At 37.9% G+C, this 72,089-nt stretch overlaps 4 protein-coding genes and 1 pseudogene across 7 annotated transcripts; 2 read left to right on the top strand and 3 right to left on the bottom strand.

The window, feature by feature from the left end:
* Window positions 1-6,037: 6,037 nt before the first annotated feature.
* LOC137716885 (probable inactive heme oxygenase 2, chloroplastic) lies at window positions 6,038-7,469 on the bottom strand. Of its 2 annotated transcripts, none has more exons than XM_068456242.1 (4): window positions 7,323-7,469; window positions 6,834-6,941; window positions 6,594-6,727; window positions 6,038-6,434 (listed from the first exon to the last, which is right to left on the bottom strand). In XM_068456242.1, the coding sequence occupies exons 1-3, from the start codon at window positions 7,461-7,463 to the stop codon at window positions 6,626-6,628; spliced, it is 351 nt and encodes a 116-aa protein (XP_068312343.1). In that variant the 5' UTR covers window positions 7,464-7,469; the 3' UTR covers window positions 6,038-6,434; window positions 6,594-6,625. The 2 variants fall into 2 exon arrangements, with proteins under 2 accessions (XP_068312343.1, XP_068312344.1); XM_068456243.1 differs by having other exon boundaries at window positions 6,630-6,727.
* Window positions 7,470-25,588: 18,119 nt separating this feature from the next.
* On the top strand, window positions 25,589-27,800 carry LOC137716883 (patatin-like protein 2). Its single transcript, XM_068456241.1, has 7 exons — window positions 25,589-25,756; window positions 25,878-26,059; window positions 26,164-26,353; window positions 26,521-26,682; window positions 26,802-27,104; window positions 27,219-27,391; window positions 27,478-27,800. Exons 1-7 carry the CDS (start codon window positions 25,625-25,627, stop codon window positions 27,554-27,556), a joined length of 1,221 nt encoding a protein of 406 aa, XP_068312342.1. The 5' UTR covers window positions 25,589-25,624; the 3' UTR covers window positions 27,557-27,800.
* A 19,438-nt stretch (window positions 27,801-47,238) lies between these two features.
* LOC137716884 (probable inactive heme oxygenase 2, chloroplastic) lies at window positions 47,239-48,884 on the bottom strand (annotated as a pseudogene).
* Window positions 48,885-48,942: 58 nt separating this feature from the next.
* LOC137716879 (uncharacterized) lies at window positions 48,943-55,711 on the bottom strand. Of its 2 annotated transcripts, XM_068456236.1 has the most exons (10): window positions 54,788-55,711; window positions 53,299-54,456; window positions 52,000-53,148; window positions 51,864-51,905; window positions 51,535-51,611; window positions 50,659-50,743; window positions 50,475-50,558; window positions 50,246-50,347; window positions 50,065-50,163; window positions 48,943-49,556 (listed from the first exon to the last, which is right to left on the bottom strand). In XM_068456236.1, the coding sequence occupies exons 1-10, from the start codon at window positions 55,541-55,543 to the stop codon at window positions 49,446-49,448; spliced, it is 3,663 nt and encodes a 1,220-aa protein (XP_068312337.1). In that variant the 5' UTR covers window positions 55,544-55,711; the 3' UTR covers window positions 48,943-49,445. The 2 variants fall into 2 exon arrangements, 1 of the variants encoding a protein (XP_068312337.1); XR_011065758.1 differs by lacking the exons at window positions 48,943-49,556; window positions 50,065-50,163 and having other exon boundaries at window positions 50,296-50,347; window positions 51,572-51,611.
* Window positions 55,712-64,547: 8,836 nt separating this feature from the next.
* LOC137716880 (patatin-like protein 2) lies at window positions 64,548-67,082 on the top strand. Of its 2 annotated transcripts, none has more exons than XM_068456237.1 (7): window positions 64,548-64,738; window positions 65,125-65,306; window positions 65,410-65,599; window positions 65,767-65,928; window positions 66,048-66,350; window positions 66,465-66,637; window positions 66,724-67,081. In XM_068456237.1, exons 1-7 carry the CDS (start codon window positions 64,607-64,609, stop codon window positions 66,800-66,802), a joined length of 1,221 nt encoding a protein of 406 aa, XP_068312338.1. In that variant the 5' UTR covers window positions 64,548-64,606; the 3' UTR covers window positions 66,803-67,081. The 2 variants fall into 2 exon arrangements, with proteins under 2 accessions (XP_068312338.1, XP_068312339.1); XM_068456238.1 differs by having other exon boundaries at window positions 64,600-64,738; window positions 65,177-65,306; window positions 66,724-67,082.
* The last annotated feature ends 5,007 nt before the right edge of the window (window positions 67,083-72,089 follow it).

Below are 72,089 nucleotides of genomic sequence, written 5' to 3'. Positions count from 1 at the left end.
TTGATGATGTGGCTTACACGGGGTATTTGCAGGTTTACAAGAGTCCATTCCTGCCTTGTGGATTAAATCCTTGACATACTTGGACTGGGTTACAAATATGTCTCCATTACTTTGATATTGGACCTGCAATCCCAGAAAATAAGTAAGCTTTCCCATATCCTTCAACTCAAAGACTTCAGATAATTCTTGCACCACTTTTTAAACTTTTGTAGCATTCGAACTAGTCAAAATAATATCATCCACATATAATAATAGGACGATAATATCTTATCCATCTTGTTTAATGAAGAGACTAGTATCTAAGGTTGAAGCTTTAAAACCCAAAATTGTCAAATAGCTAGTGGATTTCGAATTCCAGGCTCTTGGTGCCTGTTTCAATCCATATAAGGACTAAATCAACTTACAAACATGAGAGGGATATGATGGATCAACAAAGCCTTGAGACTACTTCATGTATACCTCTTCTTGCAAATCTCCATGCATAAATGCATTTTTAATGTCCAATTGTCTAAGACTCTAATGATTGATAGCCACCAAAGCTAGGATGATTCTCACAGTGGTATGCCTTACAACTAGACTAAAAGTATCCAGGTAATCAATGCCATGTTCTTGAGAAAAACCCTGACCTACCAACCTTGCTTTATACCTTGACACACTGCCATCTAGATTCTTCTTAACCTTGTACATTCATTTACTCCCTACAATTGCTCTATCTTAAGGTGGTAGAACTAAAACCCATGTCCCTTAAGCTTTAAGAGAGTCATACTCTTCTTGCATTGTTGTTTGCCATTATGGTATAGTTGCTGCTTTTCGAAATATTGCAGGTTCAAGTACATCAGAAATTTCAGAAACAAATGAATACCCACCAATGAATGGTTCTTCATCTGTAATTTGCAAAGATTGTAACTCAAGACAAGCTACAACCAGTGCAGCATAATTTCTTCTTTCAATTGCTCCATTCTTTAGTCTAGTGAGCATTAAATGAGTTGAAGTGACAGGTTGCTGAATTGCATCAGAAAGAGACAAATTTGAAGACATACCTCAAGTTAAGATTTTGAATGGACAGGCAATACAGATATTGTACCAAAGTGATGGTGTAATAAGGAGAGATGCTGTGAAGATATTAATGATGTGATATCATTGCTTTTGTGCAACACTCCAGAACTATCAAATCTTTCTGTGTTTTGAACTGTTTCATGAATATCAGGACTATCAGAACCTGCACTTACATCACCAGTTGTGATAGATACTGAGTTGAGGTCTCGAAAATTGTGTTGAAGTTGTGCAGAAGTGGATGATCTAACACCTGGAACTTGTAAATATGTTAGAATTGGGGGTTGTAATGACCTTTGCACTACACTTGAGGTCTTCTATGTTGAAACATGCTTGAAAGCATATATGTCTTCATCTTGAATTACATGTTTGGACAAAATAACCCTTCTGGTCTTTTTGTCATAACATATTACTCCTTTATAACCATGTGCAAAACCAAGAAATGTACACTGAGTTGATCGTGGTTCCAATTTATTATGATTGAATGATCTCAGTAATGGATAGACTGCATACCAAATACCTTAAGATTCTTAATGTCAGATGGTCTAAAACACAATCTGATATGGAGATTTCATGTGTAAGCCTCTACTTGGCATTCGATTGATCAGAAAAGCTGCATGAGAACATGCATGATAGCAAACGAATATGTAGTTGTGCATCTGACATCAAATTGTAGCTGTCTTAACTACATGCCTGTTTTTCTTCTCAGTAACTCTATTATGGTGGGGAGTGTGAGGACAGGAAACATGGTGTATAATACCCTTTGCATCCAAAAATTCTTTAAACAAATTACACATATACTCTCATCCGCCATCAGATTGTAAAATTTTGATTGACACTTGAAACTGGTTCAAAACAAAGGCATGGAACTTGGTAAAAATTAAGAAAGCATCTAATTTATTCACCATTGGAAATATCCGTACAAACCTAGAACAATCATCAACAAAGGTAATGTAATACGTATAACCTTCCACATATTTCACAGGTGAAGGCCCCCATACATCTGAATGGATTCTCTCAAAAATAATAGTAAACCTATATTGCTTTATATGAAATGGCAGCCTACTCATTTTTCCTTGAATACAAGAAGTACACATGGATTGACATGGATCTATACTATTTGACAACTCATTATTCTACAGCATCATACTAAGAACTTCTTCATATGGATGTCCTAACCTTTTATGCCAAATTGCAGCTTTAATCTTCTTACAAACAAATGCAGCACACTTTCCCATTCTTGTAACACCAGACTTTAACAACATTGTAATTGGTATCTTGAACAGCTCCCCATCATCATTATTTCCTTGGTAAAATATGCTTCGAGTTGCCTTGTCATGTACAAAGAATATCAGATTCTATCGTTTTAGTAGAGTTTTATTGAATGGCCTCTATTTGTGTTTAGGTGAGTCGGTGGGAAGTGACATCGTCTTCTCTAGTTTGAGCAGCTCCCCGGGAACAAAATATATGTGAGTGGACCCCTTCTTTAATTGCATGTTTTTATAAAATATTAGGCTTGCATGCATTGCATATTTCATGAATTGAATATGTTTATTATGTTTCATGGATTTTCATACTTATGGTTTACGGAGAATTTATGATTTATTTAAATTGCTTTTACGAAATATTTATGATTTATCAAATTTACGTTTTACTAAGGGTTATGAATTATTGGCTTTTCGTATATGGAATTCTATGGATTTACGAAAATGATTTATCATGGATTTATGAGATGAAGCCTTGAGCTTTTGAGCTCCAGATTTGATATGAGATTTTTGAGATACGTTTTCGATGCTTATCTAGTGGGTTATCATATAACACATACACAAAACCGAGTATGTAGACGTCTATGACCATTGGACATAGTTGATGATATTTATGACATACTCCCAGCTTCACTAGCCCGGGGCTAGTGTCGGTGTGTAAATGTTTCTTCTCTGGCATAACCCAGAGTCATACAGCTTCACCTTTAGGCGATAGACCCTATATTTCTTCTCTGGCGTAAGCCGCGTAACCCAGAGTCGTAGAGCTTCACCTTCAAGTGATGGACCCTATATTTCTTCTCTAGCGTAACCCAAAGTTGTACTGCTTCACCTTCAGGTGATGGATCCACTACATATATATATATATATATATATATATATATATATTTGTTTCTTCTCTGGCGTAACCCAGAGTCGTACAGCTTCACCTTCGAGTGATGGACCCACTACATATACATACATATACATACATATATACATACATATACATATATATATATATATATATGTTTCTTCTCTAGCGTAACCCAAAGTCGTACAGCTTCACCTTCAGGTGATGAACCCTATATTTCTTCACTTGTGTATCCCAGTGTCGTACAACTTCACCTTCGGGTGATGGTTATGCCTTCAAGTCACTATGATACCCCTAGTTGAGTACATCAATGATGTGATTTACGGATGTTTTACAGATTTGCCTTCGGGCGACTATATTACCTTTACTGAGCACTAGTGCTTTGGATTCTACATACTTGTTTTACAAATGTTTTTCATGGCATGCTAGAGTTTTTAGAAAACCTATTATGTCATACTATACATATGTGTTTTCAAAATAGGTGGGGTTAGTATGTTTAGAAAGAAAATGGTTTTCTTATTATTAGTATTATTATTATAAACTTTGGTCCACTCATCCTTTGTTTTACGCCCCCTTCAGGAGTTAGAATCAAGGCACACGATCTCGGCGTTAGGGCACTTACGCATAGGTATCTTCGAGTCTTCTCTGTGTAGGACTCATTCCTTTGTTCATATCTTTTTATAATAATTCTTTCACATTATTCTTGATTAGTTGTATGCACACGTTAATGGCATTTTTCTTTATAATTACATATTTTCTTTGTAGGCATGTTTAAAATAGCTTCGTTACCCTTGGGTGTCAGCTAGCATGTACCCATCCAGGTATTAGAGGGATATTGGGATCAGGGCTTGTCAATCAAGATTTAGATGGATCCCTATCTTTTATCTCTAGACTCGTGGCCACACTATATTTATTACTTGGATCTAGACTTTGTAATTTCATTGGACAATTTTTCTGAAATTAAACGCTGCCTAGGCTTTTGGACATGCTGAATTTAGAAATGTTGCCTAGGGTTTTGGATAGGCTGAATTTAGAAATGTTACCTAGGGCAATATGGAGAGAATAAATAAAATGATATAAACTATATTTCTAATCAATTTAATTCTTAATTTTTCACGTATTGAATTACAAATGCAAAGTATAATATGAAATTTATATAACTCGTTAATTTTCATGTGTTTGCAAACGCAAAGAGAAGTCATAAATTAGAAATGCTCATGTTTATGTGTTAGTAAATACATAAAAGTCAAGAATTGAAATGATTCTACTACCCAAACGTTTACTGACTTCATGGATCGAAATCAAAACTAGGTTCGATTACTGTAACAAAATAATTTATAGAATTTTTTCAACTATTTACTAGTAAAATTTTCAAAAGAAAAATATTACTTTGATAATAATACCATTATAATTTCTTTAAAATATTATTTGCTATATATTTGGTTGAGACTTGAAGACATTGCTGGAAGTTCCAGAAGCACAGAACTCAAGTCTTATAAGTGAGCTGCCATAACCAAACCATAAGCCACGTAAGGACAGGAAGCCCCGTATCGATATGTACAACTTGCCACTAGAACTTGACCACAAATTATTAATGTTTAGGCCAAAAGTTTACTACGTCTTATGGTCAGCACTTAAATATTATCTCTAAATTAACAAGAGTCTTTCGATTGTCGATTCGCGATCTTTAGGGACGCAAATTTGTCGACCAGTTGCATTGTTGATCGTGGCATGTGTGGCTCATGAATTTTTTAACCCATTTGCTGCTAAGTTATTACAATGCAAATGTTATATGATAATGCATGTTTTTTGTTGAGAGGGGACAGGAGGTCAAAGAAGCAGGGGATTCATATTCTGTGATAAGCTGACCTCCCACGTTGCATCGCTTCTTTTACGAAGGCTTTCAATTTCACTGTTACGTATCATATATCAATCCCTAATGTATTATCAATTAAAAACGCTAGATATTGTAAAAGAGTTATGATATCCATAACTCCTTTGTACTTCTCATATATTTTTTTAATTTTTCGTCATCGAATTATATAAATTAAAGAAAATTAAAAGATAAAAATTAATAAAAATTGTCCGAAAATTTAAAAAATATGTAAATAACACACCCGATTATAAAATAAATCTCCCCTTATCTTTTGTTGGATTATCAAACTAATTAGTCTAATTTATAGTCTGCATTACGTTGTTTGACTTCCCCACTTGATCCGATTGGGAATCTGAATTGGTCTTAAGCAGCACGTGCTCCTAAACTCACTGTCATAGTAGAGCATTTATATATCTTATTGTTTTTTCATTAAGGGAGAGGAGCTGATAGTTTTGTCATAATAGTTCACTTTTTTGGAAGTCGAGAAGACTTACAGAATCATTTCAGCATCTCTTTAGTCACCAGACAATAGTGTGATCTAGAAGTGCCAGAAAATCAAATCCAGGAAGTGCTGCGTGAAATACAGACTTGAAATTCGTCTCCAATCACTGAGTCATCCCATAGAGGTTTTATCTTTTTGTTTTTTCAATTTACTATTACTATTATTAAGGGGAATGGAGAGAGTTCAAAACAATTAAAATAATTTAGGAGAAAGAAGAAATTTCAAACCGAACGCATATGTAAAAGGCCAACACCATATCTACTAAGATATTAGACCATGTACTAGAGCATTTATCTAAACAATTAAATCAAATGAAAAAAAAATCGATAATATAGATACAGTAATACAACTGGAATAATTTGGTGGAGTGATTTTTTTTCCTAGTGTAATCATCAAATTCTTATGTGGCATTATTATTCCACCTGTAATATAACAAAATTTATTTATATATGTATCGATACTATGTTTAAATCCATAAAGTGTCATCCCAGTCATCCACCCATACAAATCAAAAGAGGTTTAAAATTGCCATCTCTGAGTTAACTCAGTAATAATTCAGTATCAATATTCTTGCATTTGTTAACATATTCTTCCCTTAAAACTATCTAGTTGCAGTTTGGGTGCTTTCTCAATCCCCTTGTACATCATCCTAAGACTACGATACTACTACAAGGGCTTCCAAAATCTGAAAGACTAGGAAAATCCACGATTCTTGCGCAGAAGCTGCTTCTTGTGCTCAGCGCAGCCTTACGGAAGAAAAGTATACAAGACGTCCTCGTCTTCTCTCTAGATAAGTGATGCAATGGTGTTCATCTCCAGCTCGTAGAGTTAAGCCTGTCGAAAAATCACCTTCTACACAAAAATGAGTCCACCCTAGACCAATGCTACCTGATAACAGAACAGAAAACCATTGCTAGCGATCACTGCTGTGACACAAATGCACCAGAAAATGCAAGGATGAATTTAGCAACCAATGTTTGAAAGCAGCTATTAATATCTGAGAAATTCAAAAAAAGAAAGGAGAAAATAAATTTAGACATTCTTAACGATAAGTGATCTCCCGAGCAGTTTGATTCAGATTACTTGGGCTCTAGGATGATCCAACGAACTGTCTGCCCCAAATACCGAAATGATTTTGTTGTTTCTTTTAAGCGTTTGTTTTTGTCATCTCGAGTCCAATGCTGTACTCACAAAACAAAAATTTCCAACTTCTAAGTACTAGGAAGTAAACACAACTAGAAACTCAACCAAATGAGACCATATACAAATAGTTTCTCAGGCATTAACCTCTCCAAGCTTGTTGACCTTCTCACGAACACCTTTCAACAACTCCTGCACGTCCCCTTCCCATGTGTAAAACCCCAACTCCCTTCCTTCCAGCAACTTCTCAGATACCTGAAATTCACCAATCCCAGTTTGCAGAATGCAAAAGTAGTTACTAGTCAGTTGATTCCGTACTGTAAAAAAGCACTAGAAAAAACCTCATCTTTCCACACAAAGATCAAAACTTTCATGCTTCAACGAAATGGGCTGAAAGTTGGAGACCTTCTACTCTACATCAATGCATTGTATTTTAAGCGGCTTAATCTTAGAGTCGCACACTAAATTCCGTCACATTTCCCCCCGCAAATTCAATAATGTATGTCATACGCTGATGTACTCTAGAATTTACGCAACTTCAGCAACACCGCCTCAGAATTCAGAACAATTAACATAAATTTCAAGACTGAGAATCATTTAGGCAGGATTAAAGAATCCCGAAAACTCGAAAAGTACCTGTCTTGCAATGACCTGCCCACCAGCTATATGCGAAATGTAGATATTGTAGAAGTGGCAGAGGAACAATGGAGCAGAATGTGCTGCAAGCCCCTCCAAATACTTGGCATAAGAAACTCCTGGATTGCTGGGTCCAAACATTTCCTAATTCGAAAAATTCAACGAAATTCAAGAGAAGAATGGAGAAAGCTTACCTTCTTAGACGGATGAGGCTGGCAGGAGAAAGTGAACCTAAAGAGATTGGGAACGGCGCCGGGCCTGCCCAGCACGGGGGCGGACACATTAGGATCGGAGATCAAGAAGGCGAGAGCTCTAGCCGACTCGGCCTGGCTCCCACACCCATCCCTAGGGACAGCCACCGACTCGAGCAGCCAATCGACAACGGCGCCACCTCCAGCCCCAACAAGGGCGACCCTTCGGCTGGCATTGGCGGCGGCAATATCGGCAAGGAATGCAGCGACCCGGAGCTCGAAGCCGGAGCGGACCTCGTGGTTGGCAGAGGACAAGATGGGGCTGAGAGAGTGCCAGAGAACGGAGGCGCCGACGCCGGTCTGTTTAGCGTGGTGGAGAAGCTTCCTGAACGACTTGGTGGATTTGAGGACGGCATGTCGTACTCCGTTATGTACAGGATTCAACGACTTGTCGTAGCAGTCCGTCGAAACGACGACGAACAAGGCGATCAGGGCGGAGGCGAGAGTGCCGGAGAGCACGATAGCGGCGGCGTGAGGGAGAGAGGAAGCGCCAGGGACAGAATACAGAGGGTTTAAGCGGCGGTGTAGAACAGACGGAGGATGGGGGACTTGATCGGAATTCTTGAAATTGTTGGGGGGCTCGTCGGGGTTTCTGGAAGTGGAAGAGGAAAATAAGCGGGCGGGATTGTGATGACGGTGGTGGTGGCAGTAGCGGCGGGTTGTGTAACAGAGGCGGAGCAACATTTGGGGAATTGGAGATTGTATGGAGAGTTTCGCTACTGCACATGAGCCACATGCACATCAGTTGAACAAATCAAATTTAGCGACTCGTTTTCATTTGAATAAAAAAAAATGGAAGGTCGAGATTTGTTTAAATCAACCGATGCGCAAGGAATGCGCACGTGGCTCACCTGTGGAGGGAAGTTCTCTTATTGTATGCTTAATTAGAATAAGAAGAAATTAGAATGAGTAGTCATTGGATTAAGAAAGGAAACATAATGAACACTAGCAACCAGTACAGGCGTTATTCGTGTGCAATTTAATTTTCTTTCCATTATGGTATGAGTTACATGAATTTATGAAAAATAATTACTAACATTAGTAAAATAAAACCAAACTTATGAGTTAGGCAATACTTTGAAAATTTTATAATAATTTGTTAAGATATTATTACATGCAACACTAAAATTATCACTAACTTCGATTGGATGAGGATCCTCTTTGTGGGGATCATAGGGATCCTCGCATCATAGTCGTTTGTCGTATTATTACTTACAACACTAAAATCATCACTAACTTTAGTACTTCGGATAAGGATCCTCTTTGTGGGGATCCTAGGGATCCTCACATCATAGCCGTTCATCGTACATCATGTGGCTAGCTTTCGTCAGATATTATTTGTGTTTAATTTTTAAATAAAAAAAGTCAAATAATTTCTGACTGCACGATGTACGATGAATGGGTAAGATGTAAGAATCTCTAGAATCCCCACAATTTGGATCCGGATAGGATCCAAATCCTAGTACATCTCCCAAAAGTTGTATAATATGGAACTCTACTTGGATGAAACCAAACCCTGCAACAAAGGGTAAAAACAATCGAATGCAACAAAATAAGTAATCGAGGAGTGATAAATCATGATTAATATATGTATTTCAATGACACATCTAATGAATTGCAAGAGATTTTTAATGCGTAAAAATTTCTTCCTCCAACCTTGCATAAGATGTAGAGACTAAATAATGAGGCTCATACCTTCAGAACATTGGATGCCGATTCATGGTGGGAGGTGCTCCAGTCTAGGGTTCATGGGTCAAAGAGGCAGGGGGCGGCGATAAAAGGGTCATGGGGGAAAACGCAGAGGATGTGGGAGAAGTTTTTGGGTGGTAGGTCTGGCAGAGGGCAATTAGGGTTTTGGAGGAGAGGAAGAGCCTACATAATTTGCAGGTGGGTTAGAGACAAGTGAGGTGGGCGATTATGTTATTATTACATGGTTATGAGGTTTGCATACAAAAATAATTTGTGGTTTGTAATTACTAAATTGCTTATATTTTTTTTTCTTTTCAATTTTAATTAGAAGGTTAGTGTCACATCCCGACTCGGACCCCCACCACATCCCGGACACAACTCCACCGTAGCACGATATTGTCCGTTTTGGACCCCTACCGCACCCTCATGGTTTTATTTCTGGCAACTCACACGAGAACTTTCCAGTGGGTCACCCATCATGGGAGTGCTCTTGCGCGCTACTCGCTTAACTTCGGAGTTCTCATGGAACCCAAAGCCAGTGAGCTCCTAAAAGGCCTCGTGATAGGTAGAGATGAGAATATACATATAAGGCTTACATGATCCACTCCCCTGGACGATGTGGGATGTTACAGTTAGAATGGTAATTTCATAGAAATTTAATTGACAACCAGAATTCTATTAATATAGTTTTAGACCAGGCTTGTTTTACTTACAAAAAATAAATTTGTAAGAAATTGATATCATTCATATTCTTATGTTTGCTAGAACCAAAAGAATGGAAAACATAAATGCATCTGGGTATTCTCGTACCTGAAAAGTGAAAAAAAATCAATGAGAAATGAGATTAACATGTGATTGTTTATTTGATACCAAATTCTCCATATCCTTATTCCGATAACTTGGTAAGTAAACATGCCCAAATAAATAGGCCTGTCCCAAGTGTTTACCATCAAGAATCGAATGAAAAAAACAAAACCTGAACTCTAATAAAGTGTTAATGTATTCGGAATTAAAATTGAAAATTATTATTGGCATTTCAAAAATTTCATTTTGCATTTTAAACTTTATATAATTAGAAATAAAACTACATTTATGAGGAGTATAAATGAAATTTTTTGAATGCTAATAACAGTTCTTTTAAAATAATTAATTATTAAAACACATCAGTATAAAAATAAATTACCTTTCATCATTCAAAATTGAGAAGGCAATTTGGTGTAAATTAAAATTTGAAATCTGTTCATGCTTTTTTCAGTTTTGCCTCCCACATTAGAGCTATCCTACCTGTTGGCGATGACAAGCAATCACTTTTACTATTCACTCTAAAAAGGCTCTGGCAGCCCAAAAATCAATCTCGTATTATACTTTCATACTTTACTATTCACTCTGAAAAGGCAAACTTATGGAGTAAATTAAGTGGTAATTTCGAAAAGAATACTTAGTCTATCAATCACGTATTATTCTTATGTGTAAGTTGAGAACAGGATTAGTGTGATGAGTAGTGTGCATCAGTCTATTCAAAATGTAACAAATACTTAGGTCTACCTTAAGACAGATAATTATCTATTAGATAATGTTGGATAATATAAAGGGAGTTTTAACGAAAAGCCCACAATATTATTCACTTTAACAAAAAACTACATTTTTACACTAAAAAGTCAATCCTGTTATTATTCAATTTATCCTATATTTTGTCCTTATCATTAAAACTCAAAGTTTTCAAGCCCTTTTCATTATTTTTCCTTAATATAAATGATTATGATCATAATACACATGTAAATTCAATCAATTTGATAATATCTAAATGCATCAAACACATATATCAATAAATAAAGCAGTAAAAAGGAAAAAGTAAAGAATGATCTGCTTGTGATATTAAGCGAGGCGTGTTGTCATTGTTCTAAAGCTGTAGACGCCTTTCTACGCGTCAGTTATAACAGTTATCTACAACTCTAAAATACAACCCTTGAATCTCACAGAGTGTCTAATGCATAAGCACGATTACAGTAGACGGGGTGCCAAGTAGTGATTAATTGCCCATTGATAATCAAGATGAGTAGGAAGATAATAAGGATTATATATGAGTACTGTTGTAGGGAGAGAAGGAAGACATTTTAATTGTTCTATTAACGTTTTGAGGAGTTTCCCATTTATAAAACTCTATATAACCTTTGGTAAAAGACATGACTTCTCTAATTGATATGACTTTTCATATTTATTATTTAAAATAATAACAAGTAAAGTTTTGAATCTTTAAGAAAATAAAACAAATAACCAACAATCCCCCACAAGATTCAAACTCCATATAAGTGTATAAGACAAAAACATATAGATACTAATGGAAGAAATTTGGGCAACTTGTATTCCATGCAATGGGTGTAGGTGTCTTTTGGACTTGAACCTACACTTAGTGTTAACAACTTTCATCTGAAGGAATCATAGTGAACTATGTCTTGAACTAGACTCCTTTTGACCAGAATACTAAATGTAATACATATGGTATCGATAAAAAACTTGGCGCGGGTTAGCGCTATTTATGGCCATGCACTTAATCTTGATTCTCATGAGAGTTATTAGAGAATAGCCCAATCCTCACAGTTGTGGCCTCACAACTACTCTCACTTAGATGAGTTCTCTAAGAGTACATGTGACATGTACCCTACGGGAGATTGCCCGCCTCGAAACTCATTCAGGGTTAATACCCTTCCTAATGTCACATAAAATAGCACTAATGTCATAGGGATAAGAGGAAGAATATCTCATGGATATCTTCATTATAATATGAGTGCTAGAATTAGCCACGCAATATGGATTGTTTCTACCACATTGAACTTCCTTCATGGGATCTCCAATTACAGAAGTTGGATTTCTTCCTTAGGTGACTCCCTTACGGGATTAAGCACATTCCCCTCAACAATTTTGCATTTAGTCTCCACGAGACATGTAGACAAATGACTAACAAGTCATTTTATTATGATTGCCTTCACAAGGTATATATAAGTTTATTGGTCATATATTTGCTCGTCAATGCTTTTAAACCTGCACGTTATAACTAACTGCAAGCTAAAAATATTTTAGTCATAACTTCAGATATAAATTGTTTAAGGTGCAGAATCATTCATAGTTTCACTAGAATAAACATGAGTACAAGCAATGAAACATACCACCACATTATGGTGCTCATTAGAAAAATTAATTTCATGAAAATCTCAAATCAATTTCAGTATATATAAGATATCAAAAGTAAGAGTAAATTACACGCACCTTGAAAAAAAAGTTTAATATTATTTGTTTGTTCTCAAAAAGTAGCTTTATTTTCACTGTGATACCAAAATTCAACAAAGCAAAACTCAATCAACATATAATTCACAATTTGTAACATCTGGTTAAGAGATTGAAAAATAAAACCCAAATATACTATCCCAAGTTTTTTTTTTTTTTTTTTTTTTTTTTTTTTGTACAAAAGTATAAACCAAGAAGATCAACAAATATACTGTTTTGACCAAATCCCATAGTGACACGGCACCGACTTATATTTACACTTTTGATTTTATTAAATTATTTTATCATCAAATGCATTGAAAGAACTGAGGCATACAAAGTCAGCAGTCCATCTTAAATTACACTTTTCTGTAGTCAATATATAATCACTCATATATATAATGATTGACAATATTAGTAACATTAGAAGTTAATAGTGCAAGTAAAACTTTTGAAAGTACATACTGCAAAATCAAAGAGCCAATGAATGAATTTTTAGACATAACAAGGTGTCTAACAAACGAAAATCAAAGAGCCATGAAAACTCAATAAATTCATATTCTATGATTTAGTTTACCACCCAATTAAACCAACTTTTACTTATAGCGTTTAAGTCATACTGTATGTTTTTTTATACGATTTTTGACAGATTGTGTCTTTTTTTTTTAACTGCAACCATGCAAGTTTGCGAAAAACATGATCAAAGGCAAGTGTCTAATATCAAAGAGATGCGATCTAACTGCATTTCCAAGTTTTGTACCATGTAAAGATGCAATCAAACTATAATACCAGCCCCTTTCGGTCAAATTAATTATTACCAAACAGTTATGCAGTTTCAAGAACAAGAAGCATGTAGGTATAATCATATATAAAATTAATTGTTCCAATGACTGGTTCCAGAAAACCAATTTCACTTATTTCTTAGTATGATATATATATATATATATATATATATATATATATATATATAACTACATAGAGCATTACTTTTCCCTTTTGACGACATAGAATCTGAAACCCAAATTAACATGCTTTCGTCCAGAATTTCCATATTCTAAGTCATTGCTTAAAATGATCATAACTCAATCAACTCACAACGAAATTTAGCAAATAATATATGGATTTTGTGGTACTAGGAAGGATCTGCAAGACTACATAATTCTTGTTGGCATTTGATGCCTGTACGAATATTTACCAGGCAAGAAAAGTGACGAGTTTAAAAGGTTTTTTTTTCTTCAAATAATTCTAGATGCAAACTCCTAATCTCAATCTTTTATACCACAATGCTAAGTCATCGAAGGTACCAAGAAAACAATTACACAAGCAAGAAAGCACAAAGAATATTGAACTTATATTCAACCTGTCAGAACCCTAATTTAAAATATTTCTATGTATACTGTAGTCCTATAAAGAGATACGTATCATGGATAATCGATGCATATACATGCAAACACCTTTTCGTTAAATTACGAAATTAATAAATTGTGATAATTGATCACACAACCAAAATAACAACACATATAAATTCATAGGGATTTCCACGATAGTAGAGATGCTATTTACGACTTTAGTTGTAGGATAATATAAATGATTATGATCATAATACACATGTAAATTCAATCAATTAGATAATACTCAAATGCATCAAACACATATATCAATAAATAAAGCAGTAAAAAGGAAAAAGTAAAGAATGATCTGGCCTGTGATATCAAGAGAGGTGTGTTGTCACTGTCCTAAAGCCGTAGATGCCTCCCTACATGCCGGTTATAACGGCTATCTACAACTCCAAGATACAACCCTTGAATCTCACAGAGTGTCTAATCCATAAGCACAATTACGGTAGACGGGGTGCCAAGTAGTGATCAATTGCCCATTGATAATCAAGATGAGTAGGAAGATAATAAGGATCATAAATGAGTACTATTGTAGGGAGAGAAGGAAGACATTTTAATCATTCTATTAACGTTTGAGGAGTTTCCTATTTATAAAACTCTATATAACCCTTGGTAAAAGATATGACTCTTCATATTTATTATTTAAAATAACAAATAGAGTTTTGAATCTTTAAGAAAATATAACAAATAACCAACAGATAATACATGGCAAACACTTAGGGCACGTTTGTTTGGCATCCTTAAGTTTCACTAGAGTAGACTGACTTATTAGTCCGTGTTTGGTGCAAAAGGAGACTAACTTTAATGAGGCTAAGTGTGACTCATTCCAAGTAAATCCTTCGCTAGATGTTCTTAGCGAGACCCCTCCGAAAGGAGAAGATTGCTAATCCCGTCTCCTAACACCTGCTTTGCTTCCATCGTCCTCATACCGATTGCTTCATCTGCTTTGGCAACCTGTGCTACTTTGCTTCGCCAATGCACCGCTACAACCTAATTCAGCAACTGGTACAATATGCTGAATTCTCTTCTTCCTTGTTTAATTTCTTCTAAAACTTCTTTGGGTCAATTTAATTTCTTCTAAAATCTTTCTGGGTCGGTCTAATTTCTTCTGAAATCTCTTTGGGTTGATCTAATTTCTTCTTATCTCTTTGGGTCAGCTTGGTCAGGCTTTTCATTGAGATGTTGCGTTGACAATGATGTGCCAAAGGCATAAGGTGACTCACTAAGAAGACTAGGGTCATCAGGAGGTGACTCCCTAAGAAGACCAGGGACATTAGGAATAGGAATGGGCAAATACCCATCGGTTATGGGTAACCGTAGTTACCTGTCCATTTAAATTTCACGGTTACAGTTATGAGTAACCGTTTATCCGTGAAATTTATATGGACGGTTATGGGTATTAACTACAGTTATAAATGGGTACCCATTTACCGTTTATTTTAATATATACATAAAATTTAAAAAAAACAAAAAACAAAAAACCTATGCTAAGCTAAATCACAACATTCACTTTCCATAAAAATTGCATGTTGATTATAACATCCATTTCAATTATAACATCCAATGCTAATGCTTATTGATTCCAGTGCTAGTGCTTAAAACATCCAGTCCTGGTGCATATTGATTATAATATCCTCAACCTAAGATAATGACTACCTTGAGTTTTAGAAGCTTTACTTTGTAATCGTATAGATGTTATAATTGAAGACTTGCTTGGGTATAGAAAAAAAATATGTCTAAAATACATGAATTTTCTTTCCAATATGCTTGCTCAAGTAATGAGAGGTATTTTGTTAGTAACAAATCAATTCTTAGCAAATATATCATATTACCTTGATTGATAATAGTTAAAAATATTGTTCGTGTTGTAAGCATAATTTACTGAACAATTATGGAGGCCATAGAGAGAGAGAAAGGTGCGGCAATAGTAGAGAGAAGAGAGAGATGTTTAATTATGGATGTATTCTATTCCACCCATTATGCCTTTATTTATAGTAGTAAGGAAGGCTAATTCCTTACCCTTTAGAATTACAACATTTAATAGGTAATCTACTTCTAATAGGAATATAAGATACATTCCCATATCTACTAGGATTTACACAATCACATTCCTAATCTAATAAGACTGCAACACTCCCCCTTGAGTGTGTAAATACTCAAGTAAATGGTGCATCAGGTCTTCAGTGATGAAGTAAGTACAGTTGATGAAGTCGTCGGCACAATAGGCGAATACGAGTCTCAAATCAAAGGAAGAATACATAAAAAGTAAAACTCACAAATCCTCTCTATGGTAAAACCCAAGGTGGAGAAAACCCATAGTCTAAGAAGAAAAGTGAGAAGTTGCATTAAGTCAAAATTATACGTCTTTTGGACGCAAGTAGAAGAGCTCACAGGGGTATGATCAGCCTAGGATGGGTGCCTCGTTAAACCCTAGTTAGGTAGCAAAAACCTAGTGGGAAAAATGTTCCTAATCATAGGGGAAAAGAGTACATTAAGATCAAGTAAGCATACTTCTGGATACTTCCCCTGAGTTTGACGTAACTTCCAAATGAGAACTACAAGCATTGCATATGAGTAATTAGGCATACCAATTCCTTAGACAAGCTTCTGGAAGGTTGACTTCGGCAGTGACGTCGTGTAAAGGTCGGCAAGGTTGTCTGGGATCGGCTTGCATGACTTTAATCTCCTGATGCTTTGCTAATGTAGATGTAGATGCAATATGTGTTGGCGTTGACTTCGTTAATGTATCATGGTTTGGTCGGGTTGATACATGCAACATAATCTTCATGGATCGTCGTCGGGACTCAACAATGGATGAAAACATATCAAGTACTTCGAAATTCTCCACAAGAACTCCTAACCATGTCTCACTTGTGGCGTAGTAAAGTGAGGTGAGTCTTGGAACGATTTGAAGATTTCGCAACTAAGGTCATATCGTGGACCTTCAAGATATTGCGATATCCCTAACGGTAATGAATAACCATTTGGGGATTTTGCCTTGTGCGGGTTTGATAAGTAACCAGTGTCAGCATAACAAACAAGGCAAGCATCATTCTGAGGATCAAGGGGGTTGGATCCACTGTGATATGTTGGGATTTGCCCATGTAATACCTTCAGGATACGTTTTTAATACCAATCAAGTGGATGCGTGCAGGCGTGTTACTGCATCTTTACTAATAGATCAATAGCGAATGAGATGTCTTGTCTAAATACAATAAGCTAAGTACAACGAAGCGCAAAGTTGAACTTTAGATATGGAATTTCGGATTCCATAACCTCGTTAGAGTCTTATGTGCATATAACGTATAGACGATCAAATGTATACTCAAAAGTAACACATTCGGGGTGTAGTTCGACTGGTAGACCAAAATACTGTCAGAATAATGCTTGAACTTCAGGTCAAAGCATAGACGAGTTTTCCCAATATCCTTCATCTCAAATTCCATCTTCAGGTGCAAGGCAGTTTTCTCAAACTCTTCCGGAGTTTTAGTGAGATTCATGTCAACGACATAAACTGTAACTCTAGCAATTTGGAATAAGACTTCATAATTTAACACGCAAAGGTATAATTCATCCTTGATTGATCAAATAATCACGTACACGGGTATACCACTTCTGTCGGATTTTTCAATCCATAAGGTACCGTTTGGTACGTGGGATGGGACGGAACAGAGTGGGACAAGGCGTTCCGTCCCACGTTTGGTGTGCCTAAAACGGGTGGAACGAGCTGTTCCACGGGACGAGTTTTGGGTGAATTTTCGTTCCACCTCACCCCTCTGGAACGACTCGTTCCACATCCGTGGAACACAAAATTATAACCTCTCCGTCTCCTTCTTTTTCCTCCTTGTTTCCATCCGAGGGCATCTTTGCTCCCGCTCCGTTCCATTCCGTTTTGTCCCATCCCGTCCCGTCTGCATACCAAACGATACCTAAGTGAATGCCTCAAAACAAGTTTAAGAGGGTGTTCCGTGGTTTTGGAACTATTTGAACCGGTCCATGTAATTCTTCGGGAACTCACATGTCAATCTCCTATCTATATCTCCATGGAGAAAGCACTAACCACATTTCATAATGCTATTATTAATCATAGGACGTTTGAGAGAAACCTTGCGTCGTAAGACGTGCATCATATAGAACTATTTCATTCATCTCATAACACTTCCTTTCCCACTTGTAACACAATAGGGTTACCTTGGGCAGTGTAGGTGATGCAAGAATTATACGCACACAAATTAAACCCTCTTTTTGACAATTGTAGTAAGTATGTAAGTAGGGATCGTTCTGGACCGGGGATTAGGAGGGATTGTTAATCACTTGGATTTGACTCAAAAACGCTAAAAACACAATCTAAAACACTATATTAGACTCAAAGAATGCAAAACTAAACTTTAAAACACTAAGACAAACCAAAGACTCAAAATGCTTTAAAGCATAAACTAAATTGATTTCTAACTAAATTGAACAATAAGGTAAAGGGGGATTTAGGTTTTGATTAAACTAAATGACAGATTGTAAATTAAAGCATAAGGAAATGAAGTAAACACAAAATGAATGAATCAACAGCTAATAAAAAGAGATAGCACAAATGGAGATGAAGCTAGAGATTCGATTTCACCATTGCTAAGCCAAGTCCATGCTTGTTAAGTCAGATTATACTCATCCCTCTACTTATTTCTTAGGTTTGTTTCACTTAGATATGATCAGCCATATGATGTGTGGATTTGATCAAATGTCTCTAATCATGAGCCTAATTGTGATGTGCAACTTTGGTTCCTAATCAAGACTATGTAGTGCACAAGAAACTTTCACAAAACCAAAGGGAACACTCGGCAGGATGTTTGCAAAACATTCCCTTCATTCATTCACATATCTACCAAGATTATGCATGATGTGTGCTTTAATCTTGGCTAAACAACCTGTGGTTAATTCAAATGATGATCAAGCATTAAAATCAACACACTAAGTCACAATTAAATCGGAGAATGAAACAAGAAATAGATAGATTAAATGAGAATTCCGAATTAACTACATGGCAATCTTGCAAGGCTACATCGAATCCCTAGAGAGAGATTAGTTACACTTCATGTTTACAAAAGGTTTGACATAAAAATATATAACATGAGTGAACATAGGATTAAGAAGAAAGAACCCTTGAAGCAAAACTGATGTCGAAATCCTTTAAGAAATGGGAGAGTGTATCTAATGGAATGAAGCCGAGAGGAAGTTCCTCATGGTACAAAACAAAGAGAATCAAAGAAACACCTAAACATTCCAACAACTCAAACTTGAATTGTATGAACGTTTAGGCCCTCTTATCTTCCTCTTCGTCGTAGCACAAGGTCTAAGGGATGTTGTTGGTGTGTTGAATGGATTGGGGAATTATGGAAATGGATGAGGAGTGGTGTTTGGATTATAAGGGAATGGTAGCTCAAGGCAATGAGGGAAGATTGGATGTGTTTGTGATGTGTTGTGTATGAAAATGAGATGTGATTTTTGTGTATGAATGCATGGGTTTTTATAGGGGGAATGGGAGAATATGTGGGTGATTGTTTAAGAGTGAATGTGGTTGTTATGATTGAGAGTGCATGTGGATGAAATAATGATGGAAAAAGAGCTAGGTTGTTGGTGTGTGAATGCATGTGTTGAATTGGTGGTGCAATGATAAAAGAGTAAGTGCATGTGTGTGTGAATGGTGGTGCAATGATGAATGAATAAGTGCATGTGTGTGTGAATGGTGGTAGCTAGGGTGAATTATGATGAATGCATGTGGAATAAAGATGGAGAAGGTGGTGTAATGATGAAGGAGTAAGTGCATGTGTGTGTGAATGGTGGTGCAATGATGAAAGAGTAAGTGCATGTGTGTGTGAATGGTGTTTCTTGATGGTTTTGGGGTTGTGATGCATGTGAATGCATGTGGCTAAGGGTTGTTGATTGGGCTAGAGGTTTTGCATGGCTCAAAGGATTGTTTGATTGGGCTAGGCCCTTTGTTTTATGTCCAAAGTGCATACAAGGCTTTCAAATTCGTCCAACACTTTGGCTCCAAGCATATGCTATCCATTCCAAGCCCAATTTTGCTCCAAAATGCTCCAAAATGCATCTTTTTGCTTCCTTAGCCATATGAACCTAAAAACACACGAAAATGGCTTAAACTACTAAAACAATTATGAATTAACAACATAGATGCACGAAAACAAGCTAAGTAAGTCGTCTAAATATGCTCCTATCAGTAGGAACGACAGGTCCAAAACACACTTTGGTAAGGAATTTGACTGGATTGTAACTTTAGTTGTCCAATCAGTTTTACGTTGTCACTTAATCACCAGAACACGGTTCGATATCATCGTTTTTCATTTATGTCGGTAGCTACCATATAAGTGAAAACATCATCGATGATAATCTCATTTCAATTCTATTTAGCTCATCCAAACTAGTATACTGGATCAAGAACTTTAAATATCGAGAGAAATCTGAATTAATCTCACGAGATGGAAATGATTTGAGACAGTGATCGAGTTTAGATTCATTATTGTGCTGTGTCTTCCTCTTCTAGGGAAGTGAATCATATGAATTAAGTGATATGTCGTGCTCCAGGCCAAGACAGATTGATTAGCTATCCGTCGGTGTACCGGACCATCCAACAGGGGCGGCACACCTTCCAAGGATGTTGACTCGACATCCGTTAAATACATTTATCCTTGCAGGCATGTTTACAGCTAGTTTATGATCTCGTCACTTTAACTAGATCAGGGAATGCGTCTGGAGCAACATTCTAAAATCTAGAATTCATCGCACTTACTTATCATACATGTGCGGTACGGGGATCGAGATAAGACATAGTGGGTAACATCCACGAAATTCGTGTCGTTCTATAGTAACGTTGATGGTTTTATCTCCCCTTAATGGCAGGAAGACTGTCTTATTAAAGTGACAACCTGCAAATGAGCAGTAAAGAGATCACATGCAAGGGTTCTAAGAGAGCTAGTGTGAAGGAGAATCATGATCGACAAAAGATACACATCTTTCTTTGAGGACCCATAGTGGTATGTTGTGGCGGCACAACTTGGCACATGGAATGCACACCCAAATGCGTAAATACGAAAATCGTTAGGTTTGTACCCAGTAACCAACTGTAACGTCATATAGGTTGGATGGCAATGGGCCTCAAGTTAGACCAACATAATTGCGTACAAGGATTGCACAGGCCTAGGCAGAAACCGAAAACTTGGTATGTTCACCAAAATTCAGGCAATCATTTAAATTGCGCTTTATGATCACTAGGCGAGACTATTTGGGGTGAACATGGGAATTCGATGTTCAATTAGAAACCCAAAACGACATGCAATACATTAGCGAAAACCTTTAATATAAACTCTCCGGCATTATCCAATCTCCCGAATCTTAAGGGATAAGTAGGGTCGTGAACCCATAATCAGCCATGAGGTTTAACAACAATGTGTGTGGACAAACATGTGACCAGTTTGTCGATTCATCAACCAAAACCATAAGTATTTATATGGTCCACGTTTTGGTTGGATTAGTCCATATATATTCCCTTGAATCCACTATGAAAAGAGAGTCGTTTCGTATCTTTGCGAGAGATGATATAGAAAATTAATTTCCCTAATGAGCATGCTTGGAAAAGTGTGCTTGTAGGCACAATATCCTTACTTCAGATAAGGAGATGTATTGTAGCATCATTGTTCGACCTAAGTGTCCCAAAAGGTCGTGCCAAAACAAGTAAACTGCTCAATCACCAAGCTCCAGGGTAGCCACATGTGGTGTATTCCTAGTTGGGAGACAACCCATTAGCCCCAAATCAAAGCTTCAGGCTTATTTTTGGAGGTGATGCAAAAATATTTCACTCTATTTTCTTCAGTAGTTTCATTTATGATCATTGTCATCCTGAATATCCTTACAAACTCAACGTCTGGGAGAATTTAAGGTCCCTTAAATGGTAATTCAGTACCATACAACGAGGAGCGTGCCAAATGCTCTTAATCAGGTTGGATAGACCTGAAGTCGTTGTTAGATATATGATTTAGGTGTAAAGTTAGTGTGCTTAGTACGCATTTATCTAGATAACTAACTTTCCCACATTCTTACCTAATCACGTGTTTAATTGAATCGGTCACATGTATTAAGAAACATGATTCAATTAACTCATATTCGAGGACAATATCAATAAGATTATCCATAAGTAAAACATACACCAAACTTGAATCCAAGAACATCGTTTTCATGAAAAACGTCGGGTTTTCATGGGTGTATTGTTTTATGAAAACTTCGGGTTTCAAAGGCACTAAATTTGAAACTATAGGTTCAATTTAGTTTTATGAACAATTAGTTCATAATAAGAGGTTCCTGTAAGAAACACAGAATGCAATATGCTGATTTAAGTATAGTGGATTTGAGTTTCTTCGAGAACTCAAGTGTGAAAGCTTCGTTATTACCAAAGTATATACCGGTTCAAAGTATAAAAATAAATTATTGAATCGTTAATGTCCAAAAGTGATCTTCATGTCAATAATTTTGGATTCATTATCAGATTAATGGAATGTAGGTCACTTTTAATTAATTCAATAAATCGAGTCATATAGGGTAAATTGTAGAAGCTAAATAATATTAGAATAATATTATCGGGTCGAAAAATATTACCCCAAAAATAATTGGGTTTGAGTTGGGTGCCTTGAGTAAAAGGCAGGGCCCTAAATGGCCTTAGGAGTGGGCTGCAGGCCATGGGCCTGGGTGGGAAACAAAGACAGTAGCCCAAGATGCTGGTTTGGGCTTCAACAGGTGCGTGGGACTTGGGCCCAGCACGGAGCTGGCCTGGTTATGGCGCAGGGAGCCCAGCCAAATGGCTAGCGTCATATCAAGCCGTGGGGAATAAAGCCCAAGCATCTGGGCTGGCGTCGGAGTGGGCAGGCCGCAGGCCTGGGGCGACAACAGGGCCCAGCAAGCAAAGCTTGCTGTGGGCTGGTGTGTGAAACAGAGCCCAATTTCCCCTTTTTTTTCCCTTTTTTTTTCTTTCGATTTTGTTAGGGTTCAAGAAACCCTAGAATTGCTTTTAATTTATTTTATATAATTTGACTCATAAATTCCACATAGCACATATGTGTAATGCATGAAACAAATATATGAACATATACAATATATATATATCAGAAGGAAAATATAAACATAGAGTGTTCATGCATCATGGGGAATGTTTTCATGCTTCATAGTCGTTTCAAATATCCTACTTTATTTTAAGCGTACATGATTGGCAGAAAACAACAAAAGCCCTTGAATTTGTAGAAGATCCTTCTTAGAAAGCCAGAATTGCATCTCCAATGCGTTGTATCACGTTCAACAAAGAAAAACTAAATTGAACCAATAGCATGTATATTAATTCAATAAAACAATTAATTAATCATAAAAAGCATAATTAAAACGTAATACTCCCCTGATGGAAGATAAAACTCTCTTGTTAACGCAGTGTTAAGAACGTGTTGATAACGTGTTGGAGGCATAATTTACTGAACAATTATGGATGCCATAGAGAGAGAGAGAAAGGTGCGGCAATAGTAGAGAGAAAAGAGAGATGTGTAATTGTGGGTGTATTCTATTCCACCCATTATGCCTCTATTTATAGTCCTTTAGGATTACAACATTTAATAGGTAATCTACTCCTAATAGGAATATAAGATACATTCTAATATCTACTATGATTTACACAATCACATTCCTAATCTAATATGACTGCAACAGTTCGTGAATTATTATTTCAATTATTGGAGTTTTATATGGTTATGGTTCAAAAAAACATGTAAATAGAGAAAAAGGGGTAAATGGGTTAAAAAAAAAAGGGTAAACATATATACGGTTAGGGTTAAATAGATATGCGGTTATGGATATGGTTAACCATTTATAAACAGGTATATGGTATCGGTATAACCGTTTAGACAATTACCCAACTAGTAAACGATTATGCGAGCATAAGTATAAACGGTTATGGGTAAATAACCGTGATTACTTGCGCGTCATAACCATTGTCCATTCCTAATGAGGAGGCGCCTAACCAAGCACTAGGTACGGCTAATTTGCATCCCAGTAAAATCCGATTTTGATTTTCATTGATATATTCTACTTAGTGTTTCCCCTTCTGGTATTTTGCAATTTAGGATTTCATTGTGGGTTGGATAATTTATGATATTGTATGGAATTAATTTTTTGTGATTGTTCAAATTGGGTCCTTTTTTCGTTGATTTTTATTACCCTGCTTTTTAGTTTGATACTATATCAAACGCTTTACTATATCAATCTAATTTAATCTAGTCTAAATCAGTCCAACTTAATTTTTGAAGTTAATCCGGTATAACAAATGCATTCTTATTAGACAAATAATGCAACTCGAATTTTGTCTTGTGTGGAAGAAAGAATTTGTCCCCACCCTAAGAAGCACCTTCATGTCCACCCTATTTGATTTAGACCAAGACTAAGTTTAGACCTGTCTTTTTGAATACTCAAACCCAAACAATTAAATAAGGATGAAACTATCCTTCAACTGCGACGGATTAATTCGTTCGTTCCTTTTATTCCAAACCCCGAATTGAAAGGTTGATTATTCTTGGGGTTTGGATTATTTCAACAGTTTGATTTAATCTAACATCTGGCTGTTTTGGTTTGTTTTTTCAAGGCACGTTTTAAGAGTCTAATTATTTGCAAACTAAGAGATTACTATTCATCTCACTTTTTAAAAAGAAGAATTTGAAGTACGATTGGATAAAGTTACATATTATCCTATCTGTCAACCTCATATCGTTGAATTGGCTACTGCCATATATAAGACCAATTGGTTGACATCGAATAAATTCAATCGCTTTTGCTGTTTTTTGAACTGAATTAATAAAGTACGGCAGCATGACATTGAATAAATCCAATATATAATTATGAGAAAAACTCATAAAATTCTTGTCAAAAGTTGAAGAATTCTGCAATGTTATATCACCCAACCCATAGAGATAAAGATCAAAATATGGACCATAATCCGAAAGGCATGATTAAGCACGCAAATGAAAAGACCTTTGCATCAGTCAAAATAAAACTCTATCAACTAAAAATCTAAGATCAGCATAACGAGTTGAAAAATGAACAAGATTGTTTGATGCGCACACCATAAACCTAATGATAATTAATGGACCTTGGCAGCGGTCGAGACAAAATCTTGTTGCAGCCACATATACATCCATGATCAGTTAAATATTTGAAAAAATAAGCAAAGTTTCTCAAGGAACTATATTTACACCTCATAGCAGGCGCATCAGGTTATTTATTTATTTTTTAAATTTTCCTATTGTTAAAAAAAAAAAAAAGTTCGAAATTATTACAATAACTTAAGAGATGAGAAGTTTTGTGCGGAAATTCCTCTACAGTTCTTGTGGAGTCTGTTATCTCTCTAATCGTATTCGGGGAGCTTGCCGGATTGTTGTGTTACGTTTGGATACTATTAAGACTATAATTTAATCATCAGTCAGACTTCTACAGTTAAAATAGTCAATTAAATACAGCAATAATTTTAATTCGCCTCATTTCTGAAGGACCGGCTCAGAAACACGCATGCACGAAAGCTGGTGTTATAAATACCAGGACTACTTCTCCCAAAGCATAACTCAGAAATCTCTCTCTCTCTCTCTCTCTCTCTCTCTCTCTCTCTCTAACTGATCTGATGGAAAGAAGCGGTAGGGTAGAGCCCCCCACAGTCTTTGGAAAGATAGTCACAGTTCTCAGTATCGATGGCGGCGGAATAAGAGGCCTCATTCCGGCAACCATTCTTGCTCTCCTCGAATCTGAACTTCAGGTATATAAGACTTTCTGTCAATATATATAAGTACTTTACCATCTGTGTTTTAATAGTACTTTAAGTGATTTATTTTCCCAATTAAGTACTGATAAGATTAATGTCATTGGTGGTACTGCAGAAACTGGATGGTGAAGATGCAAGGATCGCCGACTATTTTGATGTGATTGCAGGAACAAGCACAGGTGGTCTTGTGACTGCTATGCTTGCAGCCCCAAACGAGAATAACCGCCCACTGTTCGCTGCCAAAGATATTATAGACTTCTATATTAATCAATGCCCTAAAATCTTCCCCCAAAACACGTAATGCTTGCTTAATTAATTACATGTTAATTATGTCCACTTAATTAATTTTTTTATATTTTGGATATTCATAATAATTTTTGCTCTAATGGTTTAAACGACAGTTGGCCAATTTTTCCTAATACGACAAAGATCATCAAAGCTCTAGCAGGACCAAAATACAATGGCAAGTATTTGCATCGCTTGATTAGGGAAAGGCTGGGCAACAAAAAACTGCACGACACATTGACTAATGTTGTAATTCCCACATTTGACATCAAGAATCTCCAGCCAGCTATCTTCACCAACTTTAACGTAATTCACCGTCTTTCTAATATATTAACTAATTCGAAAAAATTTAATATATTCCAGAGTATTCTATACGTCAAAGTATTGTAAAGTTTGTTCATGTCTAAAAATGATTTAAGAAAATTACTCATATATGTTGTAATATAATATGATGTGCTTATTTTTGTTGGCAGGTGAAAAACAAGCCATCATACGATGCCTTACTCTCTGACATATGCATTGGAACCTCAGCGGCACCAACTTATCTTCCAGCTCATTATTTTGAAACCAAGAACGCTGCAGGCAGAACTAGGGAATTCAACCTTATAGATGGCGGCGTGGCTGCAAATAATCCGGTATATGTGATAGGAGGAGTTATATTACCAGATTGTTAATTTATACCATTGATTTTAAAAGTAAACTTCGGGATTATAAAAAATTAACTTAAACACTTAAAACACTTTTGTCCTTGCAGACTTTACTTGCTGTTTGTGAAGTTACAAACAAAATAAGGAAGGTGAATCCAGACGTCTTTCCTGTGAAACCTATGGACTATGGGAGATTTCTAGTGATATCATTAGGAACTGGTTCATCAAAAGCTGAAATGAAATACCATGCACGCTTTGCAGCGAAATGGGGCTTGTTGAATTGGTTAACCAGCGGTGGCTCCACCCCCATCATTAATGTTTTCAGTCAAGCAAGTAACGATATGGTTGATCTTCACCTTTCTTCAATTTTCCAAGCCCTTCATTCTGAAGAAAATTATCTTAGAATTCAGGTACTGAACTCGTCATCTGAAATGCATTTTATCCATAGATTCATCACTATAGCTTTTTTAGAATAATGTTGTTTAGACACAAAAAACTGACATCATTTCTGATACTAAACGTAGGATGATACCCTTCGGGGGACAATAGCTTCTGTGGATATAGCCACGAAGAAGAATTTGACCAATCTTGTGAAAGTTGGAGAAGGGCTATTGAAAAAACCAGTTTCTCGGGTTAATTTGGACAGTGGCAGGTTTGAGGCTACTAAGCATGAGACAAATGCAGAGGCTCTCATAAGGTAAAATATTTATCATTAAACCAACAGATTTATACATGTAATTGGTGAGTAGTGAAAAATTGTAACTTAATTACTATAATTTTCAGGTTTGCTAAACTACTGTCGGAAGAGAAGAGGAGACGCCAAGCAAGGTCAACCAACGGGCATGTTGAAAGTACTTACTGATTAATTGTTGCCCTAAGACGATGACAAGTCATTATTCTTTAAATTATACTGTTTGGAAATGTAAAGTGTAATAAATTATGGATAATTCAAGGGTATGGGGGCAAATGGCAACCATATACTCCATCTCTTAATATTTTTTTGTGTTCAAATAAATCCCTGTTGGGATATCACTGTAATAGATCTCTCTGTAATCGATATATTCATTCTTTTGTTAATTTGTTGGTTGTTGGATACTCAATAAAATTAAGCTTTCATTTTAAAAACACGGTATTACAGTCCTACATAGTTCTTCATCATGGTGTATGTAAGAGTATTAGAGTATACAATTACAAGAAGCAGCCATCCTATTCAGGCATCATTATGTATATATTTGGAGGATATTAAATCGGCAACATTATGTATATATTTGGAGGATATTAAATCGAATATGCAGAGTGAAATGATGAGATTTTGGATTAATTTCTCAACTCTCACATACTGATAACATGTATCACAGTACGTATCAATGGAAGAAAATGCAGAAAACTAAAGAGAATGTATGAGAGAATTGAGAGAATCAAGCTTCTGAGATTTCTTAGATGATTCCATCAATCAGTCACAATACAAGCCATATATATAGCTAGTAGTAGTAGCTCAGCATGCAAGCTAGCACCTTAACCACCTAACTTCCTAACTAATTTGACACGTGAAGCCTAAAATAGTCCCAAAAATTCTAGAGGCAACACATGAACTTTTATTCAAGAAAAATAAGATTGCCCTCAATAAATGGGCAGGTTTCTTAGATGCTCCCATGCGTAGCTCACATCACAGCTCACCTGCCCTTGGCAAGGAAAAGATAAAGATTAATTACCCAAATCATATCTTTAATACATTCCCAATTGAAGATTGACTCCAATCAAGTAAGTAATCCTAAGTTAAATCAATTAGGGATAATTACTCCATTATCTGAAGATATTATTTCCTATTAAATATCTTGGGAATATTTAGAGAATGTCTCTCCATTAAACACTATATGGCTGGCCTTATCCTTATAAATACCCCATATTCTACCAAATTTTAGAACTTTTGCAACCCTAAAAATGCCTTAAACACTTTCTCAGAGAAACTAAGTTAGTCATCAGAGCCTTAAACATTTTCTCAGATAAACTAACTTAGGCATCGGAGATCCGTTGACCTAACCCCCGCCCCCACCTCGTGGGCGTATGAGACTTAGGTACTTGATCAAAGGTGTTGATTGTTTTGGAGGTGCATTTTCGCCAAGACTGAAGACGGTGGAAATTTGCATTGACAACTTGGTGCTTTCATTGAGAGTTGATTCAAAATACTTGAATAGGCCTTTAGCATTTGTTTCTTGAATTTTCTATTAGGTTGAATTTCTCATACATTATATCAATTAATATTTCCTAGAAAAGTTTCTTGATCAATCCCTGAAGAAAGGATACAATGGTAGGAAATTCAGAAACTACGACGAACGAAACCCCGTACGTGTGAGGATTTGGACCAGAGAGTGAAGACGAGGACATAGCCCCACAATGCAGGTCCTCAAGGCTCAGCACAACGGCAGAAGGAGCTCCACCGTTGTGGAGCTGCACCACAACTATCACCACCATGACCCAGCAGCCATGGTAAGGCCACAGGCCACAACATAAATTCCACTGCCGCTGCCCTTGCAGCGCCGCATCCCTCCAAACCCTAAGCAAGAGGCCCAGTTCCATTTCCAAGCCCACAGGCAGGAGGCCCAAAACTTGGCAGCTGCTACAGCAGGCCTAGGGCAGGAGGCCCAGCCCACTGTGACAGCAGGCCCAAACCCGAGCCCAGAACATAGTAGCTTAGCGAGCCCAAGCCCAAGCCACCCGGCCAGCAGGCCAAGATGTGGCAGACCAACGTGTTCCGCGAACTGCTCCGACAACTTGGCCTGCGGCCCAATCCATTCCGAGGCCACCTCCAGCAATCTAGATTCCAACCACAGATCCCGCGATCGATTCATGGTTACTTACACCCCATTTTTCTGTAGGAATGTCTGCTTTGGGCTGAAGTTTTGTACCTGCAATCTATTATATTTCCACCATACATAGAGACGCCCATTATCCAAACTCTTCCAATCCAAATGACGAGCACCATCTGCCTCAGAAGGTTGCCAATTTGATGAAAGCCCTTGCGCAGCAAACCACCTTAGTAAACCATCTCTTTGAGCGCACCGAGATGCAGCGTGCCTTAGATGAGATGTCTCGAAGCAGGATAAGGGCGGAAGAACGTGACTCATTCCAGCAATGTCCCAGCAAAGAGTCACGCAGCCTGCCACGAACCGTGTGTTTGAGTAATGTGCATTCTCATTTAAGCCCTTGGGGAAATGTCTTTTCCTACCTAAATACACAGAGAAACGTTCATTCCGACTCGGCTGATGAGTCAGTATACATTCGAGGTTAGGTCCACACTCTAACGAGTACTCAGGACATTCCAGGCAAAGCATTCACATGAGGCTATGCCCACAAGGAGATCTTCCAACGAGGCAACGGAGTAGGCAGCTGCATGACGACTAGAGAAGAGCACGAGAGCAGTCCAGCTCAAGTTCCATTATTATCCCCCGCCAAGATTGATAACGAGTAGCACATGACGAACCACGTGCACCGTAACCACGGCACAAACGAGTAAGACATGCTGAAGAGCAGCATAGACTAGCAAGTCAACACTGATGGCAGCTGGAGGTTTCGCTGCCCCACCAGGCGTAAATCTAGGAGGAAGTACAAATGCTCCTAGCAGAGCAGCTACACAGATTCCAGCGCATTGATATTACTGACGATGCCCTTCAAAAACAAGTGGCCAACCTGAGTAGGTCACCTTTTGTAGACAAGATCGAGCAAACGGAGCCACCGTGGAAGTTCAACCTGCCACATTTCACCTTGTTCAAAGGAAATGAAGATCCGAATAGACACTTGATGCACAACCGAAGTGCCATGACCCTCTAAGCCAACAACAATGCGTTCATGTGCAAAATCTTTGCCATGACACTCCAAGGTGAGATGCAAGACCAGTTCCACACCCTGTCGCCACGTTCAATCCGGAACTTTAGCGAACTTTCCTTGGTTTTCACTAAGGAATATTTGTCCTACCGTTCGATGAAAAAGAAGTCTGACCACCTCTTCAACATGAAGAATGGCCCGAATGAATCACTCGGTACATACGTCAAAAGATTCAAGGTGGAGAATACGAAGATTGTCGGATGCAATGACCGCATCGCATACTCAGCATTCCGAAAAAGGCTCCCAGGAGATAAGCTAATTTTCAGAGAATTGATTATAGGCGAGAACTTGTCCCTGGCAAACTCTTATGCTTTGGTAGAAAAGCATTCCCTCTGGGACTAAGAAAAGCGCTCCTAAAAGCCGCTCGAGCAGCCGCGCAAAAACGCGGAACCGACTCAAACGAAGGCGAGCGATAAACCGCTTAGCAACAAAAACAGACCATGAAACACATACAGGAACCAGTCTCCAAGGGACACACACAGGGACCGATCCCCAGCAAAGGGTGTCATAGCGCCTAAGACATACACCAAGTTCTCAGTCCCAATCAACCAGATCCTTTGCGACCTTAAGGATAATTCGTGGTTTAACACGCCACCACCTATGAAGGGGGACACCTCTAAGAATAACCAAACAAAGTACTGCGCATTCCATAAGGTCCCGGGCACACAACCAATAATTTCACCATGTGGAAAACGTACCTTGAGCAACTCGTGAAAGAAGGCAAGTATAACCAGTATGTCAACAGACCAGCTGCCCAACCAAAGAAAGAAGCAGATGCCAATGCCGAACCCCTAACCAAGACAATTTGAATCAACGGAATCTTTGATGAATTCGAGCATTTGGGGGCCACCAACAACTCCAAGAAGATAAAGATTCAGCAAGCGAGATCGATCTATCAGGTTCAAGCTATAGATGTTGTACCTGGACCAATCGTCGGTTTCACTGAGCAGGATGTTGAGGGAGTAAACTTTCCTCACGATGATGCCTTGGTAATTTCTGTATAACTGACCCATGCCATCGTTAACAGAATTATGGTGGACAACGGCAGCTTAATCAACATCCTACAACTATCAGTCATCCAAAAAATGGGCCTGAAAAGCACGATCCAACGAAAAACAGAGGTCTTGACCAGATTAAACGAACTCACCTCAACTGTTATTAGCATTATCACACTTGATGTAACCAACCAACCGATTGTCTCATTGTAAACCTTCATGATTGTCAGCAACCCATCTCCTCATAATGGGATATTGAGTCGACCCTGGCTAGTGAAGATTAAAGCTATGACCTCGATTGAGTATCAGAAAATCTGATTTCGAATCCCAGGATGAGCAGTCGGAAAGATTAAGGGCAACCAGGCTATGTCCAGAAGATGTACTGTACAAGTTTTGAAAGAATCAAAGAATAAGTTTTTCGCTCTAACAGTAATAGCTGAAGTGCAGAAAGACAACTCTATCTCGGCCACATAGCAATTACAGCAGGCAGGTCAAGAAGATGGCATCAAGGTCAACAATGCCTTGAAAGATGAATTAGGATGGAAACTTGAAGAAGATGTCGAAGACATCATTTTTTACCCCCACCAGCCGAAAAAGACGGTTAGGATCGCTTACGTCTGAGCTCGACGGAGAAAGAAGAACTCATAGCTTTCTTTAGGGAAAATTACGACGTCTTCGCATGGTCACCCTTTGACATGCCCAATATTGATCCAGTGATAACTTGTCACAAGGTGCACGTTGATCCGCTACCAAACCTGTGATCCAGAAAATGCGATATTTCACACCCGAGCAAGTAGCAATTATTGAGGCGGAGATCAACAAGCTGCTAGAGGCCGGATTCATTGAGAAAATGGTGCATTTAGCATGGTTGGCCAACATCGTGCTAGTGACGAAAAAAGAAAAGGGCAAATGGAGAGTATGCGTGGATTACACCAACCTCAATAAGGCATGCCCTAAAGACAACTACCTGGTTCCCCGAATTAGCCTGCTCATTGACTCAACATCCAGGAACTAGCTGATCAACTTCTAAGACGCGTACTCAGTCTACAATTAGATTGCCATGCACAAGCCTAACAAAGAAAGGACCACATTCGTGATCGAGCAAGGCACATACTGCTACAAGGTCATGCTTTTTGGCCTCTAGAACGCATGAACAACCTACCAACGACTCATAAACACGATGTTCAAGAAACAGATCGGAGTCACCATGGAAGTCTACTTCAACGACATCTTGGTGAAAGGCAAACAACGATCAGACCACATTCGCAACTTAGCAGAGACTTTTACTATATTCCGAGAATACAATATGAAGCTTAACCCAGCTAAATGTACTTTTGGCATCTTCTCAGGCCGATTCTTAAGGTACCTTGTAACCCAACGAGGAATCCAGGCTCATCCAAGACAGATCAGAGCGATCCTGGATATGAAATCACTCACGACTCTGAAGAAGATCCAAATTCTGACCGGACGAGCAGTCGCACTCAATCGTTTCTTTTTGCAATCCATTGATCGATATAAGTCCCTCTTCAAGGCAATAAAAAATACACAGAATGACAAGTGAGACGATGAGTGCGAGAAAACATTTCAGGACCTGAAGCAGTACCTGATGTCACCTTCACTATTATCCAAGCCGGAAGTAGCGGAGAACCTGTACATTTATCTGGCGGTATGAAAAGTAGCAGTAAGCTCTGCCCTCATACAAGAAGAGCTGGAGGCCCAACTACCTGTATTTTATACATCTAAAGCTCCCCTTGATGCGGAAACCAAATACCCAAATATTGAAAAGCTAATTTTGGTGATAGTTATTGCAACTCGAAAACTCAGACCTTACTTCCAAGAGCATCCGGTCATTGTCATGACCTAGTACCCACTGCGACTTGTTTTGCATAGTCTAGACGCCTCCTAACAAATGATGAAGTGGGCGTTGGAATTGGGCCAATACAGCTTAGTATACCAACCTCGCACGGTGATAACAGCCCAGATGTTGGCAGACTTTATAGCAGAATTCACCCTAAGCCTGAAGGATGCAGCAACACAGCCCGAAAATGCCTAAGAGGTAGCTGAGCACGCTATAGCCGTACCAGCCCCTCATGATGGAGATTTTTGGCATCTGCAAGTCGATAGATCATCCAACCACAAAGGATCGGGGGCAAGCCTAGTTTTTACTACTCCGGACGGCTCAATGCTCAAGCAGGCAATCATTCTAAGCTTTAAGGCGTCAAACAACGAAGCAGAGTATGAAGCCCTACTGGCAGGTCTCTAATTGGCAAAAGACCTAGCGGTGAAAAAGCTCGCAATCTATTCGGATTCCCAGCTAATCACCAACCAAACCTAAGGGGAGCGTAACAAAGCATCCAAGGATGGCCCTATACGTCGAGAAGGTACGAGAACAGCCAGCGACATTCCAGGGGTACACACTCACTCAGGTTTCACGAGCAGAAAATGCCCACATAGACACACTAGGAAGCCTAGGCTCCATGCTAAACCATTAGTTCAGGTGCTCCATCCCAGTCGAGTGCTTAGAAAAACCAAGCATAGATAAGGAAGTAGCGATCCAGGTGGCGCAGATTAGCATAACCCCTAGTTGGTAAGATCTCATCATCGACTACATAGTCAATGGAACACTTCTCGCAGAAAGACTCGAGTCCAAAAAGCTCCAAATGAAGGCAGCACGCTGCTACATGTGGAACGACATCCTCATTTGAAGATCATTTTCAAGACCACATCTTCGTTGCCTATCGCTTCCCAACGACCAGAAGATTCTTAGCTCAATCCACGAAAACGTATGTGGAAACCACTTTGGAGGTCACTTTCTGGCGTAAAAAACTCTTAACGCTGGCTATTATTGGCTAACTATGCATCAAGATGCCAAGAAGTATATACAAATGTACGACAGCTGCCAGCGCTTCAAACCTGTGCCTATACTACTACCATTCATGCAGTGGGTGATTGACCTGGCAGGACCAATGTCGCATGCTAATGGGGGCAGAGGCATGATGATCATAGTGACCAACTACTTCACAAAATGGGTCGAAGCCGAACCCATGACTATAGTTACCCAAATGGACATAGAGCGCTTCATATGGAAGAACATCATCTGCCGCTTCAGCATCCAACACTTCATCGTCACCGATAATGGTTCACAGTTCGTGGGCAAAGACTTGGAAAAATTCTTAAAAAAATATGGCATCAAGCAGCACATGTCCATGCCCCGGTATTCGCATGGCAACGAGCAGGCTGAGACGTCCAACAAGGACATCTTTGACTGCCTTAAGAAGACTCTCCTTGGGGCATGGTTTTGAGGTGATCATTTATCCCAACATCGTGGTGCCAAGCATCAACACTGTACTGCCGAACTTCAATCAAAACAAAAAGGAGATGGCCACCAACTTAGACTTGGCAGAGGAAGAGCGTGAGAAAGTTATCACCCACATTGCGGCCTATCATCAGCAGTTCTTCTCCAGCTATAACAAGAGGGCAAAAATCTGGCAGTTCCAACCATGAGACTTAGTCCTCAGAAAAGCCTTCATCACCACCCAACGAGAAGGCTCCAAAAAAAGGCTTCCATCTGGGAAGGTCTGTACAAAAGCAGCCGAGTAGGCGAAAATGGCAGCTACACCCTCATCACTATGAGCGACAAAGAAATGGACAAACAATGGAATGCCTGCAACCTGAGGAAGTACTACGTACGACCTCCCACCATTTCTTGGACCCCGTTTAAGACAAAAAAGTTCGAAGACTTAAGCAGCTTGACGAACAAGACCTTGCATGTTGAGAATTATCAGTTGTTATGCCATTACTGCTTACGAGCAAAGTTAATAAAAGGCTTTATTTTCCATGAAGATTGAATGAATTATTCATAAGCCTGGGCCAAATGCATAAACAAACTGACCAACCCTGTGACAAGCAAAAAACACCCGCAGCCCTATAGACATAACATAAACTCTCCAACTCGATAGGGTTAACTAATTCCTCGACACCTACATAGGTATTTTACTCCTGTGACAAGCAAAAGACGTCCGCTGCCTCGTAAACATGGCGTAAACATTCCAACGTGAAAGGGTAAACCAATTCCCCAACACCTGCATGGGTATTTTATTCCCGTGACAAGTAAAAGACGTCATCTACCCATTTAGACGGCGTATGCTCTCAAATACGAGAAGGTAAACTAATTCGAAATACCCAGACGTGGATAAGTGGTACGACTGCTCAGTTTCCCCTGAATACATCGATTACTTGAGCTGGAGACTCCCAGAATTAGCCACAATAGCCCTTCCCTTAAAATAGACTTTGCCAATTGAATGATTCAATTACGCCGAATCTTGGGTCTTTAACGGGAAGAGACGCTAAGTGTAGGACCCCTGCCTATAAAAGAATTTGCGTGACAAGATAGTCTGTCCTCAACGTGTAAATCTTCATGAAGTGGCTTGGTTTTAAAGTGTTGTAATACTAGTTAAGCGACCTGCAGACTCAAGTTGCGACTCAGAAAGATATGGTTTTTGAGGCATGATTTTGCCTACATTTTATGCCTAAAATGCCTCTGAGATGCCAGGGACAACGCCTAAAGTGGTTACGCGGGTCGTTTGCTTTTGTAAGTAAGACGCCCAGCAAACGACCCCACGGCTGGCAATCTAAGGCAATCCATAAGCCGAGACTTACACCTACTATGACTACGCGAACTCGCCTACTTACTTAAAAAGCAACATTTCTGGCTAATAGTCTACAATTTAAGTTTTGCTGGAAAAAGTTGAGGTACGACTATAGTAGCTACGCAAACCTTCTCTGCTTCCTATGAGAAGCATGAGTCTAGTCGACGAGTCTATAAGTTAAACACTTCACAACACACCCCGGGAGGGCCAAGGCTCCATAAACCAGTTAAAAGCTAAAATACAACCATAGTGGCCATAAAAACTCCTCTACTTTCTACGTGAAGCACATATTCGACCGCTGGCCCTATAGGTTACAAATTTCACAATACGTCCCAAGAAGGCTAAAGCTCACGAAGCCATCCAAAGCCGAGATTCACAACTATAGTAGCTACGCAAACTCACCTGCTCCATGCAGAAGTATGAGTCCAGCCGACAACTCTATGAGTTAAAAAAATTTGCACTTTTCCTCTTACAAGTAAAACTCTATGAGCATCAAAGCCAAAAATGAAGCTTAAAGTGACCACACGGGTCAACTGCTCCATCGAAGTAGCCAGCTCAACCGCCCATCTCACATTAAAGTTTTGCAAGTCTCTTCAAACAGGCAAGGCTCAAGAAGCCCCGAAGCCGAAACTAAAACCTAAGTGATGACGTGGGATCAACTGCTTTGTTGAAGCAGCTCACCCAGCCACTCGTCCTACGGTAAAGTTTCATGAAAGACATGATGAAATAGAAGGAAACAAGGAAAGTTGTTTATTAAATTTCTAGCAAATTGATAAACCGGCTCAAAGGCCAACAAAGTTCAAGCAAAGCAAAACAAAAAGGAAAATAAGAAAACTTTTAAGTTTAAGCAAAAAGACTATTCCTGGGCAGTCTGCGCAACCACAGGTTCCTCGACTACCACGCCTTCAGCAGCCGTACTGCTCTTAGCAATCAAAGTTTCCATCAGCTCATCCTCAGCCACCCCTGCCGGGATTGCCTGACCCTTAGCTATTCCACCAAAGGCAACCTCAAATGAGAAATCAAGCAAATCAACTGGAGAAATGGAAAAAGTCTCGAAGTCCTTCTCAAAAAACTTATAATCAGACGGCATACCCTAATGATGGTTTACACAGCCAAGGTTGTAGAAATCAGCCTAACAAAAAACAAGCGCTACTTCATGACCAGGCTTGATGATGCTTAGACTAGGCTTGTTGAGGTTTACACAGTTAACCTTAACAAGCCTAGTCTAAGCACCCTGCAGCTCATCCAGTTCCTTTTTTAGGTTCTCGCTAGCAAACAACGCACCTTGCAGATCGACTTCCTTGGACTCAAGTTTACTGACAACCTCCTTGAGACGAGACACTTCAGCATGCATGAAGATAAGCTTTTCGTCCTTAGCAAAACAAGTAGATCGTAGCTCTAAATTGACACGTTTAAGGTCCTCGACCACTGGAGAAACACTACTGACTTCCTTCTCTGCAGCTTCTAACATCGCTTGAGTCGCACTAAGCTTACCATTCAAATGGGCAACCTCCTAATGAGCGATCACCAGCTACAAAGAAGTGGGGGCAGAGACATCGGACCCCTTCAAAACGGCGAGTTCAGATTTAAGCTTCTTCGGCCTCTTTAGCACACTTGACAGCATCCTGATTAACGAGCATAGACATAGTTGCCAGGATCAAAGTCTTATGCATTGTAGCAATCAGGGATGATCTTCTTGAGTAGGCAGGACGTTTCGCAAATGAGTCTCGACGGATGACAACTTTCCCAACACTGTTAACAAACTTGGCACATGCATCGACGTCTTCGAGCAGGTCAGCATTCAGCAGCGCACAAACCTCGGGAAACTCACTAACCTCAAACTCAATGGATCTCTCATAACTACCTGTGCAAAATTTCCCCTTCTCAGCGGATGAGTTAGTCACGGCAGAAGGAGGAGCAGGCCCAAGCACCACCTTAGCAGCGAAATCCACCTTCCCACTTTTCATAGCGGTGAACCTCTCAAAAGCAGAACCAAACTTAGCTTCTGGCAGACGCTTAGATACAAACCCAGATACTGGAAGTGACACTGAACTCTTTCGCTGGGCAAGTCTCTCAGCAATGGATATGGCCACCTTTGGAGTAGCAGGTTTCACAAGCTCAGGCTTAACGGTCTTCTTCACCCCCTTGGGGGAAATTAGATCAATAACAAACTTCTTGGCAGCAGATGAGCTCCCATGAACAGCAGAAGAAATCCTTGGCTTCTTCTTGGCCAAAGGCTCACAAGCAAGTGAGGAAGATATTTTCTTTCCACCCTTATTGGCAGTAGGCTCTACAGCAGCGATTGGGCGAGTCAACGCCTCCTCCTTTATCCGCTTTATCTTTTCCTTCGGAGGTAGAACACCTTTCTCCCAACGAATAGGGCTGAGCAGCCAACGCCACTCATGGTACTCAACAGGAATGTCCAAGGCAATGTGTACTTTCTTCATATCTACCGAAGTCCTTGGAGTTGAGCCAAACTCTAAATCTACACAAAGTAAGAAAGATGATCAATAAATTGAAGTCATGAAGCATCTCAACAAAAATTTAAGCAGCACAAGAATGAAGCAATTCACTTACCACTGATAAAGGTAGTTGGGACATGCAGCTCAAGAGAAAAGTCAAACTCCCACTCTCCACTCACCTCCAAGGTGTCTCTCATCCACTCATGATCACTTTTGCTAGAAGTATCGAACAACCTAGGACGAGACCTCAGCTGCCTCACACCTTCCTTATGGTCGATCTCAAATAAGTACCAAAACTCATTTATGGTTAAACTAAGATAAAAAAACCTGCTCAAGTTCGAGAATCCCACCATCGTAAGAACTACATTTAGGGAGCACTGAACAGGCGAGCATTTCATGGAGCAAATCACCTCTTGGAAAAGACGCGACATGGGAAAAGTAAATCCCAACACGAAGTAGTACAGATGGAATTTGATAGCTCTCTTCCTAGCAGAGACACCTTCACTGCATAGTTCATGACCGCTATCATTTTTCGACCGCTTGACGCAAACCTTTGATGGAATTGCATGCTTGTACGCCTCAAGAAAATCCTGAAATAGTTCGTTAGAATTGATCTTGACATGTGCAGCCTTGAAGTAACCCACTTTACCAGAAAAACCATCTTTACGATATACAGGTGGAGGATATTCGTCACTTTTGCAATCGGAGGAAGACAACTCAAAGTCTCTACAAAAAGTACAAGGAAAAATACTTAGAAGACAGCTCGTAAAAAAAAAAAAAAGGACCGTAAAGCCCAGAGTCTCAACGCTAGGCCCAACGGCCCAGCTCATCCATATGGATAGGCCGCAAAGGGCCCAGCCCATGCTCCAGTTCGCCTTACACGCGGCCCAAGCCGCTCGACCCAGCAGGAAGGGAAGCTCGCGCCTCTTTCCTCTCTTCTCCTTCACGCGCCAGACGCCCCAAGAAGCAAACTCAGGCCTCACGACCTAAGTCATACGCGCAAGAGGGCCAGCCCACGCTGGTCCCTTTTCTTCTCTTCTCGCCTGCCTAGGCTCCAACCCAGTAACCATGAAGACCTGGCCCAAGTCGGTCTCCCCATGCCAACCAACCCTTTTGCCGCACCACCTCCAGCCCCGTGGCATCCTTGCCACGCAATTCACACCTTTTTGGCACCCACCAAGCCAATTTTTCAAGTCTCGAGACTCCCAAAAAATTCAAGAAAAAGAAAATTCGAATTTTTCTTACCTTGGTGCGGCACGGAGAAGAAGAACAACAACATGAGACGACTCTTTGCAAAGGCAAGAAAAGAAGAAGGCTAGGGGAGGGGGAATAAAAATTTCCTTTGGCTTCTCTTCCTTGTTGGAATAAGGATTGCTCTCCAAATTTATTTAGTCCCCTGCTTAAGGAAAAATTAAATAAGTATTGAGGGTAGTTATTTTTCATTTCCTAAAATAATTCTATCTCCAAATTAAGAAAGAAGATCAAATTCAAATTGGGAAACAACTCTACAAGCCTAAGCAGCTTGGAATTCCTAAACCTACTATCATTTTCCTGCGTGCAGCATAGTAGGTGTGGGGGCATTTGTGGAGCCTAAAATAATCCCAAAAATTCTAGAGGCGACACGTGGACTTTTATTCAAGAAAGACAAGATAGCCCTCAATAAATGGGCAGGCTTCTCAGATGCTCCCACGCGCAGCTCACATCCCTAAAGGACTCAACAGCTGAACACAACTACCCACAGCTCACAATATATCTCCATTAAACACTATACGGTCGGTCTTATCCCTATAAATACCCTATATTCTACCAAATTTTTAAAGCTTTTGCAACCTTAAAAAAGCCTTAAACATTTTACTCCATCAGAGAAACTAACTTGGGCATTGGAAATCCGTTGACCTAACCCCCCCACCCCCCCCCCCCCCCCCACATTGTGGGTTTGTGAGTCTTAGGTCTTTGATCAAATGTGTTGATTGTTTTGCAGGTTTATTTTCGTTAAGACTGAAAACGGCGAAAATTTGCATCGACAAATGTATGAGAGATAATTGAGAGAATCAAGCTTCTAAGATTTCTTAGATGATTCCATCAGTCACAATACAAGCCGTATATATAGCTAGTAGTAGTAGCTCAGCATGTAAGCTAGCACCATAACCACCTAACTTCCTAACTGATTTGACAGATGATGTGGTGCTGATGTATTACATTTCTTAATTGCCATACATGATGATGTGACAACATTATCACAATCTTCATCCCCCTTCAATCTCAGTTCCGATTCTGTAGCTTGAGATTGTAACCATGCTTGATAAAAGCAAGACTATGTAAACCCTTAGTTAATACATTCACAGTTTGCTCTTCAGTTGGTATGTATTGGATATGTAAATCTCCTTGCTGCATTATCGCTCTTACAAAATGATGGTATGTATCAAGGTGTTTAATCCTTGAATGAAACACTGAATTTTCAATTAATGCAATAACAGACATATTATCGTAGTAAATAACAAGTGGACTATGAGCAAATATCTTTAAATCCTTCAATATATTCCTTATCCAAGCTATATTAGCTACAGTGTGTGCCAAAGCTTTGTATTCGGCTTCAGTTGAACTTTGAGAAACTGAGCTTTGTTTCTTTAATTGCCACGAAATTGGATTATTGCCCAAGTGAACCACATATCTTGTGATTGATCTTCGAGTATTCAAATCCGCAACCTAATCTAAATCTAAGAATGCATTGACTAGAGTAACCATATCTTCATTAAAACTGATTCCAATGTTGATTGTCCCTTGAAGATACCTTAGGATCCCTTTAACAGCTCCAAAATGCATATCAGTTGGTGTAAACATGAACTGACATACAGTATTTACTACAAATGCAATATCTGGCCTAGTGAAGGTTATATATTGTAATGAACCAACTAAACTTTTATACATTGACGGATCTGTGAATAACTCTCATTTTGTTTGTAGTATTTGATGATGTGGCTTACACGGGGTATTTGCAGGTTTACAAGAGTCTATTCCTGCCTTGTGGATTAAATCCCTGACATACTTGGACTGGTTTACAAATATGTTTCCATTACTTTGATATTGGACCTGTAATCCCAGAAAATAAGTAAGTTTTCCCATATCCTTCAACTCAAAGACTTATGATAATTCTTGCACCACTTTTTGAACTTTTGTAGCATTCAAACCAGTAAAAATAAAATCATCCACATATAATAATAGGATGATAATATCTGATCCATCTTGTTTAACAAAGAAACTAGTATCTAAGGCTGAAGCTTTGAAACCCAAAACTGTCAAATAGCTAGTGAATTTCGAATTCCATGCTCTTGGTGCATGTTTCAATCCATATAAGGACTTAATCAACTTACAAACATGAGAGGGATAAAATGGATCAACAAAGCCTTGAGACTGCTTCATGTATACCCCCTCTTGCAAATCTCCATGCAGAAATGCATTTTTAATATCCAATTGCCTGAGACTCCAGTTATTGGTAGCAGCTAAAGCTAGGATGATTCTCACAATGGTTTGCCTTACAACTGGACTAAAAGTATCCAGATAATCAATGTCATGTTCTTGAGAAAAACCTTGAGCTACCAACCTTGCTTTATACCTTGACACACTGCCATCTAGATTCTTCTTAACCTTGTACACCTATTTACTCCCTACAATTGCTCTATCTTAAGGTGGTGGAGCTAAAACCTATGTCCCTTAAGCTTTAAGAGAGTCATACTCTTCTTGCATTGTTGTTTTCCATTGTGGTATAGTTGCTGATTTTTGAAATATTGAAGGTTCAAGTACATCAGAAATTTCAAAAACAAATGAATACCCACCAGTGAATGGTTCTTCATCTGTAATTTACAAAAATTGTAACTGAGGACAAGCTGCAACCAATGCAGCATAATTTATTCCTTTAATTGCTCCACTCTTTAGTCTAGTAAGCATCGAATGAGTTGAAGTGACAGGTTGCTAAATTGCATCAAAGGGAGACAAATTTGGAAGACATACCTCAAGTTAAGATTCTAAATGGACAGGCAATATAGATATTGTACCAGAGTGATAGTATAATGGGGAGAGATGCTGTGAAGATGTTGATGATGTGATATCATTGCTCTTGTGCAACACTCCAGAACTGTTAACTTCTTCTGTGTTTTGAACTATTTCATGAATATCAGGACTATCAGAACCTGCACTTAGATCACTAGTTGTGATAGACATTGAGTTGAGGTTTTGAAAACAGTGTTGAAGTTGTGCAGAAGTAGATGATCTAACACTTGGAACTTGTAAATGTATTAGAAGTTGTGCAGAAGTGTCGGCATGTTATGTTATATGTAAACGTTTCTTCTCTGGTGTAACCCAAAATCGTACAGCTTCACCTTCAGGTGATATACCCTATATTTCTTCTCTGGTGTAACCCAGAGTCGTAGAGCTTCACTTTCGGGTGATGGACCCTATATTTCTTCTCTAGCGTAACCCAGAGTCGTATTACTTCACCTTCAGGTGATGGACCCACTACATATACATATATATATATATATATATATTTGTTTCTTCTCTGGCGTAACCCAGAGTCGTACAGCTTCACATTCGAGTGATGGACCCATTACATATACATATATATATATATATATATGTATGTATGTATATGTTTCTTCTCTAGCGTAACTCAAAGTCGTATAGCTTCACCTTCGGGTGATGGACCCTATATTTCTTCACTTGCGTATCCCAGTGTCATACAACTTTACCTTCGGGTGATAGTTACGCCTTCAGGCCACTATGATACCCCTAGTTGAGTACATAATTGATGTGATTTACGGATTTGCTTTCAGGCGACTATATTACCTTTACTGAGCATAGGTGCTCTGGATTCTACGTACTTGTCTTACGAACGTTTTTCATGGCATGCTAGAGTTTTCAGAAAACCTATTATGTAGTACTATACATATGTGTTTTCAAAATAGTGGGTTAGTATGTTCAGAAAGAAAATGGTTTTCTTATTATTAGTATTATTATTATAAACTTTGGTTCACTCATCCTATGTTTTACACCCCCTTCAGGAGTTAGAATAAAGGCACATGATCCCGGTGTCAGGGCACTTATGCATAGGTATCTTTGAGTCTTCTTTATATAGGACCCATTCCTTTGTTCGTATCTTTTTATAATAATTCTTTCACATTATACTTGCTTAGCTGTATGCTCTGAACACACTCCTGCATTGGCATTTTTCTTTCTAATTACATATTTTCTTTGTAAGCATGTTTAAAATGGCTTCGTCACCCTCGGGTGTCAACCAACACTTGCCCATCCTGCTTTTAGAAGGATATTGGGATCAGGGCATGTCAATCAAAATTTAGATGGATCCCTATCTTTTATCTCTAGACTCGCTGCCACACTGTATTTATTACTTGGATCTAGACTTTGTAATTTCATTATATAATTTCTCTGAAATTAAATGCTGCCTATGGTTTTGGACATGTTGAATTTAGAAATGTTGCCTAGGGTTTTGGACAGGCTGAATTTAGAAGGGGTGTGATATCCACACACCCCATTTTACTTCTCACGCACCTTTTTAATTTTCGGCTCAAAGAACGTAAATTATCAAGGGGTGTGTGGATAGCATACCCCATTTAGAAATGTTGCCTAGGCCAATATGGAGAGAATAAAAAAAATGATATAAACTATTTTTCTAATCAATTTAATTCTTAAATTTTCACGTATTGAATTACAAATACAAAGTATAATATGAAATTTATATAACTCATTAATTTTGATGAGTTTGCAAACGCAAAGAGAAGTCATAAATTAAAAATGCTCATGTTTATCTGTCAGTAAATACATAAAAGTTAGGAATTGAAATGATTCTACTACCCAAACGTTTATTGACTTCATGGATCGAAATCAAAACTAGGTTCGATTACTATAACAAAATAATTTATAGAATTTTTTCAACTATTTAGGAGTAAAATTTTCAAAAGAAAAATATTACTTTGATAATAATACCATTATAATTTCTTAAAAATATTTTTTGCTATATATTTGGTTGAGACTTGAAGCCATTGCTGGAAGTTCCAGAAGCACAGAACTCAAGTCTTAGAAGTGAGCTGCCATAACCAAACCATCAGCCACTGGAACTTGACCATAAATTGTTAATGTTTAGGCCAAAAGTTTACTACGCCTTATGGTCAGTGATCCGGTATAAAAAGCATTTATCGGTTGAGGGGGGACAGGAGGTCAAAGAAGCAGGGGGTTTTATATTCTTTGATAAGCTGACCTCCCACGTTGCATCGCTTCCTTTACGAAGGCTTTCAATTTCACTGTTACTTATCATATATCAATAATATATTATCAATTAAAAACGTTAGATATTGTAAAAAGGTTGTGATATTCATAACTTCTTTTTACTTTTTATATATTTTTTTAATTTATAATTGTCGAATCAGATGAATTATATAAGATTACAGGATAAAAATTAATAAAAATTGTCTGAAAAATTAAAAACTGTGCAAATAGCACACCCGATTATAAAGTAAATCTCCCCTTATCTTTTGTTGGATTATCATACTAATTAGTGGGGGTGGTTTTGGTACATTACCGTACCAAAACCTTTATACCAATTACCATACCAAATATTTGATACGGCAAAATCTATTACCATTACCGTACCAAACTTTCGGTATACCGAATATCGGTATACCAAATAGTTTGGTTGGTATGGTGTGGTATGCTAATGGTAATTGCCACTTTGTTTTACACCACTTAGTTTGTCTAAAATCTAATATTTTTTTAATTAATGTAGAAGTGTAAAAAATATATAAACGCTTGTAATGACAAGCTTTACAACTTTCGTGAAGAGCTTAACTTTGAAATTCGCCATTATAATCATATAAATTATAGATCAAAATTTAACCGTTGATTGTTGTTTGCATTTACCCCTCATTTTTCTCATCAAATTTTGTTTTTTTTGGATTTTCTTTTTTGAAAACATGATTTATTAGAAGATGTAGGAAGATAAATGGTTGGGATCGTTGATATTATGTTCAGAGTTTTACAATTAGTAAAACTATTGCTTAATGTTTATAAAGTTTCTACAAACTAGATGACATCAACTCATATTTCAGTTAACCGTAAATATCGAAACGCGATATTAAAGATCTAAACTGTTCATCTTCTTACATTCGTCAGATGATCATGTTTTCAAAAAGGAAAATTTTAAAAATGAAATTCAGTAAGAAGAATAAAATGTAAATGACAATTGATGGTTAAATATAAATTTAAGGTTTATGGATTATAGCATTGAATTTTGAAGCTGACATCTTCATGAAAGTTGTAAAGCTTGTCACTATAATTGATTATATATATATATATATATATATATATATATATATATATATATATTTACATTTTTTACACTTCTACAATAATTATTATTAATTTTATTAATTTTTCTCTCAAATAATTATATGAATAAATACATAATATAATATTAATAATATTGATAGGTATGGTATACCACCGATATTGGTTTTGGATACCAATGCTGTACCGAAATAGTATAATATGGTACAAATACCGTACCATTACCAATTGGTATAAATATTTGGTAATAATTTGGTACGGTATGGTTGGTAGGGTGTTTGGTGAGGTAATTTGGTAAAAAATTTCATCCCTACTAATTAGTCTAATTTATGTTCTGCATTACCTTGTTTGACTTTCCCACTTGATCCGACTGGGAATCTGAATTGGTCTTAAGCAGCGCGTGTTCCTAAACTCACTGTCATAGTAGAGCATTTTATATCTTTTTTTATTTATTAAAGTAGATAAGTTAGTAACTTCGCCATAATAGTTAATCCTTTCGGGAGTAGAGAAGATTCATAGAGACATTTCAACATCTCTTTACCCACTAGACAATAGTGTGATCCAAGAGTGTCAGAAAATCAAATCCAACAAGTGTTGTGTGAAATACAGACTTGAAATTCATCCCTAATCACTGAGCCATCCCATAAAGTTTTTATCTTTTTGTTTTTTTAATTTGCTATAATACTATTATTAAGGGGAATGGAGAGTTCAAAACAATTAAAATAATTTGGGAGAAAGAAGAAATTTCAAACCGGACGCATATGTTAAAGCCTAACACCATATCAACTGAGATATTAGACCACGTACTAGAGCATTTATCTAAACAATTAAATAGAATAAAATAAAATGATAATACAGATACAGTAATACAACTGGAATAATTTGGTGGAGTGAATTTTTTTTTCTGGTGTAATCATCAAATTCTTATGTCGCGTTATTATTCCACCCGTAATACAACACGAATTATTTATGTATGTATCGATACTATGTTTAAATCCATGAAGTGTCATCCCAGTCATCCACCCATACAAATCAAAAGAAGTTTAAAATTGCCATCTCTGAGTTAACTCAGTAATAATTCAGTATCAATATTCTTGCATTTGTTGACATATTATTCCCTTAAAACTATCTAGTTGCAGTTTGGTGCTTTCTCAATCCCCTTATACATCATCCTAAGCCTTACGGAAGAATCACCTTCTACACAAAAATGAGTCCACCCTAGACCAATGCTACCTGATAACAGAACAGAAAACCGTTGTTACCGATCGCTGCTGTGACACAAATGCACCAGAAAATGCAAGGATGAATTTAGCAACCAATGTTTGAAAGCAGAGCTATTAATATCTGAGAAATTCAAAAAAAGAAGGGAGAAAATAAATTTAGACAGCCTTACCGATAAGTGATCTCCCGAGCAGTTTGATTCAGATTACTTGGGCTCTAGGATGATCAAACGAACTATCTGCCCCAAATACCGAAATGATTTTGTTGTTTCTTTAAAGCATTTGTTTTTGTCATCTCGAGTCCAATGCTGCAGTCGCAAAACAAAAATTTCCAACTTCTAAGTACTAAGAAATAAATACAAAAACCCCAACTCCCTTCCTTCCAGCAACTTCTCAGATACCTGAAATTCACCAATCCAAGTTTGCAGAATGCAAAAGTAGTTACTAGTCAGTTGATCCCGTCCTGTAAAAAAGCACTAGAAAAAACCTCATCTTTCCGCACAAAGATCAAAACTTTCATGCCTCAACAAAACGGGCTGCAAGTAGTCAATAACTTGGAGACCCTCTACTCTACATCAATGCATTGTATTTTAAGTGGCTTAGTCTTAGAGTCGCACACTAAATTCCGTTACATTCACTCCCCCCGGCAAATTCAGTAATGTATGTCATTCGTTGATGCACTCTAGAATTTACGCAACTTCAGCAACACCGCCTCAGAATTCAGAACAATTAACATAAATTTCAAGACTTTGAATCATTTAGGCGAGATTAAATAATCCTGAAAACTCGAAAAGTACCCGTCTTGCAATGACCTGCCCACTAGCTATATGCGAAAAGTAGATTTTGTAGAAGTGGCAGAGGAACAATGGAGCAGAATGTTCTGCAAGCCCCTCCAAATACTTGGCATAAGAAACTCCTGGATTGCTGGGTTCCGGAATCACATTGCCCTGCTGCTTAAACCATTCGAGATCTCCCGAAAGACACTCCTAAAATATGCATCTAAATTGAAAAAACAAATATCCAATTAATTTGTAATTAAAATTCCCAATTGATTTTTTTTTTTTTTAAAAAGACGGTGAATTGATGAAATGAAATCAGCCACAAACTCACAAGCGACGCCGTTTGATTCATCGACAATGCGCTCGACGGTGTCGAATACGAGCCTGCTGTCCACCAAGAACTTGATAAACCCTTCCAAGCTCCGCCGCCAAGTCTCCGTTTCACCCCCGTCGCCGTCGGCATCCGATTCCGAGCTATTGTCCTCGGCAGGGGCATTATCGTCATTCCGACCATCACCGTCATCGTCATCAGAAGAAGAATTGTTACCGTTGGTGCTCAATTTATTATCTCCTCGGTGATGCCTTTGCTCTCTCCCGGGTACTGCTTCCGGTACCTCATCGTCCTCCGCACCACCGGCGGCACCGTTCCGGTGTTCGCCGTCTAAACAATCGGCAGAGACAGAGACGTGGAAGCGGCGGTGTTCGAGTCGGAGCAACGGAGCGGCAGAGCTCGACGACGGGCCTTTGTCGTTAAAATTGTCGAGGGCTTATTCGACGAGTGAGGGCGTGGAAAGACGAAATGGACCATTGATGCCGAGACGGCTTTCCCCATTAACATCGACGACATCGTTAACGGTGTTACGTTGCAAACTGTGTCACACTGTCTCGAATATTTGCTACTTTTGTAATTTTACATCCACAACATTTATTTTCAAATAATTACAGGACCCCTTCAAGTCAACAAAATTTTCTGCTCCCCGCTTTGCGAGGGTCAGGAAGACGTCAATCGTATGCGGCGGAGTGCTACATAATCTTTCACAAATATATATGGACAGACTCTGAAATGTTACACCTATTATGCATATAATACACAATACAACAGATGCTTTTTTCTACAAAATTCAAACATGTTAATGACACAACAATGCTAACAGAGTACAAAGAATAATGGTTATGCAACTCTGGGTGGTGGAGAGTACAGAAATCTGATGTGTCAAAACTATGGACGAACTCTGATGTGTCAAAATTATGCTTTTGCTTCCGCTTCCGCCAACACCTCCGCCCAGGAATGACTCGGGGTTACCTGATCCCTTTGGATGAAAATCCACCGGTGACTCCTGGCACGCTTGGATTTGGAACATTCGTGAACATAATTCCTGAGGCAGCATCCCTTTACGCAACTGCCTGTTCATTTCTGGCTTGCTTTCAGCTTCCGCAAAAACTGTAATATCTCTGTATATGAGGGATCGCTGCGGCTGAGTGGTTTGCACGAGTTTATGTGATCTGTTGAGTCTAGTACCTGTTCCAAAGTTACAAAATTAATGCCGAAAATAAACAGACATGTAGAATATGGAACACTTATTACTGGAAGCAAGTTATAGGGCTGGTTTGGTATTGTTGTGCTTTGAAAAAAAACTACTTTTGCTGTGCTGTAAGAATAAGCAGTGAAATAAAGCAGCAGAGTGTTTAGTAAACTTTTTTGTAAAAGTGCTTTGGAAAAAAAAAAAAAAAAAAAAAAAAAAAAGCATTATAATGTTTGGTAAACTTTTATGTAAAACAGATGTAAAAAAAAGCCGGTTTTTCAAAGCTGGGTTTTGCAGCTTCTTGTTTTTGGCTTTTTTTCACCCAAAACTGTGAAAAAAAACTGAAGCTAAATGTTTACCAAACACAAAAACAGCTCCCAACTTTTTTCAGAATCACCTCAGTACCAAACCAGGCCATAGTCTAGGGTTTGTTAGTATCATTTTTTCGGGCAGATGACCTAACCGATTTTTTAGTGATCCACATTTGTTTGCAATCATACTTACAACGAGATCGCCAAATCCAGGATATGCTGATTCAATTGGTACAATTTCCATCCGGAAGGCCCATCCGCCGTAACCTTCAACAATTGGAGTTACCTTGGTCTGCAAAAGGAGTCATTACCTAATTAACAAGTTCACAAAATCGCAAATTGACACAAGCACCACCACAAAACTTTAGAGGTACCTCACAGAAACTGAGGACTTGAAGCGTCCCCTTCTTGTGAAGCTGACGGATAAAGTCATTAAGCTCTACTAATCTTGCAGATCCACTTCTTAGCTCCCCTATCTACGAAACATCAAGAAGTGATTTTATCAACATCAATACAGCAAGATTTGCTGGTCCAAACATTCAGAACCAGCGATCTGATACTATAGGGAGGAAAACGTTTAGGTTGTAAACATCATATACTAACAGTCGGTGCTGGGCGAAACACAAATCCCATTCTCCAAGGCATGTCAGCTAGTTTGCTTCCAAAATGCGGGCAGCTATAGAAAACCTGAAGCGAGCATAAAACACTAGAGTTCTCATATAGAAAACGATCATAAACAGGTGAAGAACATTTTAAGTGACTTGTTCAATTATAGAAAGGTGCATACAACTCCAATGGTGTTTTTCACAAGGTTATTGATATTATCTGCTCTTGCTTTATGCAGTATCTGCTTGACAACCAGACCTCCCATGCTGCAAACAAGAGAAAGCTAGTAGATTATTGCATTAAAAAATAGAATCATCTATAAATTATATTGTATAAAAACTTAGTAATAAAAGGATGCTATGAACTGTTTACCCAAAAAATAGAAAATCAATCAACTGCCTCTAGCAAAACCTTTTTTTATTAAAAAACTCGTAGACAACTTTCTTTATCATCAAGGACACCTTTTTGTATTATTAAGGACACTTTCTTTATTACTAAGGATCTCATGAAGGGCAACTCAATTTTGTTTTTCGTCCTTATAATACAATACATGTTCTTAATAATAAGAAAAGTTGACTAAGTGTTTTTCAATAAAAAGAGTTTTGTGAGGGACTTTTTATTAGTTCTCCCAAAAAACAAAGGATGCTGTGAACCAAAATAAAGAGAAAGATTGGTTGCATTATTTACTGCACTAAATTGAAGTTGAGAAAAGGAAGACACAATAAAAGACTATATCCTTTGGTTGTGAGACTGTGTACCACATTTGGTGTTTCCCAGAAAGTTCATTTAAAAGAAAAACGTCTGCAGCACCTGCTTCTTTTACTTCTGTTTTGTTTTTTCGGGGATACAAAAAACTCCGACAACACACAAGACCTCAAAGACATCCTTAAATCGGTCAAAGTTAGAACTCGAAATTGAAAAAATAAAGAGAGTGCATTTTATATGTGTGTGTGTGTGTGTGATGACAAAAAAATATATGTCATGGCTACTGTATGATTAAACCGAAAATGGCACATCAGTGGGATAGATTTGAACACACAAGCAACACTGTACAGACCTGTGAGTCACGAAAACAACAGGTCGATTCCCAATACCTGCAGAAACAAGCTTCTCTAACAGCATCGAGCTAACTTCCTGCACAATCCAAAAACAAAGGAAGACAATTGGAAACTGCAAGGAGCTAAAAAACATCTAGATCAGCTACAGGCTCAAACATGACTTGTTGGTGAAACCAAAGATCATTGCCTAAAATTAAGTCATGCACAGATTCATATGTTCTACAAATCAATAAACTCCTGTAGTCATTAGAATCTGAATAACTAGCAATGAAGAGAATGCTCTTAACACCCTATAGAAACCAATTCCTGTCAACCAAAAAGCACTGACCTGAAGAGGCAGGCTAGCACCGGACCACTGTGTTAGATTTGTCTGCATATAACATTCAGATAAAGAGTTAGATGCCAATGAGGGGACCAGCCTACAAGAAAATAATAAATTTAATACAACAATCACAAGAACAAACCTTGTATTTAAGGGTAAACATACGAGCTCGAGGAAAGTCAGATGAAAGCCATTCACCTGGCCAGAATGTTCCTAGCTTTCCCGCTTCCTGGTCAATCTTCTCTACTAAGCCAGACTTGGTGGATGACTTGTCCTCGGATATGCGCCAAGTCTTATAAGGGCCTCCACGGAGGCCATGGACAAAAACAATATCCAGCAGAGGCTCCCTTGTGGCTGCATTACTACGAGATGCATCCATAGAACTGGATATGTTAACATCATCTGAAATTCTGGACACAGATTTATCCACACTCTCAACAGAATTTACTTGATCTGAAGAGGATGCATCCCTTGGACTTGTGTCTTGGTCACTTTTTTCAGGGCAATTCCAATGGGGAAGTTCAGGATTGATTAAGAATATCATGTCATCATAACGGGGGCAATTTTTGTTTCCATTTGCAATACCAGCATCGGGAACATCACCATTTGCAGAATCTCTTTGGCGTCCGCAAAATATATTTATAAGTGTTTTTCTAGCATAACTTTGAATTTTAAGATCACTACAACCTGAGATCTTACCGTTAGCACAATCCTCAAGCCATTTACACCAAGTTTTATCTGCTATTATGACTCTCTGGACTTTTGGATGTATTGAAAGAATAGTCAAGAGCCTCGCTGCATGCCTACGGATGTGAGCTGTGGGTGGAACTTGGACACTAGATTGACCATTACTATCTGGAATAGATGACTCTTTAGAAACATAGGAGGTTCGCTCTTGTGCCTCAAGCGTCTTAGAAGCATCATACGCTTCTATGGCAGCAAATTTCTCATAATCATCACGTAACAAAAACCGTCTCAGCAAACTTAAGACTCCAAAATCTGTTAGTTTCTCCTGACATAAAGAATCGTCAGCACAAACTTCAGTCAGTGCTTTGATTCCCTTCAGAGTTGCCACTGCAGAATCTGCCGCATTAACCTTAGGCAAACTATCTTTCTTTAGGGTTTTAAATGGCCCAGAAAAAGGTTCAGCGGACAGAAGATCTGCCAGTGGAAATGTATCAATAGAATCAGTGGTTGTTCCCAGCTGATTTCCTGCTAGATTAACAACAGCTGCCAATAACTGATTAGAAGTCTGTGCAGCAAAAAGCATGTTTGACTGATCAATTTGTGTCTGCAAAAGAAAAATTAAGGTCAATATGTACATTCTAAACAAAACTAGATGAGAGAAACGAAATTGAAGTGGTTTCAGCATAAAGAAAAATTGGAAGCAACATTCTTAAAGATACAAAAGAATTTCCAAACAGGAAATAAGAATGCTGACCTTCACATTCACAGATCTAGCCTGAGGGGTTCCTTTAACTGATGCCTTTTTCAAAGTGAGAATTTCAGTAAGTAGAATAGCTAACCATCCCTGAGAAATGGGTACAGAGTATGGTCCATAGTCTTCGAGAATGCTAGAAAGGATTTTTATCGCTGACAAACGTAATGTGTCAGAAGAAGGTTTTCCAAACACCCAACAAAGTAATACAGCAGACCACCTTTGGCCTTCTTCAAGAGGTAAATGCAAGTCCCCAGAACAAAGCAATTCCAATGCCCTTGACAATGCTTCTTGCACATCATTATGCTTCATCGTTCGCTTCGCAATGTCTCCTATCAGATGAAGACCCTTTTCCATCACTATCTTCCGCGCTTCAGGGCTCCTCTCAACAGAAATCAAGAATGCTGACAAAGCCACCCGAGCCAAAGGAATGTCTTCGTTTTTAGTTGCCTGAGAAACAGTAGAAAGAAGACTGGAACTCCAATCAGAAACTGAATCGTTCAGGGGTAGATTCTGATCCTCAAATAGCAACCGAGCCACCAAACTTCCGTGCCATTTGACTGATCTCTCAGGCGCCATTAAAGCAGTCATAATAGCTTGCCCATCTGCATCCAGTTCCTGTATTCGTGACCTATTCACTTCTGATGCCATCGCCCAGTTTGCCAATGCCCATGTAGCAAAAGGAACAGCAACATGTTGACAATTCAAATCATCCCAGAGGCCAGGAACAACAGCAGAAGACAGATTACTCTGTGCTAGAGAACCGGCATGCATATTTTGCAGGACAAGATTATGAGGATTAACCCTTCCAGATCCCAACTCACTAGTATCAGCACTTCCCAGCTTCACAACTCCATTTTTTCTTGATAGGCCTAAAACTGATGTACCCCCGAGAACTTTAATACCAATCCCCTTGATTCCACTGTCACCATCTTCGTCATCTTCATTTTCATGTGACTCGTCCAAACGCATGCCACCTTCTTCAATAACTTGAATGGCAGCTGCTATATCCTGCGTTTCAGCATTCGCCGACAGGAATGGCTTCAAGGACACTTTTTCTAAACTATCACAGTTGGCTGTGACGATATCCATAATGGCAGCTACAAGCATGCTCCTCCCTTTCAAATTTTCAGAAACATCAAGTGAACTACGCCTTGCACGCTGCTCTGACAGAAATTCCATTGATTAATACTAAAAACAGAACTAAACTCATCAACGAACTCGGTTATGAAGGTCGAGTGATGTTAATTAAAATGGGGCACAAAGGATCCTACCCATGCTCACTGGAAATTGCCTCAAAACATTTCCCTATTGAAAGTTATCGTCTTTGTCATGTTGATCTCGGTTACTATCCTAGTGCACAGAATTTTCAATAGAAAGACAATGCCAGTGGTCATAACGAAAAACGAACTCAATGCCGCAAACGCTAAGGGTCCAAACTTTTCCTAATTCGAAAAAATCAACGAAATTCAAGAGAATGGAGAAAGCTTACATTCTTAGACGGATGAGGCTGGCAGGAGAAAATGAACCTAAAGAGATTGGGAACAGCGCCGGGCCTGCCGAGCACGGCGGCGGACACATTAGGATCAGAGATCAAGAAGGCGAGAGCTCTAGCCGACTCGGCCTGGGTCCCACACCCATCCCTAGGGACAGCCACCGACTCGAGCAGCCAATCGACAACGGCGCCACCTCCAGCCCCAACAAGGGCGGCCCTTCGGCTGGCATTGGCGGCGGCAATATCGGCAAGGAACGCAGCGACCCGGAGCTCGAAGCCGGAGCGGACCTCGTGGTTGGCAGAGGACAAAATGGAGCTGAGAGAGTGCCAGAGAACGGAGGCGGCGACGCCGGTCTGTTTAGCGTGGTGGAGAAACTTCCTGAACGACTCGGTGGATTTGAGGACGGCATGTCGTACTCCGTTATATACAGGATTCGACGACTTGTCGTCGCAGTCCGTCGAAACGACGACGTACAAGGCGATCAGGGCGGAGGCGAGAGCGCCGGAGAGCGCGATGGCGGCGGTGCGAGGGAGAGCGGAAGCGCCAGGGACAGAATACAGAGGGTTTAAGCGGCGGAGGATAACAGACGGAGGATGCGGGACTTGGTCGGAATTCTTGAGATTGTTGGGGGGCTCGTCGGCGTTTCTGGAAGCGGAAGAGGAAAACAAGCGGGCGGGATTGTGATGACGGTGGTGGTGGGGGAAGAGGTGGAGGCAGTAGCGGCGGGTTGTGTAACAGAGGCGGAGCAACATTTGGGGAATTGGGGATTGTGGTGGGAAATGATTAGTTTCTGTTTGGGGGAAAAGAGGGAAGGTGTTGGGGATGGAGGCTTTCCATGGCGGGAGGAAATTTGGCGATCTGTACGGAGAAGTGTTTAAGTGTAAAAGAAGGATCTACAGAAACAGGAATTTTCCTTGGGGAGATGCGGACCTCTTCCTCAAGTAACGGTATGGGCCTGGGCTTTGCTTGGTTTTCCTCCTTCTCTTTTTTTTTTTTTTTTTTTTAATTTTTTTTTGGGGTCAAAATTTTTGTTTATTTTATTAAAGCCCAAGTTAAAGCCCTTTTGCTCAGTCAGTATTTTTGTATGGAGAGTTTCGCTATGCACATGAGCCACATGCACATCAGTTGAACAAATCAAATCTTAGCGACTCGTTTTCATTTAAAAAAAAAAAATGGAAGGTCGAGATTTGATTAAATCAACTGATGCGCAAGGAATGCGCATGTGTAGGAGGGAAGTTCTCTTATTGTATGCTTAATTAGAATAAGAAGAAATTAGAATGGGTAGTCATTGGATTACGAAAGGAAACATAATGAACACTAGCAACCGGTATAGATGCTATACAAGTGCAATTCAATTTTCTTTCCATTATGGTATGAGTTACATGAAATTATGAAAAACAATTACTAACCTTAGTGAAATAAAACCAAACTTATGAGTTAGGCAATACTTTCAAAATTTTATAATAATTTGTAAAGATATTATCACATGCAACACTAAAATCATCACTAACTTCAGTACTTCGGATGAGGATCCTCTCCGGATCCCCTTTGTGGGGATCGTAGAGATCCTCACATCATAGTCGTTCATCGTACATCATGTGACCAGTTTTCATCAGATATTATTTGTGTTTAATTTTTAAATAAAAAAAAAGTCAAATGATTTCTGACTGCACGATGTATGATGAATGACTAAGATGTGAAAATCTCTAGAATCCCCACAATTTGGATCCGGATGGGATCCAAATCCTAGTACATCTCCCAAAAGTTGTATAATATGAAACTCTACTTGGATGAAACCAAACCCTGCAACAAAGGGTAAAAACAATCGAATGCAACAAAATAAGTAATCGAGGAGTGATAAATCATGATTAATATATGTATTTCAATGACACATCTAACGAATTGCAAGAGATTTTTAATGCTTAAAAATATCTTCCTCCAACCTTGCATAAGATGCAGAGACTAAATAATGAGGCTCATACCTTTAGAACATTGGATGCCGATTCATGGTGGGAGGTGCTCCAATCTAGGGTTCATGGGTCAAAGAGGCAGGGGGCGGCGATAGAGGGGTCATGGGGGAAAACGCAGAGGATGTGGGAGAAGTTGTTGGGTGATGGGTCTGGCAGAGGGCGATTAGGGTTTTGGAGGAGAGGAAAAGCCTACATAATTTGCAGGTGGGTTAGAGGCAAGCGAGGTGGCCGATTCTGTTATTATTACATGGTTATGAGGTTTACATACCAAAATAATTTGTGGGTTGTAATTACTAAATTGCTTATATTTTTTTTTCTTTTCAGTTTTAATTAGATGGTTAGAATGGTAATTTCATAGAGATTTAGTTGACAACCAAAATTCTATTAATATAGTTTTAGACCAAGCTTGTTTCACTTACAAAAAAAATGAATTTGTAAGGAATTGATATCATTCACATCCTTATGTTTGCTAGAACCAAAAGAATGGAAAACATAAATGCATCTGGGTATTCTCATACCTAAAAAGTGAAAAAATCAATGAGAAATGAGATTAACATGTGTTTGTTTATTTCATACCAAATTCTCCATATCCTTATTCCGATAACTTGGAAAGTAAACATGCCCAAAAAAATAGGCCTGTCCCAAGTGTTTACCATCAAGAATCGAATGAAAAAAAATAAACCTGAACTCTAATAAAGTGTAAACTTATACTGGAATTAAAATTGGGAATTGTTACTGACACTCCAAAAATCTCATTTTGCATTCTAAACTTTATATAATTAGAAAGAAAACTACATTTGTGAGGAGTGTAAATGAGATTTTTTGAATGCTAAAAACTATTCTCTTAAAATAATTAATTAGTAAAACACATCAGTATAAAAATAAATTACCTTTCATCAATCAAAATTGAGAAGGCAATTTTGGTGTAAAAATTTGAAATCTATTCAGGCTTTTTCATTTTTGCCCCCCACATTAGAGCTATCCTACCGTTGAGGAAGGGAAATGGCGATGACAAGCAATCACTTTTACTACTCACTCTAAAAAGGCAATTGCTCTAGCAGCCCAAAAATCAATCTCGTATTATCCTTTCATACTTTACTATTCACTCTGAAAAGGCAAATGATAGGATTTTTACCACCTACAAAAATGGGGATAAAAACACATGAAATACTTGCAAGAATACAAGGATATTGTAGTACAGATGCTCATGCAATGTCGTTCTTCTCAAGGACTATTTTGATAATTTATGCAAAAATAATTCCTAATTAAATACTTAAAATTAAAAGCTGAGAAAAGAGATTTTAGACTTGAATAATATTAAAAACGACTTTTAATTAAAAAAATATATATGATAGAAGAAAAGAGTTTTAAATACCAATTTATAAAAGAACTAAGGTTCCACCATCACCTAGAAATCCTATGCATTTTTACCAATTACTTATGATCCACACATGTCATTTTGAAGGTTAGGTTTTCCTAATTTATATTCTACTTGGAACCTTCAACATAGAACATATATCTAACATACAACCCGTTCAGACATTCGGATCAAATCTAAACATGAGAGACTCATTAAGCTTTATGAAAACCCTTTGAAAAACCATACAACCCTTAAGAAGTGGTGTTCATCTTAAGTGAAATTACAATTATTAACCACAAGAAGCCAGCGCCAATTTCAGGGAACCTTCCGACCAAAATTGCATCAAATTACTTTTATAAAGATCCTAATGGTGATCAAGCATTAAGATAATTAGATAGTTTTAGTCATGTTGATTAAATTCAAAGCAAACATGCAATCAATCATAAGCAATTAAATAAAAATTACACATTCATGCTAAGGCTCAAGGCTTCACCCTAACAAAAGGAATTAGTTGCGCATATTCATAATTGAAATCATAGATATTATTAAAAATAAAATGAATGAAAACACCTCTAAGAAAACTAGGGCCATCAGGAGGCAACGCCCCAAGAAAACCAGGGACATCAGGAGTAGGGATGGGCAAATACCCATCGGTTATGGGTAACCGTAGTTACCCATTCGAATTTCACGGTTACGGTTATGGGTAACCGTTTATCCGTGAAATTTATATGGACGGTTATGGGTATTAACTACAGTTATAAATAGGTACCCATTTACCGTTATTTTAATATATAAATAAAATTAAATAACAAAATAACAAAAAACCTAAGCTAAGCTAAATCACAACATTCACTTTCCATAGAATTTCCATGTTGATTATAACATCCATTTCAATTATAACATCCAGTGCTAATGCTTATTGATTCCAGTGCTGGTGCGTATAACATCCAGTCCTGGTGCACATTGATTAGAATATCCTCAACCTAAGATAATGACTACCTTGAGTTTTAGAAGTTTTACTTTGTAATCGTATGGATGATACAATTGAAAACTTGATTGGGTATAGAAGAAAAATATGTCTGAAATATATTAATTTTCTTTCCAATATGCTTGCTCAAGCAATGAGAGGTATTTTGTTAGTAAAAAATCAATTCTTAGTAAATATATCATATTACCTTGATTGATAACAGTTAAAAATATCGTTCGTAAATTATTATTTCAATTATTGAAGTTGTATACGGTTACGGTTCAAAAAAAAATGTAAATAGGAGAAAAAGGGGTAAATGGGTTAAAAAATGGGTAAACAGGTATACGGTTAGGGTTAAATAGATACGCGGTTATGAGTATGGTTAACCATTTATAAACGGTTATGGGTATGGGTATAACCGTTTAGGCAATTACCCAACAAGTAAACGATTGTGTAGTCATAAGCATAAATGGTTATGAATAAATAATCGTAGTTACCTGTGCGTCATAACAATTGTCCATTGCTAATCAGGAGGCGCCTAACCAAGCACTAGGTGCGGCTAATTTGCATCCCAGTCAAACCCGAATTTGATTTTCATTGAATATTCTACTTAGTGATTTCGCCTTCCGGTACTTTGCAATTTAGGATTTTATTATGGGTTAGATAATTTATGATGTTGTATGGAATTAATTTGTTGTGATTGTTCAAATTGGATCCTTTTTTCACTGATTTTTTTTACCCTGCTTTTTATTTTGATACTATATCAAATGATTTACTATGTCAATCTCATTTAATCTAATCTAAATCAATCCAACTTAGTTTTTTAAGTTAATACAATCCTAAATTATCCGGTGTAACAAACGTATCCTTATTAGACAGATGACGCAACTCGATATTCTTCTTGTGTGGAAGAAAGCATTTGTCCCCACCCTAAGACCATCTCCAATGGTGACTTATAAACTAAAATCTCCCCTTTTTTTCCCCCCAAAATCCACTCCAACCCATGACCCAAAATTAACCTAAAACCTAAAACTCATTTGAGGGTCAAATACCAGCCCAGTTTTAAGCCACAAACCAAATTGGGCCCCACCAACTGAGATTGAAACTGGGGCTGTGAAACCCAGTTCCCTTTCCCTACTCACCTATGCGCTGCACGCGCTAGGCACTTTCAGAAAACCAACAGCCCCACGTGGGGGTGTTCCCTCAGCTGTCATTGCAATAAGCAGCCCAACGGCTACTTTTTATAATCCAACGGTCCAGGTTCAATTTTTTTTTTTAGTTTTATATTTATGTATTTATTGAATCCAACGGCTTAGATCAAATATAATTAAATATAACGGTAAAAAAAAAAAAATCTAATAGTCCAAATTTAAATCCAATGGCTAGAATAATTTTAAAAAATTATTTAACTTAAAATTCAACCAAAAACTCTATAAATACCTATGTATTTGTTCAAACATTCACACAAAACTCACTTTTCTCCTACAATTCTTCCAATTTTTCTTTATACCATTTATTCTCATTTTCAGACTTTTCAAGATGGTAAAAGAGCATGTTAGAGGTCGTAATTGGACCTTTGACGAAGATATTGCTTTATGTTTGGCATGGATTTCGATTAGCGAAGATGGTGCCGTCGGCACCAATCAAAATAGAAAGGTTTTATGGGGTAAAATCGTTGATAAGTTCCATGAAAACTCCAATGCCGGTCGAAGGGAAGTTGGTGGTGTTTATGTATTTGTTACATGAAAACTCCATGAAAACTGCAACTAATTGTTTTTATGTATTTGTTGCATAGGGTGACTAAGCAATGACAATTTACAAGACAAGAACTACACCAAAAAATTAAGCTTTTAAGTTGCATCATGCTTGGAACATCCTCAAGGATTGTCCGAGGTGGGGAACCGATGCGAACCAACAATGTGGAAGATTATTTCATAATGAAGCCCCACCCCCAAATGATGTCAATGAAGGTGTGAATTTTGCCGACAATGAAGGTGTTGAACAAATGACCCTAACTTCTTCTTTTGCAAGGCCCCCGGGTAGAGATAAGCAAAAGGAAGCAAAGAGAAAAGGGAAGTCCCAAGATCCGACACGTGCACAATTTGCTAGCGAAATGGCAATAATAAACGAAAACCAGTGTCGTCGACAAGAAGAATCGGCCCAAATGCTTTTGGCCATGAAGGAAGAAGGGGACATGGAGCAAGAAAGGTATGAAACTAATTTGATAATGGAGGACCTCGACAAATACACTCCAGAGAGGAAGAGATACTTACGTGGTAAGCAAAAGAAAATTTTACGAAGGAATGCCACAAGGAGTATATTTCAAGATGATGATTCATCTTAAGACTATCACCCAAGTCCATTACCAAGTCAAGATGGTGGATATCATTATTAAGTTTATGTAGTCTATGAGTTTTCGATTGTATTAGTTTATGTGGTTTATTAATTGTCTTTTTTATTTTTTAAGTTTATGTGGATTATTAAATGTCGTTGGTATTAAGTTTATGTGGTTTATCTTGATTTTCATGTATTGATTTAGTGATTTTTCAAAATTTATCGGAATTTAAATATTTTTAGGTTAAAATGTTCATAAAATCAATTTAAGATAGTCTACATAACTTTTTTTTTTTTTAAAGTTAATTTAAAAAAAATAGCCTTAATTCATTCTTTGATAATATGGGGCTAAAATTTTAGGCCAGAAGGGTTTGGAGTAGAAAAGCTGTTTATGGGCTAAAATCTAAATTTTCTAGGCTAAATATTTTTAGGTTTTAGGTTACCATTGGAGATGGTAAGAAGCACATTCATGTCCACCCTAATTGATTTAGACCAAAACTAAGTTTAAACCTGTCTTTTTGAATAATCAAACCCAAACAATTAAATAAGGATGAGAATATCCTTCAACTGCGACAGATTAATTCGTTTGTTCCCTTTTATTCCAAACCCCGAATTGAAAGGTTGATTATTCCTCTGGGTTCGGATTATTTCAACGGTTTGATTTAATCCAGCATCTGGCTTTTTGGTTTGTTTTTTCAAGGCACATGTTAAGAGTCTAATTATTTGCAAACTAAGAGAATACTATTTATCTGACTTTTTAAAAAGAAGAATTTGAAGTCCGATTGGATAAAGTTACATATTATCCTATCTGTCAACCTCGTATTGTTGAGTTGGCTACTGCCATATATAAAGACCAATTGGTTGACATCGAATAAATTTAATCGCTTTTTCTGTTTTTTGAACTGAATTAATAAAATACGGCAGCATGACATTGAATAAATCTAATATATAATTATGAGAAAAACTCATAAAATTCTGTCAAAAGATTCTTTATGAGTTTTCTGTTATCTTATGTTTCTCACAATATTTTAAAATGTTAGCACGGTGATTGACTGTGAAGTAGCAAAAAAATCGACAAAAAGTCAAGAGTCTCCTTAACATTTCCCTATAATTGTTCCCATTTATGCATGAGGCTATATATGGTTTAATTAGGTATAAACCCCCTTACGGGCTTAAAATAGTGTTTGTCTACAAGTTTTGATTAGACGATGCTTATTATATAAAAACACTAGTAATATTTTTTTCGTTGAAATCACTGCACATAATCGCCAAAAACTTGAAGAATTCTGCAATGTTATATCACCCAACAGTTAGAGATAAAGATCAAAATATGCAACATGGCATGATTAAGCACGCAAATGAAAAGACCTTTGCATCAGTCAAAATAAAACTCAATCAACTAAAAATCTATGATCAGCATAATGAGTTGAAAAACGAACAAGATTGTTTGACGCGCACACCATAAACCTAATGATAATTAAATGACCTTGGCAGCGGTCGAGACAAAATCTTGTTGCAGCCACATATACGTCCATGATCAGTTAAATATTGGAAAAAATAAGCAAAGTTTCTCAAGGAACTATATTTACACCTCATAACAGACGCATCAGGTTATTTATTTATTTTTTAAAATTTTCTTATAGTTAAAAAGGAAGAGGGAGAGTTCGAAACTATTACAATAACTTAGAAGATGAGAAGTTTCGAACCAGGAACACATAAGTGAAAACTCAACAGCTACTCACTATTTCACAAAAAAAATAAAAATATAAAAAAACACCTACTTACTAGAATATTTGACCACATGCAAACACATCAAGATGGTTATGAAGAAATACTTGAGAAGGCAACGTTCATTTTTATTTTCTTACAAAAGTAAACCTAAAAATATAAAAGTCGGTCCGCTTTAAATCCAGAAATTGAAAACCAACCTATAAACCTAAAAAGTGCCAATGTTCTGACTTTTTAACCCTCACGCTTCACTCTTGTTATAAAAAAATTTAACCTTAAAAAAAAAAAAAAAAAAAAAAAAAAAAGCAAAGAAAACCTTAATCTCAAAAGAGAAAGCTGAGCTGGGAAACACAAATTCATCACCGAACCATACACTATGGATGAACCATTCGAAGAAGCGCCGAGCAGAGGAGATGTAGTCTTCAACTTAAGAGATGGGTGAATTGGGTTTTGTTATAGGTGTGGGATATCTTATTCTTAATTGGAATAGCTATACAAGCTTAATTTTAAAATTATTTTATGCTGATGTCAGCATAAAACTATGAAACCCTAACGGAAGGGGTTCGTGAAATGATTTTGAAACATCAAGGGGTATTTCTGTTACTTTCAAAATTTGAGAGGGTTTTGTGAAGGCTCAAAAAAATCTCAAGAGGTGTATGTGTAATTACAAGTCAATATTGCATGCAGGAATATATTACATACGCAAGAGCCTCATCAAGCTGGATATTGGCTTCATAAAATTTTGGAGGAGATTATGGTCATCGAACTTTACAAAAATGATAAAGTATTACAAACCGTCTATTTATTGCGTGCATAAATATATTAATACAATAAAAATGTTACAATCAATTTATTTATTTGCTACAATTAATTGGCTATCCATTGTAATTTTATTGATTTTCTTATAGAGATTATGTTTATAAAATATTTTATAATAAGAATAATTTGGATCATAAGCAAAAAGTCTCGTGAATTAGCTACGAAGTTTTGTGTGGAAATTCCTCTACAATTCTTGTGGAGTCGGTCCTCTCTCTAATCGTATATGGGAGCTTGCCGGATTGTTGTGTTACGTTTGGATACTATTAAGACTAGAATTAATCATCAGCCCGACTTCTACATTTAAAATAGTCAATTAAATACAGCTATAATTAATTAATTCGCCTAATTTCTGAAGGACTGGCTGAGCAATTCAGCATGGGTTATTATCCACACGTTGGAAATTTATCTAAGGGAAGGTTGCATGCATATTTCCCGGAAGATGGGTTATCATGCAGAAACACGCATGCACGTGCGAAAGCTGGCGCTATAAATACCAAGACTACTACTCTCAAAGCATAACTCAGAAATCTCTCTCTCTCTCTCTCTCTCTCTCAAAGCATAACTCAGAAATCTCTCTCTCTCTCTCTCTCTCTCTCTCTCTCTCTCTCTCTCTCTCTCTCTCTCTCTAACTGCTCTGATGGAAAGAAACGGTAGAGTAGAGCCCCCCACAGTATTTGGAAAGATAGTCACAATTCTCAGTATCGATGGGGGCGGAATAAGAGGCCTCCTTCCGGCAACCATTCTTGCTTTCCTCGAATCTGAACTTCAGGTATATAAGACTTTCTGTCAAAATATACTAGCAGAGAGCACACATTTTGTGTGTGTGTGAACAATTTCTTTTAATAAGTGCATATTAATATTATATAATTACTGTTTTGTCTTCCTCATGTAAATATTGTGTATCAAAAGTGAGGGAAAAATAGAAAGATAGGTATGATTGTCATTTTTGTCAAAATGTACAAAATTACTATTTTACCCTCCCTTTTGTCAATAGTGTGCAAAAAAAATGAGGGTAAAATAGGAAAAAAAAGGGAAAAAAGTTGACAATGAGGATTTTCTTAATAATAGTATAAATAAGTACCTTATCATCTGTGTTAAGTGATTTATTTTCCCAATTAAGTACTAACAAGATTAATGTCATTGGTGGTACTGCAGAAGCTGGATGGTGAAGATGCAAGGATCGCTGACTATTTTGATGTGATTGCAGGAACAAGCACAGGTGGTCTTGTGACTGCTATGCTCGCAGCCCCAAACGAGAATAACCGCCCACTGTTCGCTGCCAAAGATATTATAGACTTCTACTTAAATCAATGTCCTAAAATCTTCCCCCAAAACACGTAATGCATGCTTAATTAATTACATGTTAATTATGTCCACTTAATTAATTTTTTATATTTTGGATATTCATAATAATTTTTGCTCTAATGGTTTAAACGACAGTTGGCCAATTTTTCCTTATACGACAAAGATTATCAAGGCTCTAGCAGGACCAAAATACAATGGCAAGTATTTGCATCGCTTGATTAGGGAAAGGCTGGGCAACAAAAAACTGCACGACACATTGACTAATGTTGTAATTCCCACATTTGACATCAAGAATCTCCAGCCAGCTATCTTCTCCAGCTTTAAGGTAATTTACCGTCTTTCTAGTATATTAACTAATTCGAAAAATTTCAGTATTGTCCAGAATATTCTATACGTCAAAATACTGTAAAAGTTGTTCATGTCTAAAAATTATTTAAGCAAATTACTCATATATGTTGTAATATAATATGATATGCTTATTTTTGTTGGCAGGTGAAAAAGAAGCCATCATACGATGCCTTACTCTCTGACATATGCATTGGAACCTCAGCGGCACCAACTTATCTTCCAGCTCATTATTTTGAAACCAAGAACGCTGCAGGCAGAACTAGGGAATTCAACCTTATAGATGGCGGCGTGGCCGCAAATAATCCGGTATATGCGATAGGAGGAGTTATATTACCAGATTGTCAATTTATACCATTGATTTTAAAAGTAAACTTCAGGATTATAAAAAAATAACTTAAAACACTTAAAACATTTTGTCCTTGCAGACTTCTCTTGCTGTTAGTGAAGTTACAACTGAAATAAGGAAGGCGAATCCAGACGTCTTTCCTATGAAACCTATGGACTATGGGAGATTTCTAGTGATATCATTAGGAACTGGTTCATCAAAAGCTGAAATGAAATACCATGCACGCTCTGCAGCGAAATGGGGTCTGTTGAATTGGTTAACCAGCGGTGGCTCCACCCCAATCATTAATGTATTCAGTCAAGCAAGCGCCGATATGGTTGATCTTCACCTTTCTTCAGCTTTCCAAGCCCTTCATTCTGAAGAAAATTATCTTAGAATTCAGGTACTGAACTCGTCATCCGAAATGCATTTTATCCATAGATTCATCAATATAACTTTTTTAGAATAATGTTGTTTAGACACAAAAAACTGATATCATTTCTGATACCAAACATAGGATGATACCCTTATTGGGACAATAACTTCTGTGGATAAAGCCACAAAGAAGAATTTGACCAATCTTGTGAAAGTTGGTGAAGGGCTATTGAAAAAACCAGTTTCTCGGGTTAATTTGGACAGTGGCAGGTTTGAGGCTACTAAGCATGAGACAAATGCAGAGGCTCTTATAAGGTAAAATATTTATCATTAAACCAAAAAATTTATATATGTAATTGGTGATTAGTGAAAAATTGTAACTTAATTACTATAATTTTCAGGTTTGCTAAACTACTGTCGGAAGAGAAGAGGAGGCGCCAAGTAGGGTCAACCAACGGGCATGCTGAAAATACTGATTAATTGTTACCCTAAGATGATGACAAGTCATTATTCTTTAAATTATACTGTTTTGAAATGTAAATTGTAATAAATTATGGATAGTTCAAGGGTATGGGGGCAAATGGCTACCATATACTCCATCTTTTAATATTTGTTTGTGTTTGATTAAATCCCTGCTGGGATATCATAGATCTCTCTGTCATCGATATATTCATTCTTTTGTTAATTTGTTGGTTGTTGGATCCTCAATAAAATTAAGCTTTCATTTTAAAAACACGGTATTACAGTCCTGCACAGTTCTTCATCATGGGGTACGCAAGAGTATTAAAATATACAATTACAAGAAGCAGCCATCCTATTCAGGCAGCATTATGTATATATTTCGAGGTTATTAAACTGAATATGCATAGTGAAATGATGAGATTTTGGATTGATATCTCCACTCTCACATACAGCTGTTTCTATTATCCTTAATTCGGTGCAAATCTCCTCTTATTGTGTGGCAGAACCCGGACCTAAAAGATATGGATTATCGTGAAGTGGAAAAAAATAGCATGAATACGATGATAATTGTAGTTTATTGACATGAGAAACCAAAGCTACAATTAACTCGAACGATATATGTGTTATATCGTCCCAAAACTGACATAAATCAAAGCTACATTAACTCGAACAAATTCAAAAATCAAATACCTCAATTTTCGTGATACGCAACAACAAATAACCTTTATTGAACGTCTCTCCATTATTCTATTTTATTGAAATAATCCAATTTCTATTTACATCAAGCTATTCCTTATTTTATCATACAAACGTCATAATCGCATCCATTCTTAATTATCATTATTTAAAGACCATTTTTAGATTTATCCGACACTTATGAATGACTAAACAGTTTTTAAATTGAATAAATTTTTTTAGAGATGATCTTTAGACAATGATAAATAAAAAAAAAACAATCCCGATTATGAAATTTATACAATAAAATGTTGCCACATTTTCATTCGAGGAAGGATGCATGGCTCCTTACATGTATGGAGCCGAAAATTGTCATAATATATATAGTTTGTGTGTGTGTATTTTAGTAGAGAATAATATTTCCAAAACTATGCAGTGTGCATACACTTTTAGACTCAAATTTAAATTTCTCTTTCCGTAGGTTAGAGTAGTTTAAAAGTTCTCTCCCCCTTTCACAACGTACTGGACATTAGGTTGATTTCAATTCTTGTGAATGTGAACAAAAAAAAAAATAATAATAAGGAGATGAAAGTCCTAATTCAATCGCGAGAGGGTGATTCATTGTTTTCTTTCTTCAACACCGAACTGAATGTTGATTGTGCGATGGGGTTTGGATTTCAATGGTTGCTAATATAAAACAATACATCTGATGGATTATTTCTTTTAATTAGATTTCAAATTGTTGCAAACTGGCAGACGAAGAGGTTTGAATCATCTCATTTTAAAAAATAAATATAAAATCTGTTTGGATAAAACCATCTATTACATGTCGTCCTATCTGTCAAGGTGATTGTTGAATTGGCTTTTGGGGCCATGTGTAAGACCAATTGAGGTACTATTACTTTGACCACTAGTGGTCATGAATATTTACAGGTCAATATTGCATGTGCAGGATATGCAGCTACCACGAAGAACTCTTCATGTTTATATCATGTACGCAAGAGCCTCAAGAATACTGATAACGGCTCATGTGTCGATAAGTTGTTAAAGTCTGCATACAAACAATTAGATGCTTTAATAAAAAAAGGGGCTGGTTGAATTACCGAATGGCTAGGTCTACAAGAAACCACGGTTACAACTAAGCTATATATATCACATACAATTTTGTGTTTACGTTTCTATCTTTTTTCTGATATCTTATTAGCTCCATTGCTGATACTTGATTTGTAACATTTTGTCCTGATTTTATCGGAACAAAAGAGGTATTTTCGTGAAATTTGCATCTTGGGCTAGATATTTCTCTTTTAAAATTGTTGTGTGCCCAAGGGGCCCACCTTTTATTTGTTGTTCCTCGGGTCCAAGCCTTTCACCTTTCTCTCTCTTCTCTCCTTCTCCCCAAGCTCTCTTTGTCTTAGTTCTATCTTTCTCCCTCTCGGTGCTCTTCTTTCCGACAAGAACACACACATATATACACACATCCATATCAATCTCTTCATCCCGCTAAGTAGTACAACTTTCCTTTTTGAGTCACCTAATTTCGTTTAGTATTGAAGAAGTTATATCAATTTGAATTTTACCCAGTTTCCAGCGACCTCCGAGGTTTTCGAGGCGTTTTCCGGCCAAACCACAGCTCGTTAGATGTCGTGCGATGTACCATTCTCTTTGTCTCGTCAAGTACTACAACCTTCGTTTTTGTCTCACTTGATTTCTTTGAGGTTTGACAAAGTTATAGATGTTTAAAGTTGGCTCAGTTTTCCGACGAAAAAACCTCAAATTCCGGTGTTCTTCTACGGTTAGCTACAGTGAGCAGCAACCACACCAGGCCTTTGGGCCTTTAGCGTTGGCCCTCTTTACTAACCCAAGCTCTTAAGAACTCTGGCTTTAGGCCCGTTATCCTTTTAAACCCAACCCAAATCATTTAATCTATTTATATTTATTTATTTCGTTTTATAAAAACCCAAATGGCTACTAGGCCAGGCCTTCAGCCTAAGTCTAGTTAGGACCAAACCCAAAACCCTTAGAGGCTAAGGCCTTAGGGCCATGTAGGAGTAGGCCTTCGGGCCTTTGCATTTAAGCCCAAACCCTAGGCCCTCCAGCCTATTAACCCCTTGAAGCCCAAACCCAATAACCTTTTTATTTTCATTTATCTTAAAACCCTAAACCCTTTTTTCCTTTGGGCCAGGCCTTAAGCCTAAATCCCTTTGGACCCAAGCCCAAAGCTCAAGCCCAACTCAGATCCACCTAAGCCTAGACCCGTTGACTTTGACCATGTTTGACCGTTGATCAAAGTTGACTTTGACTTTGATTGGTCAACGTTGATTTTGACCATTGACTTTTTGGGTTTTCGTTCGAGACCTCTCCTGGGCTAATTTCGACGTCCTGGACCTGTTTTTGAAGTCTGTTTTTCCAAATTCAATCATTTGAGTAGAGTTTAACTAAATGTACCCTTTATGTGCGTAGAGACAATTAATTGTGGCGTGCTGTCCCTGCTAGTTGCGTGGCTCTTCGGTGATTAAGTATATGTGAGTAGACCCCTTCAAAAATGCATGTTTTAATAGTAGAAATGCATACATGAAAAGCATGATTTGATGACTATGTTTTATGAAACGTTTTATGAGATAACATGCTTACTGAGGCTAGTTTGAATTATTACTATTTTTTCTATAACCCTTGTTCTTATAGAATATCCGATGGATAATGATATGATATTTAGAACATGTTTAGACCACCTCTTTATAGTATAAATGATGGATGACTTTATACTATGAAGTTGCGTTTCAATATATGTATGTTCAATGGTTTTGTACCTACCTAGTGGTCCTTATTCCGCTACGGGGCGTAGAGATAGTTTTCGGTCCGTCCCGGGCGACAGTTTGGTGTTGGCATAGGGCTTGAAGTGTGTTTCCTCTGGCTATTAGCACAGGGACGGGGAGTTGGCATAGGGCCTGGAGTGTATTTTCCTCTGACTATTTGCTCAAAGACGGGGAGCCGGCATGGGGCCTGGGGGTTATTGGACATTCACTAATGATTATTATATATACAAGTTATGATTTGAGACATTGCACGGCATGCTAGGTTTTGAAAAACCTATATTTATCATGATATATATGTGGTTTCATAAAACCTGGGGGTTAGTACATTGATAACTGGTTTACTATATATATATCAACTTGGTCCACTTATGTTTGTTTTGCACCCCCTTCAGAACTTAGAATTGAGGCATACAATCCCGGCGTCAAAGTACTTCTGCATCGGCATCTTTGAGTCTTCTCAGCAGAGGACCCATTCTTTTATTCATTCAATTGTATATTATTTCCTTTGGTATTCTAGTTAGTTGTATACTCTGAACATGTTCCTTTAGTGCTTATTGTTCATAATTAAATTTAGGGTAAATGACAAAAAACTACCTCAACTATGGGTTTCACGACACAATCATACCTCATCTTTTAAAATTGACAATGTCATACCTCATCTTTAGAATTTGGTCCAACGTTATACCTTCCGTTAGCTTGGCGTGAATTTCTCAGTTAAATACTGACGTGGTTTGATGCGAGGCCCACTTTCTATTAAAAAATTAATAAAATATTATTAAAAACTAAAAAAAAAAAATCATTTAATATTTTTTAAATATTAAAATAATAAAGAAAAGTTATATATATATAATCAAAAATCAAAAGTCAAAACCCTCAGTTCGTCCCCTTCCCCCCACCCTTCTCTTTCTTCTCCCCCATCTTCATCTTCTTCCCCCTTCCTGCAACCCAGAAAAAAGAAGAAAAATAAATAAAAAATCAATTTGTCTTCCCCCCGCACCCACCCTCAATTTGTCTTCCCCCCTCCCCACCCCAACCCCCCCCCCCCCAACCCCCTCTTCTCCCCCACCTAAGCCCAACCTGCAACCCAGAAAAGAAAAAGAAAAAAAAAACCCATCTTCATCTTCCTCGACCCCCCTTTCTTTCTTTCTTTCCCTCTCCCGTCTTCCCTACCCTCCGCACCCACCCTTGCACCCACTACCTGCAACCTAAAAAAAAAAAAAAAAAAAACTCAAATCCCATTGAGGTGGAATCGGGAAACCTTCGCCAGGCCGATTACGGGGGTGGAGAACTTGGGCGCGGAGAAAATGGGGGGAATGGGTATGGAGGGAAGAGGGTGGGTGTGAGGTTGGGTGCAGAGGGTGGGTGCAAGGGTGGGTACGGGGAGAAGAGGGGGTTGGGGGGGGGGTGTGGGGAAGGGGAAGACAAACTGAGGGTGGGTGCGGGGGGAAGACAAATTGGTTTTGTTTTTCTTTTTTGTTCTTTTTTCTGGGTTGCAGGAAGGGGGAAGAAGATGAAGATTGGGGAGAAGAGAGAGAAGGTGGGGAAGGGAACGAACTGAGGGTTTTTTTTATTTTTATTTTTTAACTTTTATTTATTATTTTAATATGTAAAAAATATTTAATGATTTTTTTGTGGTTTTTAATAATATTTTAATAATTTTTTAATAGAAGGTGGGCCCCGGATCAAGTCACGTTAGCATTTAATTGAAAAATTCACGACAAGCTAACGGAAGGTATAACATTTGACCAAATATAAAGATGAGGTATGATATTGTCAATTTTAAAAGATGAGGTATGATAGTGTCGTAGTTGAGGTAG

Source organism: Pyrus communis, chromosome 15 (genome assembly GCF_963583255.1).
Source record: "Pyrus communis chromosome 15, drPyrComm1.1, whole genome shotgun sequence".
Lineage (NCBI taxonomy): Eukaryota > Viridiplantae > Streptophyta > Magnoliopsida > Rosales > Rosaceae > Pyrus > Pyrus communis.
Note: the sequence above shows the minus strand (reverse complement) of the source record. Positions and strands in the feature narration are given on the sequence as shown.

Coding starts and splice junctions, on each gene's coding strand:
- LOC137716885 (XM_068456242.1), bottom strand. CDS start 7,463: ATGTTTGGACCCAGCAATCCAGGAGTTTCTTATGCCAAGTATTTGGAG. Junction 6,942..7,322: donor GGCAGGTCATTGCAAGACAG/GTACTTTTCGAG, acceptor GGTGAATTTCAG/GTATCTGAGAAGTTGCTGGA. Junction 6,728..6,833: donor AGGTCAACAAGCTTGGAGAG/GTTAATGCCTGA, acceptor TTGTGAGTACAG/CATTGGACTCGAGATGACAA.
- LOC137716879 (XM_068456236.1), bottom strand. CDS start 55,543: ATGTTGCTCCGCCTCTGTTACACAACCCGCCGCTACTGCCTCCACCTC. Junction 51,906..51,999: donor TGTTTACCCTTAAATACAAG/GTTTGTTCTTGT, acceptor TGTTATATGCAG/ACAAATCTAACACAGTGGTC. Junction 50,559..50,658: donor TGAAAAACACCATTGGAGTT/GTATGCACCTTT, acceptor TGCTCGCTTCAG/GTTTTCTATAGCTGCCCGCA.
- LOC137716883 (XM_068456241.1), top strand. CDS start 25,625: ATGGAAAGAAGCGGTAGGGTAGAGCCCCCCACAGTCTTTGGAAAGATA. Junction 27,105..27,218: donor AAAATTATCTTAGAATTCAG/GTACTGAACTCG, acceptor TACTAAACGTAG/GATGATACCCTTCGGGGGAC. Junction 27,392..27,477: donor AATGCAGAGGCTCTCATAAG/GTAAAATATTTA, acceptor TATAATTTTCAG/GTTTGCTAAACTACTGTCGG.
- LOC137716880 (XM_068456237.1), top strand. CDS start 64,607: ATGGAAAGAAACGGTAGAGTAGAGCCCCCCACAGTATTTGGAAAGATA. Junction 64,739..65,124: donor TCCTCGAATCTGAACTTCAG/GTATATAAGACT, acceptor GTGGTACTGCAG/AAGCTGGATGGTGAAGATGC. Junction 65,307..65,409: donor AAAATCTTCCCCCAAAACAC/GTAATGCATGCT, acceptor TTTAAACGACAG/TTGGCCAATTTTTCCTTATA.